Source organism: Zophobas morio, unplaced genomic scaffold (assembly GCF_036711695.1).
Source record: "Zophobas morio isolate AGI-343-1 ecotype UQ-CSIRO unplaced genomic scaffold, CSIRO_AGI_Zmor_V1 ptg000031l, whole genome shotgun sequence".
Lineage (NCBI taxonomy): Eukaryota > Metazoa > Arthropoda > Insecta > Coleoptera > Tenebrionidae > Zophobas > Zophobas morio.
This window is the reverse complement of record NW_026972136.1, coordinates 177,989-249,731: the sequence shown is the minus strand read 5'-3', so window position 1 is coordinate 249,731 and position 71,743 is coordinate 177,989. Positions and strand designations below refer to the sequence as shown.

Below are 71,743 nucleotides of genomic sequence, written 5' to 3'. Positions count from 1 at the left end.
TAAACATACGCGTTATACGAGTTTGCTTAACCGGATTAAATAAGTTATTGACATTTAAACTCAACCTTTTTCGGTACAATGGATTTTGTAAAATTGTGACGCAATTACGTGTTTACAGTTTCCTGCATAATTAAGAACCGGTGCAGGCATTGGAAATAAATTCTTGATTTTCGAGAAAGCATTGTGTATACGGTTAAATACGTTTCTCAGAAGGCAAATATATTATTATTTCGCAAACTAGCATACTTTTTTTACAACTGAAGGTTTATTTTTTTATTCTCGGAGACTTATGGACAAAAATCGTGTCAAATTTCCAAAAAAGCTTATTTGGTTTTTCCACAAACCGTAATATTTTTTTGTCATATATAAATTATTGACAATGTTCCACCTTAATAAAAAAGACCATGTGTTAAATAAGTGCAGTGGATTAAATTTGGGATAACAATTTTAAATTGAAAATTAGCGAAACAATCGTTAAAAATATACCAACTGTCAAGTTATTCGCTTCTTCTGACCCTGTAACATTTATTAAAGATCCGTTTACTGGTGCGTTTTTTTAAAATAATAAAATTTGCAGTAGATATATCTTTTTTGACTTCAGTTGTTTCATCAACAGAAAACCAGATGAGATCGTCACCAAGGTCTTCTTGAATTAATTTTATTATAGATTTGCAGTCGGTTCTAACCTGTTTTTCTCAGTGCTGATAATTTGTAAATATTGGCAGTAACTCTTCAAAAATGTTTCAAATATAAGCCGGTTTATTTTATATATGGGAATATTCAGTCCAATAAAAGGATTACATAAATCTCTTGAAAAATAATTCTCCTTGGAACAACTTTTACTCCTATTTCAAATTAACAGCTGATTAGTTAGTGAGAAGATTTTTTTTTCTCCGTGTGACTTGCAGTATTCAAGTATTGGTCCAGCTGGAAATTTTTGTTTTATGATTGCAAAAATCGACAAAATAAGTGTTTTCAACTTCATCAACGTCATTCTTCGTCGTTTACGGCCTTTGTACACACTGTTAAAATAAAATTTGAAAAAAATTGGATGTCTGGGGTGAAAAATAGAAGCGGATTCATAAACCACACGGACAAAAGTATGATATTTTATGAAATTTAAACAACATTTAAATGGTGTTTATAAATGTTCCTTACATTATAGGCGGTTTAAAAGAAGATTCGGTCTCTTGATCGTGCCAGATCCGCTTTTGTTTAAGCCACCTATGATGTCAGAAACATGTATAATAAATAACACTGTAGAATAAACCAAGAACGAATAAATCATTTAAGTACTAATTTCTGATTGTAGACAATTTATTTCAAGAGTACAAACGAGGTAATGATGCACTCAGCCTTTATTGTAATCGAGGATACCGAGCGACTTGGTGCGTTCATATTTGCTCGACGTTTCAAGATCCCTAAAGTACGAAAAAATAGGTGTCCCGTTTCCGTGTGTCTGTTATCTGTCTGTCGTCTGTCTCTGTCAATTTTTATTAGACAAATAATCTTCTGTACTTGTGGTTTATGAATCCGCTTTGAGGTTTTCCTTATTATTTTTGTATCCACTAAAACTTTATTCTGCTATGTAAACAAACTTTAAACTGTACTCGTAGCCCGTAGAATCCCGTGCCAGGAACGTACTTTTAAATAAACCGAATTAAAATAATTGTTTGCCTCATAACAAAATCCTTCGCCCAAATTCTTGAATATGGATACCTGGAAGGAAATATCTTTTTTTTTATCGAAATATAATTGAAAAAATGACTAGTAATAATTCATCCAAATATGTCCATAGGACTCCCACATCTCGTGGAAAACGATTAATTATTTTTCATGTTGGAAGTAAGGTAGGACTAATTGCGGCAAAAAATATAAAATAAAATCAGCCTTTACCAAATTTACCGCCGGAGGCTGTGACTGTAATGGACAATGCCCCGTTACATTCACGACTAACTCAAAAAAGCTTAGCAACGAGAAAGGCGGGTTTTATTAATTTTTTAATTCCAAAAATGTTAATATTACCTCAACAGAGAAAACAAAAAAGGAATTATTAGAAATTGTCTTGGGGCATAACTTAAAAAAAAAACCTATTATGCAGTCGATGAAATAGCACAATCATAGGTTTACAAATACTTAAATTACCTCATTACTTTTGTATTTTGAGGTAATTTCGAAGCAAGGAAAAGAAAATACAACGACCATCCTGACAGCTCATAAAATTTTTGTGAAAGTGTATCAATTTTAAGTAGAAAAAAAAGCAAACCAATCTCTGACAGCTCGTGTTTTTAAGTTATCACTCACATAATTATATTATTTGTGCAAACTATTAAACTACACTACAATTATTATATTACGTATAACACAATTTTTGTTAATAAAAAACTGAGTAATGCATGATAAATAACATAATATCATTAATGAGCACAAATACTCTAATCTGTACTTGTGTAAACAGTGATGTTTGTTATGCGCCAGTAAAAACGTGCAAATATAACGAACGGCGTACATTTAAATAATATTTTATTAAAATAAAAATGTCTAAAAAGCTCCAACTTGTGCGTTTTAGCTGAGCAATTTTTCTTGAAATTCCACACATGAAAACTTTTACAATTTTTTTTTCAATTCTGTATTCTGTGAACTTGAAATAAAATTACATTGTTACGAATTTGTGACACAACGCTCGGATCGTCTACCTCTGGTCGCGATTGGCCACGATGAGCCGAAATCCGAGTAATTACATCGCGAAAAAACTGCAACCTCAAGGCTGGCGCTCTGTAACTCATATTCGCATTTTAAAACTCCATTATGACATTTTGATTGGTAATTACTTGCTTGTCGTTCCAAATTATCATTGTTATCCGCTTATTAGCCTGTGCCGTCATTTCCAACAAATCAGAATAACGGAAGATAATTAAATCTCATTTAACTAATGGAAATTTTGTCTGATCCAGCCTTAACAACGCCTTTGTTGGACGGCTCATAATGACCTCTTTTCGACTTCACACAAAGGATAATGACGTTTTTCTCTGAGTGTTTCGGAAAAGTTCCGATCTGAAGAAACACGCTCCAAATAAGCAGAAACTATTTTTAGATGCGCTTGGTGCATTTTATTGTCGCCGATAGTACCAGTCGGACGTGTATGCATACGGTAAAAAGGTTAAAAATAGACAAACTTGTCTTCTATAAGGTAACGGCGGAAAAACTCGTCTAGGATTTCTTGCGTGGCGACCGAGGAGTACCACTCTAGAGGGGAAAATCGCAAATGGAACACCTTTCGCGCATTTTTCGCGGAGGAGTCAATGCTACAATCTCTCGGACAATCGGTTCTTGCACAACAACCGAGAACCTGTTAGTCGCAAAAAGCGAAAGATCCTTACAACACAGGTTTACCCTTGCCCAAGAGCCTGTATTTACTCCTCGTGATTTACCATATTTTCATTGTCAAGAGCGCACGGACAAATTTACGAGCCGGCGTAAATCAACGCTAAATTATTTATTGTAAAATAAATTAAATTATGCAACGGCACGCAAATCGTAGCGTACCTACAAATGGAATCCTTCGCGCTCGGGGAGAGGAAGCGGGCTTCGAGCGGAAGCTCCATTGCGGTACCATGGTGGTACGGTCCGTGACTTTTCGGAGTCCTTCATCGATTTTACGCACGATATGGAGGCACCAGCTTTTGGGTTTCGCACCACAATGAAGTAGCCCAAGGTAGGATTTCGGCTGCATTCAATGAAAGTGGTACGCAACCGTCGATACCATCACTGCAAACAGATGACAAGTGAAGATTGAGTGAAAGTTCGCTTTGTTATCGGACTTGGACAGGTGAAAAAACTATATCAGCGTTAATTAGCGCAAGGTATGCAAATCGACGGACAATAAATTAGCGTTCGACCGATAATTGCTCTGATGTGTCCGTTTCCGTTTCATAATCTAAATATTTGTCTAAAGTATTTTTGGCGGTAATTGACTGTGTCCACGGACTGTTAGGACTCAATTCGGAAAGACAGGTCAAGCTGCAATTGCGGGACATTTCACCTTTCACGAACGAGGGGTTTTACGAAGCGAAACGAAAGGTACGAGGAGACGTTGGAAAACAACATTGGTGTGGTCATTTGTAATAAACTGCATAATAAAATTTAATTACTGGAATTAAAAGAAGCATAAAGAACACGTTAAAACTGGCCTAAAGACTTCGTTTTTTACTGCTTCATAGGTACCAAGCCATAATCTTAAAATACACCAAAAATTTACCAGTATTCGATCCAGCTAATTAAACCATTAATAGCAAAGCTTCTACTTTTGAAGTGTACATTTTCCGTAGTACTTCGAAGCTTTAATCACCCAAAACGGACAAAAAATAGACAAAAACGAACACAATCAGATAAAAAATATTTTGTACATTTTAGATTTTTGAACAAAATTTTGGGATGACGTCATCAAGTTTTTGCAGAGGAAAAACAAAAAAAAAATGATTAGCGATTTACATAAGATATTTACGATTGGAAAATAAAACACCTTTTAAATAGATACATTGAGAAAAATAAGAGAGAGAGAAAGAGAAAAGGGAGGAAAAAAGAAAGATGAAATGAGTAAAAAAAAAACTTCGCAAACTTGACACCGAACAACTGTAAACCCAAAAATTTAAAAACGAAAACTTCAAAAATCTAAAAATAAATAAACCGAGAATCGAGAAACTGAAAAAAGGAAAATCAAAATATCCAAAAATTGCAAAACTAAAATAAGGAAAAAAGGACGAAAAACTGAAAAATCGAAAAATTTAAATATGTAAAACTCGAAAACTGTAAGGTTTAAAAATGGAAAAAATGAAAAATTATAAAATTGAAAATTCGGAAACTTGAAATCAAAAAACTGAAGATTGAAAATCGAAAAATTGAAAATCGAGACACTGAAAGCAAAACCCCGAAACGAAAACGACAAAAATTGTAAAACACAAAAACTCCAAAAATTACAAAACCGAAAAACTGAAAAATTAGGATTGAAAAATTGTAAAATCGAAAAATTGAAGCAAGGAAAAATTGAGAATCGAGAAAGTGAAAAATCGAGAAACTGAAAAATCAAAACTTCAAAAATCAGAAAATAAAAAATTCGAAAAATTACAAAATGAAAAAAAAATTAAAACTCCGAAATTGAAAAACAATTAAAATGTCCAAAAATCCTAAAATCGAAACATTTAAGAAACAAAATCTAGAAACTGAAAAACTGAAAAATTAAACTAAAACAATTGTCAAATCGAAAAAGTGAAGAAACGAAATGATGAAAAAAAATAGAAAGAATTAAAAGACGGATGATCGCAAATCGAGAAATTGAAAAATCGAAAAATTAAAAAATTTAGAATTTACTAATCGAAAAACTGAAAATTCGTAAAATTCCAAAATTTAAAAATTTCAAATTGAACTCAAAAAAGTTGTCAAATCAAAAATTTGCAGAAATGACAAATTGAAAATTCAACATATTAAAAATCGAGAAACTGAAAATCAAAACCTCGAAAAATTATAAAAACGAAAACTTCAAAAAGTAAAAAATCAATCACGCGAAAATTTTAAAAATTGAAAAGTCGAAAAATTAAAACTGAAAAATTCTAAAATTCAAAAATGAAAGCAACTAAAAACTGAAAAACGAAAACTTCAAAAATCCAAAAAAATCGTAATATGAAAAATTAAAAAAAAATACAAAATTCAAAACTCAAAAATTCTAAAATGACAGTTGAAAAACAAATATCCAAAATTTGGAAAATAAAAAAACTTAAGAAATTGAACAATTGAGGAACTGAAAATTTTAATAATGAAAATAAAAAAATAAAAATAAAATAAGAAATTATCAAATCGACAAAGTGAATCAACGAAAAACTGAAAAATAGAAAAAGTTAAATAACATAACTAAAATTGAATAGTCGAAAACAGGAGAATCTAAAAATCATAAAATTGAAAATTCGAAACATTGATAAATTGAAAAATTTTAAATTAAAAATTCGGAAGTCTAAAACCGAAAAACTGTCAACTCGAAAAACTAAACAAATGACAAAATAAAAAATTGAGAAACTAAAAATCAAAATCTCGAAAAAATTGAGAAACGAAAACTTCAAAAATCAAAATATGAAAAACCCTACAAAATTAGAAAATTGAAAACTTGACATAAAAAAAAATGTAAAATCTTAAAATTGAAGCAACGCACAATTGAGAAACTCGAAAATCGAAAGAGAAGCTGAAAAACGACATTTAACTATTCGAAGAACCGTAAAATTAAACAATTACAAAATTATAAAATCGAGAACTTGAAAAATTGTAAAATTGAAAAATTGTAGAATTGAAAAATTTAGCATTGAAAACTTGAAACCAAAAAGTTGTCAAACCGAAAAACTGAAATATTGAAAAATTGAATAATCGAAAAGTGTAAAATCTAAAAATCGAAAAATTGAAAAATTATAAAATCATAAAATTGAAAACTCGGACACTTGAAATCGAAAAACTGAAGATTGAAAATCGAAAAATTCAAAATCGAGACACTGAAAGCAAAAACTCGAAATGAAAACATCAAAAATCGAAAACACAAAAATTACAAAAGCGAAAACCTGAAAAATTAGGATGGAAAAATTGTAAAATCGAAAAATTGAAGCAAGGAAAAATTGAGAATCGAGAAACTGAAAATCCAAAAATTAAAAATCGAGAAACTGAAAAATCAGAAAATAAAAAATTCGAAAAATTACAAAATCAAAATAAAATTAAAAATCTGAAATTGAAAAAGAATTAAAATGTCGAAAAATCGTAAACATTTAAGAAACAACTGAAAAATCGAGAAACTGAAACACTGAAAAATTAAACTAAAGAAAATGTCAAATCGAAAAAGTGAAGAAACGAAAAAATGAAAAAAAAAGACAAAAAATCAAAAAACGAATAATCGCAAATCGAGAAACTGAAAAATCTAACAATTAAAAATTTCAAATTGAACTCAGCAACTTGAAACCGAAAATTGTTAAATCGAAAACTTGCAGAAATGACAAATTGGAAATTCGATATACATATTAAAAATTGAGAAAAGTCGAAAAACTATAAAAACGGAAACTTCAAAAATTGAAAAATCAATAACGCGAAAATTTAAAAAATTGAAAACTCGAAAAATTCAGACTGAAAAATTGTAAAATTAAAAAATTAAAGCAACTAATAACTAAAAATCGAAAAACCGAAAAACGAAAAATCGTATTAAAAAATTCGAAAATTCAAAACTCAAAAATTCCAAAGTGACAATTGAAGAACGAATATCCAAAATTTGTAAAATAAAAAAATTTAAGAAATTGAAAAATTGAGGAACTGAAAAATTTAATACTGAAAATAAAAACATTAAAATAAAATAAGAAATTATCAAATCGACAAAGTGAATCAACGAAAAACTGAAAAATAGAAAAAGTTAAAAAGAATAAAATCGCAAATCGAATTTGAAAAATTTACATAACTTAAATTGAATAATCGAAAATAGTAGAATCTAAAAATCGAAAAATTGAAAAATAATAAAATCATAAAATTGAAAATTCGAAAAATTGATAAATTGAAAAATTTTAAATTAAAAATTCGGAAACTTAAAACCGAAAAATTTTCAACTCGAAAAACTAAACAAATGACAAAGTAAAAAATCGAGAAACTAAAACGCAAAAACTCGAAAAATTCGAAAAACAAAAAATGAAAACCCCTATAGAATTACAAAATTAAAAACTTAACATTAAAAAAAATGTAAAATCTTAAAATTGAAGCAACAAAGAGAAACTGAAAAACGAAAACTCGAAAAATTGAAAAATCGAAAAGTGAGAAAAATTAAAACATAAAAATTGTAAAAAAAATTAATAACCCAAAAAAAGTAAACAACGAAACGCTGAAAAATGATAAAATTTAAATTCATTAAGAGAAATAAAATGCCATAACGAAACAGAGAAGTAAAAGAAAAATATGGACATGAAAAAATGATTAAAAACTGGCTAGAAAACAAAAAAGGGGAAACTTAAACAGAGAAAGGAATAAAAAATACGTTTTTTTTTTCCTTTTGTTAAGAAATGTATATATTAAAATCAATTTTTGAAAAATTTGCTACAGTTTTATTCAAAAAGGTAATTAAATTTTATCGATCTCCTCATGAAACATTTTTTTCTTACACTGTGACTGGTATTGTCTATATTTTTTAACTTACATAGGTTATCATAAAATAAATAAAATTTCGCAAAATCAAATTTTAAGCTTTTCATGAAAATAATAATTTCTATTGTGTTCATCTCGAAAAATATTTCAGTTTATTGTGGATAGTTACATTAATTTACGACAATAACTGGTTTCAACCGGTTGGCAAGTTTCATCAGACATAGTTTATGGTATTTGTTCTCAAAGACATGTGCGATATCCATCATTGATCTTAACAAAACAAAAGGCTTAATTAATGCAAAGCAAAAATTAACATAACAACATGTTTTGTTTTGCAACACGAACACTTATTTCCTTAAACAAATTAAAATGACGATTGTTTTTATTAGGATAATTGCTCAGGATGTCTGTGATAATTTTTCTCGTAAATAGTCTCGGAATATTTCTCATAAATACAGATGAAAGGATTTTCCCGGCAAACACCGGCAATAAAAATATAATTGTGGTTTCATCTTATTATTCAACTAATTACTCTGTTTTGTTAGAGATAATGAAATTGAGTAATGTTAAGTTCTAGAAGCACAAATAATCGAAATTTTTCGCAATAAATAATTCTGAATGGTGGTTGAAGTATCAGAAAACTACAAACGCAATCTATCTTATTAAATACAACGATAAAAGATTTTATGACAGCCATAAAATGATGGAGGTATGAATTTTAATTAGTTTTATTGCGGTTTGTCTGGGTGCACTTGCCGAAATTCAAAAGGAGCAGAGATCTGACTCATCCAAACACGTTATTTTCCCATCTATCCTCGTCTACTCACTCAATTTGCATTCGAGAGTACTACAAAATTATAATTAACCACAAACAAAAAATGATAAATCGATTTATGCAATCTATAAGAACCAAATTGTATAACGAATCTACCGCGGATTTAACAGTTCTTTTGTCGTTGGAACGTATCCCGATCTTGCGATGGCACGTCATCAATCTTGCAATAATCATTCTTCAAGCCGCGTAAGCCGAAGCCTCAGGCTTCCCCCAAGCTATAAATCGTTCCCGCGTTTGTTTTTTTCAGATACTGAGAGATCGACTAACGATATTATATTAAGGAAACACGTCGTTATAATCTATTGCATAAAGAGTAGGTGTGGATTGATGGAGAAATAAGAACGTCCTCCAACTGGACAAAGAAATCGTTGTTTATGTTGCGATTGTGGAAGATTATTTGGTTTTATTGGAGGTTTTGCAACGAGGTATAACGTCATGTGCTGATTGAAGAATGAGGAATTTAGACGCTGGATAAATTTAATCACCTGTAGAATGCTGTTCTTTCGTGTAGGATTGCTTTGCAAAAACACGAATGAAAGCAAATTAAGTAGGACACGGGCGATGTTATTGAATATGGTCTTTTACTTTTTCGCGGTGAGATTTCTTTGTGAAATGCATTGTTGTAAAACATCGAGATAGACAGTTCGTCGGGTGTTTAAAATGTTTCTTGTGTTGGACAAGCATTGTTTCCTGTTGTCGATGGGCCTTGACACTGAGCGTTTTAAAGAAGTCGTGTTGCTGTTTGGGTCGGGCATTGTGTGGCCAAGCTGTGTTGCAAAATGTGACCTTTGTTGGAATTATTGATGACCGTTACGATAGTACATAAGAAACTTCTTTGCCAAAATTCGAAACTGTGCTAAACAGAGGATTCTTTTTTCGCTTTTTAATGTCATCCTTGACTTGACATCGATTGCAAATTTCGTGTTTCCAAGAGAGTAAGATCATTTATTTTTTCCGAATCTCAAAGGTTTGACAATACATCGACGTCCCAACTTTGACACCCGTTTTGAACCTTTCGCTTTTTTTCAGTCAGAGCTTTCGCATTGATTTTGGAACTTCGATTTTTAAATTTGAAGCTTTCACTGCAATTTACGTATCAACAGCGATCTCCAAACTTCGACATTTTAAATCGACATTAATTCGAAAGTTCTCACCTCTAAAAGTTTCGATTGTGATTTCTTTGTTTTTTTTTTTTTGAAGAGTTGTTAACTTCGCTAAGCTCTTTTTTAATATCGAAATTTCGGCATTAATTGGACGACTTTTTAAACCCAGAAACATCTACGTCAGTATCAAAGCTTTGCCAGCTGTGGCATTTATGTTGAAGTTCCCATTTTTCAAATCTCATCAGAGCTCTGACGATATCTCGAAGTTTCACTTTGCAGTTTTGACACATGGCTTGAAGCTTTTGCTTTTTAAATTTAAATTAAAAAATTGGATCATTGTTTAGAGACAAAATGATGTCTCTACCATTTTGATTTCTTTTTAGTCAGAACTTTATCACTGATTTTGAAACTTCGAATTTTTAAATTAAAGCTTTCTTTCACTGCAATACACCCATCAACAACGAACTCCAAACTTCGACATTTTAAGGAGAGATATTTTGACAATAATTCGAAACTTTTCAAATATAGAAATTTTGATGGTGATGTATTTTTTTAGAAAAGTTTTTGACTTCTGTAAGCTATTTTCTGATATCGAAATTTTGGCCTTATTTGGAGACTTTTTAAACCTTGAAACGTCTACGTCAGTGTCAAAGTTTCACCAGCTTTTGCATTTGCATTGAAGCTTCATTTTTCAAATCTCAGAGCTTGGCAATATCTCGAAGTTTCAATTTTTCAGTTTCGTCACCTGATTTGAAGCTTTTGCTTTTTAAATCTAATTTCAAAACTTCGATCATACTTTGGAGACAAAATGATGTCTCTACCGTTGTGATTTCTTTTTCGTCAGAGCTTTATCACTGATTTTGAAACTTAGAATTTTTAAATTGAAGGTTTCGTTCACTGCAATACACCCATCAACAACGATCGCCAAATTTGGATATTTTAGGTAAAGATATTTTGACAATAATTCGACACTTTTCAAATATAGCAATTTTGATCGTGATGTATCTTTTTAGAAAAGTTTTTGACTTCTCTAAGCTCTTTTCTGATATCGAAATTTTGGCATTATTTAGAGACTTTTTAAACATTGAAACATCTCCGTCAGTGTCAATATTTCGCCAGCTTTTGCATTTATATTGAAGCTTCCATTTTTCAAATCTCAGAGCTTTGGCAATATCTCAAAGTTTCAGATTTTCAGTTTCGACATCTGATTTGAAGCTTTTGCTTTTTAAATCTAATTTCAAAACTTCGATCATTCTTTAGAGGCAAAATGATGTCTCTTTTTGATTTCTTTTAGTCAGAGCTTTATCACAGATTTTGAAACTTCGAATTTTTAAATTGAAACTTTCTTTCACTACAATACACCAATCAACAACGATCTCCAAACTTCGATATTTCTAGTAAAGATATTTTAACAATAATTCGAAACTTTTCAAATATAGAAATTTTGATCGTGATGTATTTTTTTAGGAAAGTTTTTGACTTCTCTAAGCTCTTTTCTGATATCGAAATATTGGCATTTATTAGAGACTTTTTAAACCCTGAAATGTCTACGTCAGTGTCAAAGTTTCGCCAGCTTTTGCGTTTATATTGTAGTTTCCATGTTTCAAATCTCAGAGCTTTGGCAGAATCTCGAAGTTTCAGCTTTTCAGTTTGGTCACCTGATTTGGAGCTTTTACTTTTTAAATCTAATTTCAAAACTTTGATCATTCTTTAGAGACAAAATGATGTCTCTAAGGTTTTGATTTCTTTTTAGTCAGAGCTTTATCGCACATTTTGAAACTTCGAATTTTTAAATTGAAGCTTTCGTTCACTGCAATACACCCATCAACAACGATCTCCAAACTTCGACATTTTAAGTAAAGATATTTTGACAATAATTCGAAACTTTTCAAATATAGAAATTTTGATCGTGATGTATTTTTTTAGAAAAGTTTTTGACTTCCGTAAGCTATTTTCTGATATCGAAATTTTGGCATTGTTTAGAGACTTTTTAAAGCTTGAAACGCCTACGTCAGTGTCAAAGTTTCGCCAGCCTTTGCATTTATATTGAACCTTCCATTTCTCAAATCTCAAAGCTTTGTCAATATCTCAAAGTTTTAACATTTCAGTTTCGACACCAGATTTGAAGCTTTTGCTTTTTAAATCTAATTTCAAAATTTCTTTAGAGGCAAAGTGATGTCTCTACGATTCAGATTTTTTAGTCTGAGATTTAGAACTGATATTGGAACATCGATGTTTTAAATCTGGAGCTTTCACTGCAATACACCCATCAACAGCGTTCTCCAAATTTCGACATTTGAAATCGCGAAATTTTGACTTTATTTCGATACTTTAGAAATTGCGATTGTGATTTCTTTTTTTTAGAAAAATTGTTGACTTCTCTAAGCCCTTTTTTGACATCGAAATTTCAATATTAATTAGACGACCTAGAAACCTATATGTCAGTATCAAAGTTTCGCCAGCTTTGGCATTTATGATGAAGCTTTCATTTATCAAATCTTAGAGCTTTGGCAATATCTCGACGTTTTAACTTTTCAGTTTTAACTAACATCTTTTACTTTTTAAATCTAATCGCAAAACTTCCATCATTCTTTAGAGACAAAATGACGTCTCTACGGTTTTGCCATTTTTTTATCAGAGCTTTGGCACTGATCTTAGACCTTCGACACTCTCGAAATTTTGACTTTAATTCGAAACTTCTACTTTTCTCTCAGATCTAGAAGAATTTCACAAATTTCGAAATTTAGATTTTTATTTAGCGAAAACTTTGTCCGAAGTTTCAACTTTCTAACTGGTTACTCTTACGACCTTTTTAAATCGTGAAGTTCTCAAAATTGATTTCCAAGCTTTCAGTTTTTTAAAGTTTAATCTTGTAACTTTTGTATCTTCAAATATTGAACTTCTGCAATATGCTCGAAGCTTCGAATTTTTAAACAAATCCTGAAACTTCGACATGAATAGCTTTTGAAGTTTCAGAATCTTAATACTAGACCTGAAATATTTCTTTTTAAATTACTCTAGTTTTGAAATGCGAGCTTTTGAAATTCCGAAGCTTGGTTGTTTTAAAGTTTGAATCCTCAACCTTAATGTGGGAAGCTTCTAGTTTTTGGGTAGTGGATCTTAAACTTTTATCTCACAACTTTAGTTGTAAATCCTACAGCTTCGATTTGTTTAAATGTCGTAGTTTCGCCTTTTAAATATCGAAATATCGAATTAATGCGATGAGTTCTACGCTGTACTTATAGGAGCTGTATTTTCCTAACATTTTTCGTCACTTTCATCTAAAAACCGTGATCCTTAAACGTGGTCATTGCCCATCTAACCTCACATTGTTCTCTCCCAAACATTTTATTTCCACCACCTGACAATTCAAACTTCCCATCTTTCGCATGTGTATACAATTTATCGTAATTGTAGTTTTGCATCAGAACACAGCGTAGCATGTTAATATCAATCTGCCAACGTGTAATTAATAGTATCAAACTAAATAGTAATTCGTATTTTCGGTCGACACTAAAGCATTATTTGTTTGCGTGCAGCTGCCGTAAAGTCTGTTTTTGAAGCTCCCAGCAAGGTCAAATACTGTGGGAATTTGACAATGTCAATTCGAACAAAATTGTTTCTAATTGTGATTGTATTATTTTACGTCAATTTTATAGCAAAAGCGGAATAATAACAATCACAATTGAATTGTCACGTAGCTGACGGTTTTTTCAGCTTAATTATTAGTACGATTGTGAGAAGTTTACGGTGACGTTAAATAAGGATGATTAACGAACTGGAAATGGAAAATTGTTGGGACGGAATGTCGGTTTATGTCCGGGATTATATATCCTGAACGCAAAGCCGAGATTGTTTATACAAAAATGCGCCAGGTAAATATTTGGCTGACGAAAATTATTCAGCGTTGACAAAATGACAAAAATATATTATTTGCTTGAGTAAGAGGGGATTTTTTTTTATTGCACATATTAAAGGATTTTATTTATAAGGTGTGGAAATTTTATAATTTATAACGTAATAACAAAATATGGTTGCAGAGGTACGAATCTTGGACCTCTTGTTTCAAAAAATATATATTTCAAAATTATTTACCAGTGTTACGTTACCTTCGTTTATACATTTTTGCTCTATCCTGTGGGAAGTCTCTCTTTCAAATTGGTTATAACGACAAAAGCATAATGTGGAGGACCACCGTCTTGTTGGAAAAGACAATTATGTCTCTTGGTATGGGTTATTTTCCACAATTTTGGTAATTAATGGGTCAATTGTTTGTTCTAACTGTATAAATACGTTGTTCCATTAAAATTTCCAAGGAAGAATGGAGACTCAGTTGCTTCATTTCCAAGTATCTTAGCTGCACGTTAATTTTCTGAGGTCGCTGATTGCGTGTCTCTCTAAAGTCGTGTTGATTTCTATCGGACCACCAGCTGTGGTTTCACAAAACTCCACCCTTCTATCAAAACCGTCCTTGGCACTGTATTTATATGAATGAAATTTCTGAATCTTGAACGTCTTCTGAATATAAATTTTTGAAATGCCAGTCACAGTGTTAGGGTTTAAGCTTATTAGAACAAGGTTTTTGAAAAATTATAAAAGAGATATATTCGTGCTATTCGTGCTAGAGGACGAAATAAAATACTGAAGAAATTATCGAAAAGGAACGAAAAAAATTGTAAAGTTTAAGGAAATTTCAGAAATTTTTGTCACTGAAAACAATGGAAATTATTCACTTTCAGAAAGTTTTACTCCGTGATGCGAAACGAATCAATAGAATTAAGAAAAACTGAAAGCACTATCACTTTATTTATTCAAACTTCTAAAGAGATTTCTTGTATTGTATTTTTCTCTTCTCTCTCTCTCTTAGTTGTTGTTGACTAAAAATAGACTGAGTGGAAAAAAAAAAACAAAAATCCAGCAGAACCTTGTGGAAGAGAAACATCAAAGAAAAATGATATTTTTTGCAGACGCATCTGTACAAGGTAAAGGAAGAAGCCCATAACACTTAATCTTTACATCGTGTATAACGATGGCGATTCAAGCTTGTCCCAACCAACCCATGAATTTATATTGTCTACTTAGATATATCGATATCACATGAGCTTTACGTTATCGCAGCTACTTTAATTACTTTATATAATTGCTTTTAAACGTCTACTCATGTCGCATGTTGATATGTTGATTACTACAAAAAAAAATATCATTGTCACTTAATTAAACCTGCAACGTAAACATTAGAGCCTCCTGTGAGGGTCTCCCACATACCTTGGCCCACTGTGAGACTATCCGCGACCTTCCGAACCACATCAGACGCATCTTTAAACAGAACCAACAACCGGCCTGCTCTGGTTGATTGGCAACTGCATTGTCTAAGCAACAATGAACTTAGCACCCGACACATTTACGAAATTCTCGAAAATACATATAACGAACCAATTAAATCGGCAGCTGCTGGCGAATTTTCCACAAAAAAGCGCAAATCGGCGACGTTTCGGAGTTCAACGAACTTCCTCAGATTCTTCGGACAGATAAGCCGTGCACACGTTTTGCAAGGACAGCCAGCGCAGATCTTAATCAAATTAATTGCTTAAATTAAATGATGCACCGGGGAAAGCGCACGTCGGCCATTATTTTCAGGAATCCGAAGAGGTCTTTCTTTTTATTGTGTCGTTATTTTACTCTTCGCGCAACAGGTTTTCGCCATGTCCTTGCGTCTCTTTACAGTTGGTCGTTTTACCTCTTTTTCTGGCCTTCCTGCTGGGAAATGATGCTCGATCCTGAATGACCTGTCTGTGAGGCAAAAGGAATGGTGATTGTCGAGTACTAAAAAGTGTGTAATGATACGGTAAGTGTTTAAAAGTAAATAAATAAAAGAGCGAATATGCATAAATGTGTACCAATAACCGACCTTAACAACACCGCATTTTTATTACACGGAGAATAATTTGAATGCCATGCAACATAAGGTAAACACCTTATTACATGCAAAACTGTTATTTCAGTCGTCCGTTTCAGCGCATAAATTCCCGATGCACTTACTGCATTCTGCATATTTATGTCTAATGATTTTGTGGATTAAACAGGCTACAAACTTGCATCAGATGATAAACGACAAGTCGGATTCTTAGTTTAATTAAGCGAAGTATGCTAATGTTCGACGTGAAAAATAGCTATGTAATGTAAATTCAAATGATATTTATTTCTCGTTTCAGAAATTACATTCGAATTGGTGTTTTAACACTGTTATGTCTAACGTTTTTGCATTAATATATACAGTCGGTAGATGTTTCGAGACTTTCTAGTTTCATCTTCGGTCAATATTCAAAATTATTAAATCTACATTGTTCTTGACGAGCATAATCAAAGTAGAAGGTATGAAATTAAAAAATTTACATCCTATGTTTGACTTTGACCTGCAAAATGAAGTCAGGATAAGAACCTGGAAACAAACTGATAGAAATGGACAACAATGCATATGAAAATACACTTACTGAATAATTTCGTGGTGAGAGAAAAAATTGGCAAGGAAAGAGGTAAAGAAAATTAGATTGAACTGAAAAGATAAATACGAAAACAATAAAAATATACACATTAGAACGTGTTATGATATAATTCTCACTACAAAAAATTAATAACAATCTGCTTAACAGTAAATCTAAAAATACTTATGACGAAATACCTTGAGATAATACTGAGAAGTAGATGCGCTAGCGAGTAAAAACCGAATTACGTAAACAAATGAAAAAAAAAAATACAAATCATGTAAACTACAAAAAAAAACGGCATTGCATACGACTGAAAAATGTTTCTAAAAATTAGAAGCACATTAGATGGGGAAGATAAAGAGTTTAAAGAATGAAGGGAAACAATATTTTTAGAATTCTGTGAAAGTTTCCCGAATTTTTAAAATCTACCATACAAAAATTTGTGTGGTGACAGTTCACAATAGTTCCAGGACCGACCCAATTACCTAGGAATGCAAATTAAACAAATTTATTTCAAAAGTCGATTGTCGAAACCTAAAATTACAAGTACTTGTGGCGGAAAAAGATACGGAAAACGCTTCCATTACCATAAATAACTGTGATAACTAATATTGTATTTAATATTGTAGTAATAAAGAAATGAAATGAAACCGTTTTATTTTTTGTAGAATTTTTGTTCCAAATCGACGTATTTCATTCTGAAGCATTTACGACCCTTTGGGATTTTATGTTATTTACTGACGTCAGACACACCAAATTGGCTCGAAATATTGGTTATTTCCCTAGAAACAACAAGGCAATTTAAAACATTTTAATCCCACCACTTTGCATTCATATTTACAATCACCATTCCCATAATCGTAAATGAGGTACTATACTGTGTAATATCTTATATATGTTTTTTAAATTAACATTTTTATCCATCATAAAACTGAAAATTGGTTCAATAAAAAAAATCACAAAAATCCGAGACACGGTAACAAGCATTGCGAAGCAATGGAGAAAATTTCACGGTCGCACAAAATACACAGATTAAGTATAAAATAAGATAAAATCCTTGGGGGATTTCGGGTATTAAGTTTAAAAAATAGGAATAATACAAGTTAAAACAGATGACGAAGCTAGATTGTTTTAATAATTTCACCGTGACACCTTACTCGTGACATTCACTCGATGCATTTATTTTCACCATGAAGATAATTTCTTAACATAAATCTAAACAATTGGGACATGCACAAACTAAATATCTGTTGTAACGCGATCTTGGAAGTTTCTCGTAACAGTTCCACCGAAAAAATATCGTTTACAAATTTACCACGACATTCCCACAACATCTTTACTTTCAATCAGCTAATACTATGCTTTAAAACATTATTAAATTATTTTTCATTTCGGCGAGTTTTTTCTTTTTCGCATATAATAGAGTTCAATCTTTCGCCAGATCGTTAACCCGACGGAATCATTTTAACCGATGATATATCGCGGAATGACTCGTCGAAACCGCCGAAATTACAAAGTTGGATCAAAAATTGCACTCGAAACATGTTTGCAAACTTTGCTACAACAAACAACGACAAAAGAGTTTTGTCCAAAATTTTATTTTAGTTATTGATTTTATTTAATTTAAGTTATAGATAATGACTTTCAGAATGACGTATGTAGAGCATAAATTTGTCGCTTTTGTTTGATAAGTGAAAATGACAAAGCACAAGTGCTCATTATTGTCGCATAATAATTATGTCAATTATGCGTCACTATCGCCCCACTGGATAGCACTGTTACGTTGCAAAAGAAGCCCAAAAGTGAGAATCATCATGTCAGTAAACCCGCAAGACTTAATGTTTATATGCAAAAGTGAATGGGGTTTTTCAACTATTTGCAGCCTGAAACCGCAAACCAAACACAACACTCATAAATTCATACAGGTATTTTCTTTTCGTGTAACTCAAGTTCAACGATATAACGGGAAAACATATTAGCTATTTTTGCTTACTCAGAATTAAAATTTAGAGGTAGAGTGTTAATAAACCGCTGTGTTGTGTTGACGAAACCGTTTACCAAATTCGCATCGAGCGTTTTGGATAAAACGGGAACGCAAAAAGCTAATAACAATAGAAAGTTTCGCTCTTAAAAAGACTGAATAAATATTTCATTTCTTCATTGTCACAAAAATTTTGAAACTACTGGACTGATTGTTGTGAAATTCGTCATAACCAAAATGTTTCTGACGACCTCATCTCAAAATTTTGCACAGATGTATACTTGTGGTTTATGAATCCGCCTTGATTTTTTTAACCTAGATATGAAAAAAAATCAAAGTACGACATCAAAGTAAAACTTAGGTAGCTTATCATCTTTCAAACAACAAAATTTTATTGTTTAACAGTATGATACGACACTTTTATGTGTATCTTTGACGTAGTGGCAATAAAATCGACACAATTTTTTAATTAGTCCAAAATTTTCAAATAAAAACCAGACAGCTGAAAGTGTGCAACTTTTACGTGACTACAGAATGACGAACCCGCTCATGCAAAATGTTTGCGCATCTTTATCACATGCAGGTGATACTGATAACGCGATTAAAATGTCCATTTTTATGGAAATTAACAACGCGAATGCGGTTCAAGGTTTAGTTTAATTGTTGAATAAATTGTGTTAGTGGGACAATTGCATAATAATTTTTATTATTTGCTCAAAGTAATCGCGGGATTAAAATTCCACTACTCGAAAACTATCTTTCTGAATTGACAAAAAGCGTCTGGTTTTTATCGCGACGGAATTATCTAAATTATCTAGCGCCGTGATTTAGATGATTATGTCCAATAAAGCGAGCTCATGTAAATGAATTACGCTCATCTTCACGATTGAATAATTAATTAGGCTGTAGACGCCGGCCTGGTGCATTATAACTGGTCAGAAATATGTTAACAATGCGGCGATTAATTTGTGCAAATTAATACGCAGTTCTGGGAAATAAATAAACGGAAAAGTATCGGTTTGGAAAAAATATTAACAACAATAATTGTCGGTTGTGTGTTGACATAATTACTTGTTAACGCAGTGCGTTACCGGTTTGATCCGGACGGAGTTTTTCTCTAAAATCCAGTTCCTTTGGTAATATTGTGGTAACGAATTAATCACAGTTTTTCCACTGCTGGCTTCTCGGTACAAACAAATTCACACTGGATATATTTAGAACAAATTATCTATTATTAGAATAGCAATTTAACGAATATAGGTACAGCTGTGTGCTAAGTATACTAATTGTTATGCCGATAATGTAATAGAAGCATTTTAGGCGTGTAACACATGATAAACAAAATACTTTTGCGGAGATCGGATGGCAGGTGAGTGAACATTCCGGCAATATTTACATAATCAAAGCCATAAATTAAATAGTGTTTGTGTTTTCCGGAAAAAATTAGGGTAACTTAGTACGTTGGTGGCCTTGAGCGAAGCGCTTTTTCTCAAAAAAAAATGCATAAATATCATTAAGCCACTCTAAGTTATAGTGCAAAAATGTCAGGTAATATTTCACATTTACGTTCTTTGAATGGTAAATTAATTTATTAAAGATTGTTGAGTGCTAAATCATGATGATATTAATACTTAGTGACGTAACGAGGCGAATTTTTGAATTGTTATATAATGGTCGTTTCTGATTATTTTTCGTTCGTCGGAGGCATAAAACTGTCCATTCGTAATCGTACGAAAATACAAAAACTGGATTTTTCCTGTTTTTGGTGCGAAGACAAATTCAGCGCATGTTATTGTCGTTAATCCATCGTCGACGTATAGGTGTGCCACTTTTAACTAAAAAAAAATGTTAAACAACGTTATTTATGGGACGCTTAGTGACCACTGCAAAAAAACTCAATTCCTTTGTACGAAACTATTTTATTAATAGATCTTTCGTATAATCCTTGTCATTTTCTACGAATTCTGTCTGATGGATTTCAAGTACCAACTCAAGTTTGATTGTGTTCTGTATGATAGTTATATGACCGTTCTAGTACAACGAGGACCGCATTAAATCATGTTTTGTAAAAAAAACCGACTTAATCTACCGCGGCGTTTGGTCAATGAGGTTAAGTTAAATCTGTCAAGCAGAAGTGTGTCGTTAACGCCCTGAGGAAGAAAAGTGCCAATGAGGTTGAATTACATTTGTCAAACAGAAGTATGTCGTTAACGCCCTCGGGAGGAAAAGTGTCATTTTCTAACTCGAATAACTGTCGTTGGACAGATTCTAGAGTAACGCGGTCAATTTTAAATCTAAGCAAAGAAAATGTTGTTTAAACACAGTGTCATCCACGAACGGAAATCGATAGTCAAAACTATTATCTAAATCTTTATAAGTGTTTGCAAGTTCGATAATAGCACTATTAAGATCACCGTCAAAAACTAATTGTTTTCTAAAGTACGAAAAGCTCACTTAAAGTGCCGCTAAGTCGATTAGGAGTTCACGGGAGAAATATTTTGTTGTATCATTATTATTTGCAACTTAAAATCCTTGGCAAATATTTTTATATGCAATCGTCGCCGTCAGATCGTTCATAAATCATAAACATAATAAAACACTTAAGCTGCTTCCTTGAGCGACACCTGAAATGGGCATAAAAGAAAACTTGACTTAGTTTCCCGTTTTCACAGTTAGGGATGTAAAAGCTCCAGCAGCTTTATAGAGTGAAGTAATCCTTTGGTCAAAAGTCTGCCACGTTCAGGTGCTTCTGCTGAAGATGGCCTTCTGGAAATTTGAGAAAATGTATTTTATAAAGTAACAAAAGATTCTTTAAAGTTCAAACTAAAGATTCTTGAAGGTTATTTTCTTTTAAATAAATATGTAATGCTACTATATTTACGCTTCATTAGTGGTTGATGACTCACACAAACAAACACTTGATTTTTTGTTATAACTGGTTTATCAAAAATGTAACCTTAAACTGATAAGGGGCGGCTATTTTTTGTTTTTGGCTGTGTGAGTCGTCTAGGTGATTATGATTAGATTGTCAACAATTTTAAAAAATAAAAGAATCATTTTGTCACAGTAGGAATGGCATTTACGTCCTTTAGGTTAATATAAAAAGACGACATCTGTTAGTCCGCATAACCTTCTCTTGCTTATATAATTCGTAAATAATATATCTGGGAACCATTTATTTTTAAGAAACACCTGACTCGTCTTCCTACTGTTCGATTACATAAGGTGCAGTTTACAGACGTTAAATTGTTGTCAATACAATGTGACGCTTGCAACGCTCACAATATTCTGGTTGATTTTGCATCCAAGTTGTGTGAAATTTTCCACATTTTTACGTAACTAGTCAATTGTTCGTCGATGAGGTGTATAGATTTTTACTGTGAACAGATATAATTAGCACATACAACACGAATAAAGTATAAGTAATTTCAAGACAAGGAAACAGTTTCATAGTAAAATTTATTTATTGAAAAATATATATATATATTCTAGATTTATGAAAAACGAAAACAGAGGAAGTGGTGCTGAAGAAACTAATAAAACTGAAAAAAAAAATCAAAAATCGGGGCGTAATTTTTAATAAACAGTTATTTCATTTTTTTTTGAATAACTTTACATTTTTAGTTTCATGAAATGAGCTTAATTAATTTTAAGTAGTCTCTTAGCAAGAATCTGAAAAACCTTGGTTGTCTTTTTTGAGGAAGGATAACCTGTGTATTTAAAGTTATAAAAATACAGGTAAGATTTAGTTTATAAAATTTTGAGATAACGTTCTTCTTATTTTATTAAACACCTAAAATTTCAAAATATTCACGTAGTTTGAAATTAAAGTTCAATAAATTTGACCTGGTGACCCGATACGACTTTTTTAATTTAGTGTATTACAGAAAAAAGGAATTTTTCTTTTAGTGTACTTACCCGAAAAATTTAAAAACTCCCACACACGTGATTTTTTAACAAGCAATGACTACTGAAAAGAAAAATTAACTAAAGAACAGTGATTTAAGCAACCGACGGATATTTTGACTGTAACCAGTTTGTACTTAAAAACAGCAAAAATTAGACAATTATTTAAAAAGCTTAGAAAGATTAGAATGATAAAATAGAAGTAATGTTTAAAAACAAATTTGTTGTATTTAATGTAAGTGACATTTGTCAAATAGAAAGACGATTTATAATGTGAAAACCAGCTACGGAATAATTTTATTTTAAAACGAATAGTAGCATAAAACTCATAGGGTAAGTACTATAATTTTCTTAACGTTGCTTTTTTCAGTGTTGCTTATTTGTATTATCCACACAATCAGCTATCGGATAATAAAGCTTAAAGACCCATTTTTGAAAAAAACGCTGTCGAAAATCTAAACATAGTTTTAGAAAATTCATAGCTTCAAAGCTGTACTATAGACAAAAATAAAAAAATATGTTTATCTTTCATTGTTATTATTGTAAACTCAGACGGTACATATTTTATAAAATATACACCCTAGACTTTATTAATGGCAGAGTAATAAAGAAAACTCGACGACCACGTTACCTTTATAATTTATGATTTATAATAAGTGACTACTTTACAATGCAGAAATAATAAATGCATATAAAAGTGAATAAACATCGTAATTTCGCATACAGGTCAAGGCTAGTGGTACTCAAGCGTTCTATTTTCAATCTTTTCGAAGCAGAACATATAAATTTACATATTCTGTTCCAACTATATCGTTTTCAAGCAAATAATGCCGCCTCACAACCATCACCAGGATGTTTAATTTTGATTGTGGTAATCTTCACTAGGAGAAATTTTAGAACAAAATTATGAAACGAAGAACTAAAAACATGTTAGCATCACTTTGTTAACGAAGCGTCGAAGCTTATTGACAACTTGTTTGGGTGCAATGAAAGAGTCCTTGCACGATACGACCAGTTAAAACGGGTAATTTTTGATAAGATTCGTGTATCGCTCACCTAATTAGGTAGCTGAGGTGCCTATCATGGAAAAACACATTCTGGTAGACATTCGTCGGTAAGTAGTAAACATTTACCAGATTACAAAACAAGTAAACTGATGGAAAATTTAAAGCGACGTTTTATGATTTAGTAGCAAATTTAGCAAATATTACAGCTCGTGCCTTCAATAAACGGAATCCGCAAGAAAATACGATCTAGCTTATCTACGGCTTTCGTTCGCGCGAATAAATTCCGAAATTATTGGCGCAAAAATGCGCTCGAAACGAGCGAAATGCCGCAGTGACACAATTAAGCAATGTCACGTTTGTGCATGTTTTTGATATCTGAAACACTCAGCAAAACACCGTCTAATAACAAACTGGACGATAGGCAAAACAGTCGATTTCTACCACACACAATCGTCGTGTCGCCCTCCTCTTTTTGTCCGAGCGGTTTATCAAAAAACTTTTTGACAGGCTTTTTTATCCTTGGCGGGTCGCACAGTGTCAGTGTTTACGCGCCGAAAAGTGAGTTGTTGTCCAAATAAAGGATTATGTCACCGGGATAATAATGGTAAGTGCCAATATAACTTATTTTCCCGAAGACTGTTTGTCGTGCTAATCCTGTTTTCAGCGCGTGTTTTGCAAACAGTGCGTGTCGTCGCTCAAACAACACAATTCATTTTTATAGTTGAAAGTGTTGTCAATAACGTGACAAATATTTTCCGAGCTTCAATTTGTTGATAAATACGGTGGACATCAGATTCTTTTAAGGCTTTTATTGCAGGGTTTTAGTGCAATCTTTTGAAAGCAGTAAAAATATCAGCCAGACTTAAAATTGATTCGAGATTACTCCAAGTCGGCTTAAAAAATGTTCTTCGCTCTTTTGTGACACAGGAATGCTAATCTTGGCAAATGCACCGCCTGACATTGATTGATGAAAAAATCGATTGTCTGCTAAAAATAAAGAAAAGTTTACGCTGAAACTAATTTTCGACATAATTACCCCTGCACAATTTGCATTTACGAACTAGTGATCGAGTGCATATTTTTAAGATTTGTGTAACGGTTTGTCACTCATTGAGCCTCCATATTAAAAGCATTATCGATTAAATCGCAATCTGTCGAGAGAAATATCCGCGAGGATTACCTTCCATTTCTATATTTTTACATGAAGAGTGATAATCGCTGCTAATACTTTAAATCTACACATCACCTGTTTTATCAATTATTAATTGCGGGCCATATTGTGCAAATAAGGTAATATTCTTATTGTTTGCCTATGGTTTTCGAGAGTTCTAATTCCAGAAGGTATATTGTTTTGTGACGTCATAACAATTTTTTAATTGCTTTTTGTGCACGCTGTCACCAGTTATCAGAGCTAGACACGATTATACGTTTAGGATGAAATAGTTTCAAACAGATTAGCATCCGATAATTTCGAGCTATTTCGGGTACAGTTTTATCTGCGGTTTAGCATGGAGCGCCGTTTTGATCTATGGGGATTTTGTTGCGTTTCTAATAAAACTGTTTATCCGGTTATAATAAAACGACGAAAACAATCAAGAACTGAGAAATATTTTAAAGGATAATTTAATGGAAATAATAAAAACATAGAAAGTATAATATACTGCGTTCATATAATTTTCTTAATAGTGACATTTGCGAAACGAGTCGAGTGATTTAAGAAATGAAACATCAGAGAAAGTTAAATGGATGATAAAGAAAAATTAATGCTAGTTTCAAATACCTGCAGATTACACATATCAGTGTATGAATTAAGAGACAATATGAAGGTAATTACAAGCATTAAATATTAACTTTTTCAGATAAAACTTGCATTGTGTTTGTTCTTTATATCGTCGCAGTTATGAATACTTAAATAACGCAATTAAAATGATCGGATGTGTGATAAGAACAAGTATTGATTTGTATTGTTATAGCAACGTGTGTTATTTTGCTATTAACTTCACATGGAAATGATTTCATCATCGGCAGTTTATTGTAAAATTGTTTGTGTATATACATGAAAATATTGAAGAATTTTTTAATTAACGATGAGTCATTTCTAAAATATGTGGTGTATTTTGCTTGTTTTCTTGGCGATTGTGTTAGACAGATAATTTTCAAAATGGTTAAACAAAACAACAATTTCTGCACCCATCTTCTCCACAAAATTGATTACGTCACCGGCGTTAGAAATATTATTAAATTCATATACGCAATGCGGAATTTATGTGGCGCTTTTTTCAAAATATTTATATTATGGTAATAATTTAGAAAATTCTGAGAAATTTAATAAATATTTGTTGCCGAAGTCATCCATAAATATAAATGATAGCCACTTCAAAATATGCAAAACTTGCACAGAAACCAGTATTTGATATTACAGAAGGTATTGATTGTTAAATATCCAACACAGAAACAGAACTCTTTCGCGAGAATAATAATAAGATACGATTTCTAGGAATATTCACAAAACGTGTCAGTATTTGAATTGAATGTAAAGTTTTCGAGCTTTTTTTTTGAAATATCAAAATGTAAAAAGCATCTATGAAGTCGTGGATTGAAAATGTTTCCTGCAAAATTACCACTTACCTAAAAAAAAACATCACACATTGTCAATAGGACATCAAATATATAATCAATTTAGAGTTCATGTTTTACTTTAAAAATTTTAGTGCCACCACTTGTTAAAATTTAAAATTCTGAAATGACGTCATCAAGTTTTTGTAGAGGATAAACATAAATTTTGGTTTTGGTAAGCGATTTACCATGCTTATGACAACCTTAAAGCATTTATTAATATTTCAAAGCAGTAAGGTAAAAAGTAATCTGATTCATAAAACACAAGTATGTTAATTTAAACTACTTACATAGAATTTACGAAAGGTTGAAATGATGTAATTAAATTATTGGTTAGCATTTTACCATCTACACGATGTTCCTAAAACATATACATAAAAAATTTCGCAATAATCAGTCCAATAGTCTAGGAGATTATCTAATAAAACACCAACAGATAACAAACGGACGGAAAAAGGAGACCTACTTTTTCGTACTCTACTGAACCCTCGAGTTTTTTTTTTAGTAACTATTATATATCCAATCTTGTACTTATTTGAAAATTGGGTTAATACTGATTTTTTAAAGGGTAAAGGTTTTAATCGCTTATCATCCAAGGGGGACAAATGACATAACAATCTTAGTAAGGTACGAATAAATTACTGCCTTGATTGTAACTCTAGTAAGTAACCCTAAAAAGAGGCTTTCAAAAATTTGGGACAATAAAAGTCTGTTTTCTTTTACAAGTTTTATTCTTTAAAACACAACATGTAGTATTTTTATTGAAATTATAATGATAACGATGCTTTATTTTTCCAACAAGATGACCCTAATATCCGAAAAACATAAAAAATGTTATAAAAAAAGAAATACAAAAAGAAACATATTTCAAATTAATATAATAGAACAATCAAACAAAAAAAAAAAAAAACTATCAAAAACAAATCTACATTACTGCAGTGCAAATTTTAATTTTTACATTCCATATTAATTGGCGATTTTGTGAACGCAGTAGTCCTTGGCTTGTCTAAATAAAAGATTTGCGGATGCCTTGAATTAAGTCTAATAACGTTTATGTTTATTTTCATTAGTGATTTTGGACCGTCTATAAAATTATGTAAGAGATCGCATAAAAATTTAACATTGAGAACTGTATGTCGATTTTCCAAGGATAAATACTGAAATTCCCGTACTTTCATAAACTCAAAGTTTTTCTGAAACTATTTAGGTAATTTTTTTATCTAAACAAGGTCATTCTTAAAAATACCACGCCGAGAAAGAATAAGTGCAGTCACAAAACAAAGAGTTCTCTCAAGATACATTTCGATAGAAAAATTATAACAGGACGCACAAATTAACTTACTTGTAGTTTGATTTTTCAATTTTGAGTTTATACAACTGAAAAATACAAAAAGGCAATACCGTTAGAGATCTTCAGCCCAGGAATTTCTTTGATTAACAGTTACATCCACTTTTTAGAGTATTAAATCTTGACCTGACCTGCTAAATTTCCAAAAAATATTTTTTCTCCACATATGAAAACACCTCTCCTTTTTAGGTTCGTAAACTCTCGCTTAGCATGACCCTCTTTTCGACAGTAATTACTAATTATATGATACAGCATGTCGAAGTGAACACGCATAATGTCCCTTATTGCTACACTTGAAACGTACCAATTATTTTGCCATTGCCCCATTTTGTACCAGCTTTTGGTTTATTTCTCGTCTACTTCTTCAACCATATACTTTTTCCCTGTCATTAAAATTTTCATCTCTAGCTTTAAATTGTCATTGAGTCAAAATAGGAGTTGGAAATTCCAAATAAAGTTCCACGAGGCGAATTAGCAAACTAAATTCAACCACACATTGTATTCGGAAAACGTTTCTGGAAAAGTAATTAAACATTTTTTGTATGGTATCCACTGAACATAATTGGTTTGGATACAGCCTCAAACAATTTTGTATAAAAACGTTTTAGAAATCTTTCTTACGGCGTCAATCGTTCGTGTTCTGTGAAATGGTGGAAAGATTTTGGAAAAAGGCTGTGGAAGAATTCACTTTCGATATTTGAAGATGAGAGGAACTTTCAGAAATGGCTGTATTTTTTCAGAAATTAATTTTGACATAGGTAGTTTGAATAGAAGATGAATACAAGTTACGCAGCTATATATTTTTTTAATTTTACGTCATATCCATAAATAATATTTGATAATAAACGCAATAACATGCCACAGACGCAAAATGTGCCTTTTATGGTTTTGTAAAGCGACTGCATTACGAATCACAGTTAATTGCCTCCAACAATTAACAATTACTCAGTTTCCAAAACAAATTAAAATAATTATATAATCTACCTATCTGCTTGTACAAACACATATTCTTGTATAATACTGAAATAACTACAACACAACATGTATTTTTCGATTAATTTGAATACTAATTTACCTCGAACCTGTTTGGCAGTTTTTTGCAAAAATTCCACAAATCCACGAGCTAAAACGCCAAACAACAATGAAAACAACACCTAATTATTTTTTCGAGAACTAGTTTTCTGCGTCTTATTTTATTAAAATGAGACAGAAAAAGATCTTCTTTACCAATTCAGTTTTTAACTACGCACGCAATCGAAGAAACCAAAAAAACGTACTTTGAATAAATTCATTTGAATCGCATCGATCATTATTGGGACGGCTGTGAACCAGCTTCTCCACCTGATGTTTTTAATGAGAGTCGTTCTGTTATCATTAGATGTCAATTTACACACAATTAGTTTCCCATCAGAAGCTGAGACCACATGAGTCGCCGCTAACGTAACAGTAAACTTCTGTGAAACCTCAACTTATCGGTGTTACGCGATATAGAAGCATTTTTACAATGTTGATTCGTCCGCATAGCTTTTCACTTACGAGTTATCATATAGATAGATAATGAAGAAAAATGAATTGTTAAACCAATAAGAATGAATAAAATGAAATAAATTGACGAGTGCGTCAGGTACTTTGAGGGATTTCCGGGGAACTCCGGCCTATGGATAATTGTGACAGTTACATATCCATTAGCTAAGTATATTTTAATTTGACTGCGGTTTCAAATATTTAAATATTTTAAGCAAATATTGAACTCGACGTTATCTAACATAACAAAATATGAAATAAAGATTAAGACTTCAACACGCATAGACATGAAGGCATGAACGATTCACTGTTTTAAGCAACTGTCTTTCAGAACAAATCTGAACAAACAGACAGACAAACGGAAACGAAAGAAGCATCGAATTTTGGCCAGTTTCAACTATTTCAAATATCCAGAGCAAGACTAAGTGTTTGAGATAGTAAATTTTAATACAATTTATAATTACATTACCCAGAACTAATGATTGCTTTTTGGTGTTTTCGCGAAAGTGATAATTAGAAGAAAGTTGTTTATTTTCCTTCTTCACATCTCGACTTGCAACATCGCGAAAAATATGTTTTTCGAATTCCACACTTTGAATAGTCATCATGTGATGTGCAAGGTATTAATGCAACGTTCAACAATGCATTGGAGTAGCCTTCAGTCACAGCATTTCACAGAAATCGTTTTTAAAGCAGCTATAATTTATTCCACAACGAACGATATCTTAATTAAAAGAGTGATTAAACTATTCAGCGTTCACTTTCTTAATCACAAGAATTTCACTAACGCGAATGGAAGCTCAGTTGAAATTCATGTTAACTTGTCGATTTACCACCGACTGCTGGGTGTGATGACTTCTCGAAATTGCGATTGTGTTGAATGTGTAGATAAATTTACATTATCTGCAACAGGTTATTGTTAACGATAAAACGACTTTCATATTTCTTGTCCTTTTTTTTTTGTTATCGCTTCAGAGATGTCGTAGATTATACATGATGGTGATACCAAGCACACGATTCTGTGAAATTAACTGGTTATAAAAAATTTGGCCAATCCGCAAGGATCAAAGGAACAGATTAATGATATCGCATATTCCGATAATAAATAGATTTAGATTTGCCTGCTTAATAAGTTAATGATTAACAAAAGCAATCCATCGTGGTTGTAATTCTTTATGCAATATTTGACAGCAGAGTTATTCACACAGGTGTGCGTTTTTGAAACATTGAAACGAAAAATGTCCTTTTGTTTGATACACCTCCAGTTTTGGGCAGTACGAACACGTTCTGATGATTTTCTAACAATTTTATCACTGCTGACGTTCCATCTAGACAGATTAGTTATTAATCGCCACTATTAGTAGATTATTTTGCAGCATTGTTTTATGTAAAATAATCGCAGAAAGTCAGATTATATAGATTTTATAGTAAAAATCAAAAATTAAACTGGATTAGCAAGTATTTTGCGTTTATGACATGGAGTTCGCTCTATGTTGATGGTTAGCGATTAATGTAAAAAATTGCACCAACACTATTATTTGACAAGGAATTGTTTGCGTTAACAATAGCCGAAAAAATGATAATGCACCCACGCTAGTTGCTGTCGGCTGAGAAAATTCTAGAATTCTGCGTGCTAGAAATAGCATGCCTAATTTCATTTTCATTCATGAATGAGATTAGTAGCAATAATCTGTAAAAACGACTTTATGACACATTTGGTATTTTATCAGCTACTTTGTGTGAATCATAGCCGAGAAGTGATGCGATACTATAATAGCTTTCGTGTAGGTAGTAGAAACAACAATAGTTTTTAAGTAAACAAAACACTGACCAGCAGTAATATCAAACTGTTAAAAAGTAATTGCGTTTGCTTTTCTTAGTATTGTTACAATCGTCAATCAATTTCGGTGAACTTTTATCTAAAAACACCACTCTGTTAACACATACAGAAAAATAACACAAGGTAACAACATTGAACTTGTTTTCCTGACATGAACGAAATACAGTATTTTTTACTTAAAACACGTGTGCTGATGGGAAAAAAGATTAAAAACTTTCCAGTACGTCGCTGTTTTTTGTTTGGCGTTTGGTCGTTTGAGGCAGTTATCAAGCACTTGTTCTGATAAACGTGTTGCAACAAAAATATAAAATAACAACAGCATTAAATAATTGTGTTCTTTCTACCTGCTAAAATATTAAAGTTAGTAGACGTACAAACCAGCGACCTTTTAGACTACAGAGTTCTTTTATTTAAAATTATAATTATTGACTTTGAATTGTTAAATTCTCTACACCATAAATTTTAACTAAATTTTCTACGTTGTGTTCAGATTTAGTGTAAATTTAGTATGTGAATGTCACTGACGGGTCTTCATTATATTTGCTCGGCATTTCGTAGTATATAAAGTACGAAAATATCGATTTCTAATTCCGTCTGTTTGAACTACTATGTCAAAGTTTTCTGAAAAAGTGTAAAGGCCAGCAACCAGGAGTCGTTCGGCAAGCTTCGGAAGGTGTGAGTTGTTCGGGATTCTTGGACAAACGCCAGAATTAGTTCCGAAGGTGTTGAAAAGTCGCTATGCATTTGTGGTTCCCCGAAAATTCTCTAACGAGACGAAGATTCCCGAGCGACTCCCTGAAGGTTGCGGCAGGTTTCCGGTACATGTTGAAAACTATATATAAAATATAAATATCTGAGATTTTTTTTATGTAAAGGATTAAGACAGGTATGACCATTGAGCCCCTGCCTACTTTCTGCTTGTCTGAATAATATAAATACCCAAAAAAAGAACGTTTTTTGTCCAAACAAACTCACGAACTACCAGTCAAAAATATATAGACAGCGAATAAATGATGACGCAAATTTTAAAAGAAAGGAACACAAAAGTAGATTAAGAACAAATAGAAAAACACCAAAATGTTAAACAAGAAAGCAAATCAAAGAACAAAATTTTCAGCCATTCTAAGCAAAATAGCGTAAAATTTGCAGAAAAATCAACAGAGTGACCAATGTGTAAAATTTTACAAAAATCGTAAAATAATTAACAAAAAAAATTAGCACAATCCAAAATTCCACTCTTTTGAAAAACTATAAAATTTGATTTTGCGATTTTTTTTGCGATAACCTCTAAGTAAAACAATTTGAATGCATTGATAAACCACAAGAATAAACTCAAAATGTTTTACACGTTTTAGAAGAGAAGTTTCGGAGAAAGTTTGGCGATAACGTCATCAATTTGAGGGAGAGAGGAGACAAAGTTTCATTACTATTTACTGTAATTACGAACCATTCGGGTTTCCGCTTCCAAAGCTAAATTGTAAAATGTTAAGATTTTTTTCCCATTATTTGAATATCAAGGGAGAAAATTCAACACGGATTCATAGATCACAAGTGCAAGAATATCTTAGTTTATAAAATTTAAACAACACTAACTCAGCAGGAAGAGGACGTCATTATTTCATTATCACCTATTTCGCAAAATTTTCTGGTGACGTCATTAATATTTTATGAGGGGATGACGGAAACGGGGAACCTATTGTTTTGTACGCTCCGAAAATAAAAATAAGGGTAGATAAAGAATGGCGAGAAAGGAAGTTACTCTGGTGAAAGTACGCCAAACTTTTTTTGACTTTTGTCCACACGAAACTAAACGAAAGATTATAACACAGTTTTTGACGCATGCCTTTGACATTTACAAGAAAGGAGAGAAAGGATCAAATAATTTAATTATAGTGCAGCATATCATAAAAAATATTTAACGAAATCGTAAAAACCGAAAAGAAATTTGATGCTGTTAAAATCAAAGAAAATGATCATGTTTTCTCCTCAGTTCACAGGTTGTATAATACGAAAATGTACGTTTCCCGTTTCTATGTGTCTGTCGTTCCGTCTGTTGACGATTTGTTAAACTAACAGTCTTCGAAATTAACTATTAATGACTGAAGCAAATTTTTTGAGTTGGCAATTTTGCATTATTGGCAGCATGTCAGTCCACGTTGTCAATTTTGACATGAACGCGCCTAAAAACCAATGAGAAGATGGTAGCTACTGAATTGGCGCTCAAAATTTCAAATTAAATCAGGTATGCCATCATAAAATTTTAAATTTGTTGCCAAACTGACAAAAAAAATAAACATGAACAGTCACCCATTATTTTAAAATTTTAAGTGTACTTTACGATAATCGCGTTGATGGTAGACCATGAACCAAAATTTGTCTATTCCTCCCTGCAAAAAATTGATGACGTCTTCCATGAAAAAAATGTAGTTTCATGGTCCATCACCATTAGTTGTTGTACCAAATAAATTTAGCAACAATATCTAAAACGTCACGAAATATCCACAACACTGTAATACCAAGTCGCCTGATATAGCGATCAATTCGAGTCATAGATGTTTTGCGACCAACGGTTGCCAGTCAAAGTGTCTTCACTATCTTAACTGCTCAACTTCTTAGAAACATTAAACTTTGATTGTCTAGAGCACTTAGAAAGTCGACGATGTTTAGTTAAGACCACTTTCTTCAAAACCACCCTTTATTTATTTACAACCTGATCATTTACTTACAGTCAACTAGATAAATTCGTCCTAAACCAGAGACTAATCGAGCAGTAAATGAGTGAAACATTTTACCATTTTATAGCTCGGATATTAAGATTAACTATATTTCTGTCGCTGTAAATCATGTTAATGGTGCAATATTTCAGGATATTAGGCGTCAAGCAGGAAAAAATCAATCGTGTTGAAGCGCTCGTAAGTCGGGGCTTTATTTTCACGTTTCAAAAAAAAAAAAAAAAGTCGAACCGAACCTGACCGACCATCCCGTGCCCAAAACCCCAAAAACCCATTTTCTCAGCTCATGCGTGCTGGCAAATCTGCCCATGGAAATCGTTTTTCCTCCCATCCCCCCTTTTCTCTCGCAGCAGCACTTCTCGGTGCCGAACCCGGCGGACAATAGAGCCAACATCACAATAGTGTTCTTATCTCCGAAGGCGGTCCGCGTAAGGATCTCCGAACTCGCTCCTGCACCTATCAGACGTCACCTCCAGCAGCTTCCAGCCGGCACGTGAACCATCTCCGTAAAAGCTGGTCCTGGGGGAAAGGTGTCGCAGTTCCAAGTCCGGTCGGTGAGCCAGTACACACCTAGCTCTTGTTCGCGGTGCATGTGGCGGCGGTAACGCGAAGCTAACCAGTTCCAACCGGCTCTCCAGCGACATATTGGAACCGATTTCCCCGCGAGAACGACCAGCTCCAAAACTGGGGCGCATCCACACGAGAGCCTTTAACATAAGTGTGTGTGATTTTTCCGCGGTGGTTTGCAGAGACCTCGACGAGCCGAAGCGCACCAGGAGCTCTCCGGGACGGCGCCGGACACTCCGGGACTTGGATCACCCTAGCGAACTGCTGCGCCGCGACGGCGGTTGATTTTCTTCAGAACTTCGAGTAAGTCTTAGAAATTCGGAAAATTCGGGGGTTGTTGAGGGATTTTGCGAAAAAACGGTTTTGAAAAAAAAAATCAACGAGTGAGTGGCCGCTAAAAGTGAGTAATTCTTGTTGCAATATTTTCGAAATAATTAAAGCCCGATCGTTAATTTCAATTATGATTTACGGGAAATCTCAGCTTTCTAAACGACAAAGTAGTGTTGGGTTAATAGTGCTGATTGTGCAGTAACTGATTGTCGACGATTTCGTTCTGAGAATTTTATCAAAAAAAAAAAATTCAATACTCAAAATTTTCGCTCGACGTAGTACTTTCGCGAATTAAAATTTTAAAGTTTAGTTTTTAAATTTTTCATGGTTTTCAGTTATTGTGACTAAATTTTTAAAGCAATTTTATGATTTGTAACTAGAATAATTCAATAAACGGTAAATCAATTTAAAAACCGAAATTCTACAGCAACATCGTTTTGTTCTTATTTTTAAGTGTCATTTTTGAAAAAAAGAAAAAATTGATAAACTTAAATATATATTTATGTGGATATGTTAAAATCGTCGATAATTTTGAATCTTTCTCGCATCGGTTGTCCGTTTATAATACTGCGGCTTAAAATACCAAATCACTTAGTACAGTTCAGTTTATTGTATTACTGATAACTGGCTGATTTCAAATTGAAAAAAAATCCTTTAATCTTTTAAATCTCTTTGTAATAAGGAAAATAATGTTCGCGGTTTTGACGTCTAAATGGATTTAAATTCTTTCTTAGTAGCTGATTTTTAATTCTGATTATTTATAAATTTCGTACTAAATAAAGTAACTAATTTGATGTAACATGATTTCAAAACAGCGAACATGATTTAAAAAAAAAAATCTGAATATGAATATTGTGGCTTTATTTTGAATATCTCCAGTTCCAAAAAGCGCAGTAAACCAAACAATTTTTTTTGAAAATCTTGGAAATTTAGCAAACTTAATCAGCTGACCGTCTAAAACTTTTGATTTTGAAACTCAAAAAATCGATTTCTAAAAATAACAGACTTGTCGAAAACTCAATAAAGGTGAAAAGCCGCTAATCGCAGAAATCGTTGAAGATTGCAAAATTACACAGATCAGGATTTTTAATGAGATAACATCATTTTATCAGAATCTCATCTAGAAAAATAAATGTTTTTGATCAATGTGTTCTACTTTCGGAAAAATTGTGGCAGGAGAGAAATATCTTAGATTTTTATACTTTTTGGAAAACTGAATTTGCCAAGAAATATTTTAGTTTAAATATTTTTGTCAAACTTAATTCTAAAATTCTTCAGAGCCTTGGGCGAAAATTCTTTTAACTCTCGAAAATGGGGGCATCTGGTCAATGTTTAACATGTGCTTTTTCTAGAATTCACTGTATGAAATTTCAAGTTCATTACGAAGGACTTGAGAAGCCATTTTGACGCGATGTGCTAACCGCAACTTTTTATCAACGAAACAATGCCACTTTGAAAAAAGTCATAACCGATATATTTATCCCAAGCCATTGTATTTAAGAAACACAAGCAAAAATCTCGTGATTCGTCCAACTTAACGAAATAATCTCTAGGGGATTTACTTGTAAGCAGACAAAAATAAATACAAATCAAAATCGATCTAATAACCCTGGCAAATCGATCTAATAACCCTGGCACTTTCAACGAGACAATAATAATTATTACCGAAAGAAGTTCTAAAACCCACCCACACTCATAAACTATCAGAAAATCGCCTACTGTCAAACACAAAACCCAAGATCAAGTTCAGCCTAATCCGTCATAGATCACTTCAGTCTCGCTAACAATAGGTCATTAAAAATCTAAAAATTGTTCCGATAACCCACAGATTTAACCTTCACTCTACAAACACGTCAATTTCTCCATTCCGTCTCTATTATCCTCTCCCAGAGACATGAACGCCCGACCAGAAAATAGGCCTTCCTTCTTACAGCCGCTCGCCGGCGAATTCTAGAAAGCGCTATTTTAAGATTTCGCAATAAGGATAAGTACTTATTACCCGCTTAGGTAAAAGTTGCTCGGCTATTTATACATTTCCACGGCAGTTTAACCGACTGGTTTGCGAGCAAAAATACCCGCAGAAAAGTTCGTTTGACATAGTCCCTTGCCCACAATCACCGGAGTCATTGAACACGCCTGACATTGCTCATTTAGCAACATCGCGAGAATTTTGCCGTACGGTTGTAACCTTAAGCGATTTTGTGCAAAAATTAATTAATCAAGGCCGACGCTCGAATGGGTTTAATCGGCGTTTTGTATGCGGCTCGCACAAGCCGCGATCGCCGGTAGTTAATTGGTTTTTATTGTTATTGGTTGATAACGAGTTTAAAGCAGGATTTAGATCAATCTTGAAGTGGCAGATTTAATCCGGGACGGATGACGTCCTAATTGTTTACCGGATTGATAAAGGCCGGGCGCACAGGAAACGGTACTTAAAAAAATTCCGCGGTTATAAATAGATTCGCTGCAAGTATCGTCCCAATAAACAAACACTATTTTAAAAATAACGAGTGTCATTAGTCAGCAGTGACTTAATCGCATTGTTACAGTTCTGATAATTGTCTCAAATATGGGTTCTGGTTATTGCGGTGTCTAGGCGAAACAGCGGTCGAATGGAAATTTTTCAGGGGTTCGCCACTGAAGTGGAACGCAATTCGCGGATCTTTGAAGCATCACTCGATTTAAAATGGGCTACAAATAAATTTATATAAACCGAATAAAATATCTATCTTGATTTGATCCTGGCTGGTTTTAGAACTGTTGTCAACGTCTAACATTTATAGAAATCTCGCCTCTGACTGGTCGGTTCAAGGTCAGTATTGAGCAACAGTCACTATGATGTCCTAGTTGTCTTCTGACAGTGTCACAGCTCTACCAATTATTTTTTATTAAAAAGTTGCCACTGAATATTTCGAAAAAATTTAACAATGCTTTCTTAAATAAATTTTAATATCGTTATCCAAGTTATCCAACTTATAGCGATCCAGAGATCAAAATTGAGAATTGATTAAATTCAAATTGTGAAGTGAGATTGGCGTTCCAAGAAAAATATACCACTGGAGTTTTCTGGGGTCCGTTCTGAGTCTGCCACTTTTCCAAGCTAAATAAATGACTTATTTCAGTATTAAAGCGAAGTACGAAAGCGGGTGTAATAATTGTGTGTTTTTGTTAACAATGCTTTTTAAGTAGATTTTTATAAAAATTCCCGAAAATTTAATAACAAATTGCTTTTTAATGTCACTTTATCAGGTTAAAAATAGACAAATTACAGGAGGGTGCAAACACTTAAATCAGGTGTTGATAGTCGGACATTGACAAATGAAACATTCATGAGCTATCAAACTGATTTGATTTGAATTTAATTCCTTACTTAGTGAATTATTTAAGAAATTTTTGCGAAGATAATGTGGATAATGAGTTCGACAAACGAACTTTGATTTATTTATCACATAGCTGCCAAGACTTCGTGGATAAATTTAAAATTGCTCATTTAGCACTATCTTGAATCCCAAGCGGTACGAACCCACTCGTAATATTCACACATTTTTCATTCTTAAACACTACAACAATACACTAGTGAAAACAAATTTTATGCAAATAAAACAACTTTCAGTTTATCTACGGTGTAAATTGGTTATTGTTGTTAATGAAATTATTAATGACTACTCATTTTTCGGTTTTGTGGGTTCTGCAATGGCTACATAACTAATACGTATCTTTCATTTTTAAAAGTAGTTAAAATAAGCTCGAGGAACAAATAAATGTTTGATTTTTAACAGTAATTGAAATAATCTCGTGAACTAATACATGTTTCGTTTTTAGCAGCAGTTGAAATAATTTTGGGGGTTAATACATGTTACATTTTTCGAAGTAGCGTAATAAAAATAGCTTTGCTTGTTGAAATAATCTCGGGATCCCAAGCGTGTTTCATTTTAGAAGTAGTTAAAATAATCTCAGGAGACAAATACGTGTTTCATTTTTAGCAGTAGTTGAAACAATCTCAAAATTCGAACGTGTTTCATTTTTAAAAGTGGTTAAATAGTCATGTTTCGTTTTTAGCAGCACTTGAAATAATCTCGGGGACTAATGCATGCTTCATTTCTAGAAGTAGGGTAACAATAATAGCTTTGATCGCTAAAATAATGTCGGGATCAGACATGTGTCTCAATTTTAGAAGTAGTTAAAAAAATGTCAGGGGACAAATACATGTTTCATTTTTAGCAGCAGTTAAAACAATCTCTGAATCCGCAACGTGTTTAACAATCTCGGGGAACAAATGTATGTTTCGTTTTTAGCAGCAATTGAAATAATCTCGGGGGGTAATACAATAGGGTAATAAAAATAGCTTTGCTCGTTAAAGTAATTTCGGATTATGACATGTGTTTCATTTTTAGCAGTCGTTAAATACAATCTTAGGGGACAAATACATGTTTCAATTTTAGAAGCAAAGAAGTATTATAAAAGTGGTTGCGCTCATTGAAGTAATTTCGGGATCCCAAACGTCTTTGATTTTAGAAATAGTTAAGGGATAAAAATAAGCTGGAGATTCGCAACGTGTTTCATTTTTAGAAGTAGCTGAAATATTATTGGTGAACTTATAATAATGTAAGTTCTGAAAAATAACCTGTCATTTCCTGAATGCCAAAATATCAACCTAGCCAATCTTTAGAATTACAATTCTCTAGTACTATTTCGAATGTAAACAGTCGCCAATTCCTGAAGTGAAAGTGACTTAGCCACAGGTGCCGAAGCCATACATCATCACCACCATGAAAATTTATAGCCTCAACACCACGTAAACATCACCCAGCCGCACACCAACAAACACCAGAACAATGCAAAGTCAAAATCCTGAAACGAGTTCCGAAACGTCGCCTTTACCGCACACAGTCAATGCCTCTCCTTTACATATTCCGCACGATTTTAACATATTAACGTCTAGACATCTTCAGAACTGACCTCAGCTGGGACCGCGAGCTGCATAAAGATCGAGATTTTTCCAGCGATGTTATCTTTATTCAGCAGCGAACCGATCCGAGCAAATTGACTATAAATTCAGTTACATAATCTGTACACATTTCGCATGAGTTAGAGCCACCTTGACAAGGCATTGGAAAGCGCGGACTTTGAAAATGGCCACTTTCAAAACTGATCGGTATGTGATCAGGAAACAAATGGAGAAAGGAAAATTCCACTTGAATGGCAATAAATCGAAGGAAAATCGAGTTTCTTATCAGGCGAGTGGGCCGAGGTGGTCCGAGACGATGGCATTGTCAGTAATCGGTTTTAGATTTTTCGCTGCTCGAAGTAAACACTCGTAGCGATAAGGATCGCGGTTAAAAATAGGAAATATCTTTTCGTTGCGAAAGTGCTTTCCAAAAATAGAAGATCCATTGAGAGCTCGCTCAATCAAAGCGTCACATCTGATTTATTCCCAAATCATTCATCAGGTGGATTTTTTTGCTGCGGTAATGCGGTTGATCAAACTTGTTAAACAAGCCATAATAATAGTTTGCGGTGTTCACCGTTTCTATTAATTTGTGGAGGTTATAATCGGAACTCTATTGTGCGCTATCCTGATTCCGTTTATGGCGATTCGGACGCTTCCTGTTGGAAAACTTCCGTTTTGGCTTTCAGAGAAAATTAGGAAAAGCGAGGACAAAGTCCGACCGCTGGATTTTTCACCTTTCGTCGCCGACTATACAAATTCTGATCAAATTTATATTCACTCGTCGCCTTTTTAAATGATAATATACCACGCGGATTTTTCCGGATAAAACCATTTCAACGTTGATTGTTTCTTAAATAACCGGAACGCCTTGATTTCATGATCGTCTTTAAATTCCTACGCCAACGAAAGCATTCGAAAAATGTGGAAATGAAAGTCATCATTTTCATGTTTCAGTTTTCGTATTTAGTTTTTTATTGTAGTTCATAAAAAACACATTTCGGTGCGGTGTTGTCAAATTGATTAATTTATTTTTGATGTCCTTATATTCGCTGATCTAATCTTCTTGTATTATTGCACAATTTCTTATTAAAAATTAGATGCTGCGAACTCGTGAATTATGCAAAAATTTCGCCGAAAATTTGAAACATGTTTTGTGCACAAACAACAAACAAACTTAAAAGCAAAGAAATGTATGAATAATAAAGTGGTTACAATCAATTTTTGGAATCGATAGTGTTTAATTTGAAAACATTTTGAAGGCCGAACGGTTTTTAAATGTAGCATAGCAGAACTCGTGTCGCTAGATTATTGAATTTCAGAACTAGGGAGTGTTCATTTTTGAAAATAAGATAATAAAATTCAGGTTACTTGTCAACCTAATCTCGAGAGTCAACAAATTTTTTTGAACTGCCAGAATCTAGTTTTTAGAAGTGCTTGAAAGAATGTTTGGGGTCAGTAAGATTTTTATTTTTAGAAGTAGAATAATTAAAGTCGTTTCATTTATTGAAAAGATCATGGAGATTCCAATACTGATTCGTTTTTCAAAGTAGTTAAAATAATCTCGGGGGGAAAACAGATATTTTGTTTTTAGCAGTAGTTGAAGAAATCTCAGAGATCTGTTGCTGTATTTTTAGAAGTGGTTTAACATAAGTGATTTTTCTCGTTGAAACCATCTCGCGGACTACTGCGTGTTTCATTTTTAGAAGTATCTGAAATAATCTCTGAAATTTTAGAAGTAGAATATCACAGTTCTTGTCACTCTTTGAACCAATCTAGAGAGAAGATTCATATTTAACTTTTGTAGTAGAAACTTTCCGAAGTAGTATAATATTTCTATTGTGGTCCTTGTTGTGAGAAAAGTTCGTCATTTTCGAATGATAACTCAATATTTACTCACTGATTCCATTCTATTGTACTTCGTCTATGCTATGTCAATTGAGCAGAAAAACCAATACGATGAAATCGATTTATGTCCTGCATTATAACTCCATAAAAATCTTATCGAATTTTATTGACATCATGTTCGAATCTTGACTGTTGTACACTAGCGCTCCAAAAATACCAGACACCACTGCCTAATGTCAAAAAATTCGCTCTTCCTAATTATCTCACTGGCTTCCTTACCGACTAAGGCGAACCCGTGTGTTTATACCGCACATAACCTTTAATAATCTTAACTCAATATTTTCTTTGTTCATATCGTGCTGACCTTGTCGTCACGTCCTATCCCAACAACACTGTTTGCATACCCGGTCAACCACATTTCCAACTTTTGTAGATTCAAGTATCCATAAAATCACCACTAAACCCTCAATTGCAAATTAATTATCAATGACGTAATCTATACGGAACTCGACTCCATTTCACGTACAGAACAAGAATTTTGAGCCACACCTGTACAAATTTTTCACAAACTAGCCCTGCCAGTAAGCGCTGACGTCACCGCTCGGTATTGTTCCAGTCCAATAACAACAACAATTATCGACGAGAGCTCCCCGGAAAGAATTCAGTCGAAAAATGCCACCGGCTGCGCTAAGTAAATGTCAGATGTGGGTAATTATTATGATAGAAACAGAAGAGAGTTTGATTGGCTTACGCAACCTGATGGAGGCGCTTTCTTCGCTAAGTAAACAAAGAATGGGAGGTAAATCGGAACTGGCGGGGAACTGGTTTTGTCTAGTTTGAACTAGACCCGAGTTATGTAATGACTGCAAATCGCAAGTTGTGGCGGTGTAAAATGGGCTGTAGTGATGGACGCGTGTAAAATATGGTGTCAAATAGAAAACCGATGGTGTATACGTATAAAATTATTTTTCACTTTCGTCGAAACTTCCGCCTGTTATGTAATTGCCGTTTATTAGATAGCTGATTAATGAAATGTATAAAATGCTAATGTTGTTGGCTGAATACCAAAATAGAGCTAGTTGAAGTAGGTACTTTTATTAAAGAGAAATGAATGGGTTTATCTAAAAATAAACTCGTTGAGATTTTATCGTTATCAGATGGAATTTTTCGTGTATTGGGTGTTGATTGTGTAAAAATAACCCTTATTTGTGTTTTTGTTTTTTGTTTCGTCGTAGATTTTATGAATCAGAGACGATTGTAAATTTATTAACAAGCTACCGATTGATTTAAATTGTAACATTTCCATATTAATTTCGAGCTGACGTATTCAGAATGCGGCACATTAATAAGCACAATTTCCATGTAGAGTATGCGGCACATTTTAGATATACTGAAGATGACAACGTAAAGAACAACTTGCTCGAAACGCATTTGATCTTGAAAATTAAAACGTTATGATTCATTTTGTAAATCGAAGACCTGGAAGGTTCATATCACGGATGAATAAAATTATAGCTGTATTGACACAGAAAATGTATGTAACCTAAATTCCTCAGATGTAATTTCAAACTCAATCATTCAACAGTTTCGTCATCTTCAACCAGAAGAACAACGCGGCTATGAACGACACATAATTTCTTACCAGCTGACAAATGCCATTGTATTGTTGTTGAAAAAACAAGTGGTCAATTCGCTTGTTAACAGCAACCTTAGTCACTCCAATTACTGTTAGAACAAAGGTGCATGAAAGAGTTTTGCTTTTGTTACAAAAACAATGGTCTCAATGGTTGTACTCGTAGAGGAGAAGGTCCAAACATGGAGCCACAGGTCTATGTTGAGCTACCGCTAAAGCAGTGACCGGTTTTAAAATTGGTAAAATAATGACCAAGAGCCCCTAATCCACTTACTCCAGCGGGCAAGATCCTCCCCCCAGTTTAATTTCCTGATGGCCATTATCGCTCCACCCTCAGGAAGCCCGACTCCGCCGCAGCCGCCGTCCCCACGCCCTTCCATCAACGTAAATAAAGATTGCATGACGTCAAAGAAATGTCAAACACCGACCTAGCAACTAACAGTTAGAGAAAAGCTGTGAATAATTAATAGGCGATCACGTCCTTGAAGTGAACACGTGTATTTGCAACTATTTGTGTAAAATCGCAAGACCACGTTTCGGTTGTGCGTGCGAACGGCTTGACAGCACGTTTGACAGTCGAGGTGAATAAACTTGGTCAAAACAGTGGCCGATGTCATTTTCTATTGACAGCCTAGCACAGCGTGTAGCTTCGGGGTCCTTCGAATAATAATGTAAATTGGGAGCTAGCGATTCATTGAGCAATTTATTGCACGTTCGCTTAAAGTTCACGTTGGGCAACGGAGCAAAACTAATAAATATTTTCCAAAAATGGGGCTACGGCGATTTAGCGTTCTGCGTATGTGTATCATTAATTATCGATTTTACATTCGTGACCTTAGTGTATTCGTGAAAAAAACCATTAACATAAAGCATTAGTGGACCCGGATAATGAAGAGTATGTAGGTACACAACGAGACATTAAGTGGTTTTAAAACCGTAAAATGCATGATCGTTTTGTTCTTTGTGTTTATATTTTATGATCCGGTTATTGTTGAATGTTCTTCTCGATCCAACAAGGACTTTTAAATCATAGAGGTGCGTTTATTTATTTATAGGAAGATTTTGTGGTTTGAATATTGAAATCCAGCTACATTCTTCCATAAATTTTTGACACTTTTGCAGGGAATTTTTTTAACCACAACCGTAGTTTGTGTTTTGTAATTGTTTATTTTAGTGTGGTGGTGATATAGCTGATGTCACAAAAACAAACATGATGCTGTTATACTTTTTATGTGGCTTCACGTTACATCTCACAGTATGCATGGAAAATTTTAGCATATTATTCATTTTTTTTTTTCATTAAAAAAATAAAAAAAGAGATTTGCAAGTTTAATCACCTCAATAATGTATAATTTTTTAAACGTTTGTGCAGGCAAGGTAAGCAGCAAGTTTTTTTGCAAAATTACTTTCAATTTTGAAAATGACAGAAGGATGTTGTTACATCATACATCCCACATTATTTTCATTTTATTACAAAAAAATCCGCGTTGTTGATTGGGATTTATGCTACTAGTTTTTGTTTTCACAAAATAAATAACTGAGATTTTAAAAAAAGGTCAATAACATGACTTTGGGTTTCTCCTTTTTTTTGGTGCGTTTTTATCATGAGGTGATTTTTCAAAAGCACTTGTTTTTTTGTTTTTCAAATTTATTTCTTGCAAAAAAAAAATGTCATAAATCAGCGACAGCCACGTGTAAAAAACCTCAGCCCAAACGGTACCACCGCCTACCGCAAGAACTTATTGAAAAGCAAAACCGTTCCGATACAACAATACAGATAAATAAAATTACAGAAACGACCGAATTAAACTTGCAAATGCGCGTAGAAAGTATGACACAGACCTACTTAACGCCACCGAAAAAACATCGAATCTGTCTCGATAAGTCGCCGTTTCCGGAAAATTCGCCAAAAGTGCCGTCCGACTGCACCCACGTTTTTTATTTATGCAAATGGTTATTGGCAAACATTATTGTTGGCAATTTCAAGTACGCTATTCGGCACACACACGTAAAGCCCCACAAAGGTGCGGCCAAGTGGGGCAGTGTTGGTGGAAGGAAAGTAAATTCGCATGACGGCGACCAATTTCGGCTCGTAGATGATGCTGTTATTTAAATAATCTCCATAGGACAAGGTTCCGTTAAATTACGACATCGGGAGCAGAAAAACTCGGTCGAAAAAGTGCGAGCTTTTTCTCGTCGGACGGTTAATTGGAGAGCTTTTCGGAAAAAATCGGCGCTGGTGCATTTTTGGTGTGGACTAATTAGTAATTACGGAGGCTTCTGTAACTGGTTTTGACCATAATTTCGCGACGGGTTTTGCATACATTATCGATGAATTTTTAACGCGCAAACTTGTGTTTTCGCAGGAAGTGAATGCATAAGCGGTAGAAAATACCAGTGGCATTTGGGAATTCTCAGAATTTATGAAATGTGAAGTGTTTGTCGCCTTTTAAAGTATTTGTACAATTTTTAAATGAAGTTGCTGGCTGATGCATATCAAATTAACTATGCTGCCGTTGCTGCGAGTTAAGATATTATTTTTTGTGATATTCCGTGTGTCGATAAAAAAAGTGTGCAAGCTCGTAAACTCGCCACGAATGTGCAAATATTTGAACTCACTCTACCTTTTTTACTTGTAATTAAATATTGAATTTAAAATTTATTTTGTTTTCGTAAAAGTCGCTTCATGACAAAGTAGTAAAGACCACTGACGTTGATAAGCGGCAAAATCTTCATTCCCCTAGTAACAATTCGAGCTGAACTGTGCGGCACGTGCACGATTTTCGCAAACCGAAAATTTTGCTCAACGTTAATAAAAACAACAGGACACTAAAATGTACACATTTCATCTGACACTGCGACACCCAAAATTGCATATAAATCGCCATCATAAATACAAATCTGGCTATTTTTTTCAAGGCGGTGTCAAAAATTTCAGAAGCCGTCCTAAAAACAATGCGATTTAAATAAATGAATATTAATAATCGAAATATTTCAAACGTTTCCTTTTTGTCGATTAGCACCCACGTGTATAATTCACCGATTTTATTACAAAATTAAGATAATCGAGTACATTAATTAATCGAAAAATTATGCAACATAAACATAAACAGATTTTTATTTGGCATCGGTTTAAACCAACTAAAACGAAAACAAAGCGATTACGTTTCAAGGTTTTTTGGGTAACACCATCGACCACAGATTTTACTACTAGCTAGCACTTAAAAAGCACATTTCGCCTGCCGTTGTAAGAATTCTAAAATTGTGTAATTATTACGAAACCGTCACCTAGAGGCAAATGCAAAAATTATGACTCGCATGCCGTAAATAATAATTGCAGGTAAATTCAAACGCCATAAATTACAATGTTCACAGCATTCTTTGCGTTACTTCCTTGGACACAAAAGAAGTATTATTACAAGAACCACCAGGAAATATGAAACACCCATTAAGCAACGATTTTCTTCACTAGTAGACATGAAAGAATCCACTCTTTCACAACCGATCAAAATGCACAATTCCAAAAAAATAATAACCGATCTATTGTTGAAGAAGTAACGCAATCGGTTGTAAACAAATGACGTAACGGCAACGAAAACCGGGTTTTGTGGGTTTTACGTACATGTTACATACCCGAAGACATGTTCCGAATGAGTAAAAATCTTGGCGAATGCCGTTATGCATGAATTAGAAAATAATATTCAGAGTGTCGCTACAGGTGCATAAATTTAAATAGATTATGGGACGACCACCAGCTCCTTTTTTAATGACGTGACATCATTACAAGCCCCGGACTTTTAATAAGCGCCATAATTTTTCTCCCACGTTGACCTATGCCGGGATAATTATTGTAAACATTGAACTTAGATTTAAATAATTGCCGCGATTAGTCGAAGGCGAGCGGTGATGTGTACGAGGTTAGTTTTGAAACACCCTGTATCTCCAGACACGACCTGATCAACTGAGCGCGTAATGTTATACAGCCAGAACTAGTTTTTTCGCGAATAAATTATGGTAAATAATTAGGTAACTATTTTAAAGAGATACTACCGAATTTGTGGAAGTGTTGCGAATGTTTACGATCGTAGTCGCTTGAGAAATTTTCTTTACAAAATCGTTTATTGTGCGCTACATTAATAACAAGAAAATGAACTATAAAAATGTATGTTTCTATGCTACCTTTCTTGACGAACTGTTGACCAAGGTCGCGCGATGCGTCACGCTGTTTTGACAGGTTAAATGTCACAACCTAACCTAAAATGCCGAATTCAGTATATCTCTTTTCACGATTTGCATTTTTCGTGCATCGCGGGTGATAATCCAGCGCCTTATCAGCGATTTGTCGTGTATCGTAAAGTTTCCACGTCTGTGCATTTTTGATGACCATCATGGTTGGAACTTTTTATTGCTAATAAGCCATCAAAAATAAAATTTCACGATTTAATTATCGCTATGAATAATAGGAACAATGAAAAGTACTTCCTTTTATCGATTTCGTTCTGGGCTGGAAAAAAATTGTTAATAACAAACAAAATTATATTGTTTTTGTGAGATCCGCTTGGTGGTTTTGGGGCCTGCTAAACGTTCCCATATCCGCCGACGAAAATGAATGTAATTAACAACTTCTAGAAACAGAATCCACCTCGCTAATTAATGGTTTTGAATCACTAGACCATTAAAATAATTAGCTTAATATGGCACGGGTTATATCATGAATATTACTGAAGCCATCCATCGTAAATACAAATAACATTGTACAGTATAATTGCGTCTTCAACATTGGCAATGTTGGTGGGCCTTCGGACGACAATTAAGAAAATAACTGCACTTTGCCCGATCGGGGGCGCTTAGTCACGTGTCGAACTTATCCTTTATTGTGGTTTTTACTGTGCGTGTTTTACATTTTTTTCTTTAATGAGCGCCCAACCACTGGAAAAAATACAATTTGTGTAGTGTAACATCTTCATTGACGAGACAGAACCAATGTGAAAACCTGCCAACCAGAAAAGGTTACAGATTTAACAAGGATGTCATTACATATTCAACAAACATACCATTAGTTTAAACTGGTATCTGATAAAATATAAATCATGACGGTATTATCAGCGGAACCTCCAAACCAGTAATTGTGGGAGAGGAGCAACTTCGGGGACGCTTATATAAAGTACCAATTAGTGGCCGCAAAAAATCCCGACGAAAATAAACACTAAAAGTCGGGTTAGAATCAGCTTCTGTCACTTCTGATCGTACTTTTTTGACATGGTTAGTACATAATCCGTGTTTGGTGATTTTCTAAGCTAGAACGAGGAGTAATTAGAGAACACAAAAATTGTTGTGATTTTACTCTATTGTGTTAAATGTTATTATGATTTTTTTATGTCATGTAAGCGTAATAACCTTTGCGTTCGTAATGCGAAGTGGCAATTATAAACATATTTGATGTTATTTGTCACAATTGCATATTTATTTCCTTCGTAAAGATAACTGTAACAGGTGTAAAACACAATCAAATAGAATATTACACATGTTCATGCTGCAAGTGTATAGTTTTCACACACGAATGTCACTTCAATTACTGATTTTTTTTATTACAAATATATTTGTGCTTTTTGTTGTTTGTTGACTAATATGTTAAGCTTGCAGTATTATTATTAGCTGTTTTTTGCCAAAAATTTGACAGTTTAAAAATGTGTCAGTTGGATCTGTGGTTTGACCATAACACAATTAACTTTAGTGCTCATTCAGTTTTTGCATTTATCAAACATAATTGATTAGGCTTGAATCATTCAATTTATTTTGATACAGCATTAAAAAAAAATGGCTACAATCGCATGCAATAAATCATTGTCATAAATTATTAATCATTCTGTAACTGGATAATTGGCTTGTAAAAAATTTGAATATATTAATAAATAAAGACATTGTCGATATCTGCACGCGTCGTTGACTATTTTTTTTTTTCAAAAATAATTAAAAAACATCCATCTGGACGTGCCACGACAAATCACCTTTACTATTAATAGATTAACAGTACCTTTGATAGCAAGAAAAAACTAATTGCCGCTTATCAAAAAAGAAATCTTCGTATGTCCAATAACTGTACATTAATAGTCATTAGGAGTATCGAAAACTCAAAAAGTTTTCATTTCATCTTCCACCGTCTTCGCCTTCGAAAGCGAGCTGTAACAGCACTCCAAGATTTAATAAATTTAATGAGATAATTTTTCTATAATCAACATTCCACTCCGCAATTATGCTCCGCTGCATTTTGATCGCGTGCAAAAACCGAAATCCTGTTACTTTTAGCTTTTTCTAATCGCATGTCAATCTCAAACGCTGCGCTCGAAATCCATATATTTTTTCCAAATTGTACGTTCCATCGCAAATACACTAAACGTTCGAATTAATTTTAATCGTCTTAATTAGACGTCTATGAAAGAATTTTTTTGGCATCGCCGCAGGTTGCGAAAATCCGTCTCGATTGTAGCAACACCTGCCAACTATTGATAACCATTTCGAGGAAGCATAGGCAAATAAAATTTTTCTTTTCTTGCAAAATAGCGGATACGCGACACCGCGTATGCAGTTTCTCAGTAAATAATTTATGTTTATGGTTATGTGTATGAATGCACAGGTACGGACATAAATAATCACACGCCGAAGACATTCAACCGTGAAAAATGCACACAATAGCAAGGAATCGCTCACAAATGCGACACTCGCCTTAATACTCGTTTTATAAATTTCCTGTTACAAATGCACAATAGTCACCATTACGATAATACACGGGTTACGTCTCAAGGCTGTAACTGCAGTATGAAATTATCCTTATGCAACATTTAGTGTGCTCATAAACGACAAGACAGAGCAAAGTAGTGATTTCTTAGTGCTATAATGACAATAGAGGTGTGATCGCGATGAGCAGCGAAAACAAGAGACTTTCGGTGTCTTCGGTGCACTCTGCTGGTAGTTCAAGCTCTAGACCCAGACGGATGTCCGTCGTGAGCTTCTACTGGATTTTGGTCGACTCCATGGTAACGTTTATTATTGTAATCATCTGATTCAGCGCACAAGAAACTCATTACCGTCTTCCACGGAAGGACAAAAAAATAATGGACATCCACTTTTTCGATCTGCTATATTTGATTCGCCGTTCTGCTTCATGATCACCTTAGCCCCCTCTTAGACTTTATTTGAACATAAATTATGTTGGCTCAATGCTGCGGCGACTGTCAGCCTGCAATTACTTTTTTCAAGCGCAAAAATTGTGCCGACTGTTGGTACCTTTGGTGTGGTGTTATGAGTTAGGGCGGCTGAGTGGTGAGTCTAGATCTACATTTTCGTTCATTGTCTTCCTCACCCTTCCAAATCCTTGTTTTGGTTTTTGGCACGTTTAGATCGAGAGAAAAATTTAATAATTAATAACAAATCGGACCTCATGCTCTTGAAGCAAGGTCCCAATAAATGTCATACTAATATCGCATATTTCGGCGAAGAATTCGCACTTCATTTGCTCTTTAAAGTGTCCTCAATCCGCATTCTTCGAATATCTACTCTTCACCCAATTTTTCGAACATAAGTTGTGTTGACCCAAATTATTATTTTGCAATTATTGTACGATCGACCATGACATATGGATATCGAAAATGCATAAAAATCCCAACAGAATCGGATGCATAATTTACGCGAGTCCGAATCCGAGTGACGCAAGCGTTTTCAAAAAGTGAAAATTGTCCTAGATCGAGCCGCATTGTGTTTTTGCTATTGAGGCCAATGCTCAGGATTTGGTCGCGATGGTAAAAAGAACAAACTTTCTAATTATCACGTATGGCGATTCATCAGATCGTGTCGCAAATTGCGCTCCCACAAACTATTAATTATTACATAATCACCAATTATTATCACTTGAGAGTCTTCTTAGCGCGGGTTTTTCTCCTCATCCCATAATTAAAGATTGCATCCAGCTAGATCTGCGTGCGCATCTGCACGACCTTGTCACTCAATGGTACGGAAGTTTATAATAACATGTTTCCGACACTCGAATTAGCAATAATAACAAACTAATATGGGAACGTGCGTTTTTTATTGCTTTTATCGTCGGCTCACTTCCAGCAATCCATCTCAATGCTAACGCGAAAACATCCCAGCCTTCACCGGGCGGTTCTGGTAGGAGCGTCATGGCCCTGCTCCTGAACCACCGCGACTACCGTTTGCCGACACCTTCTCCCAACCCAGATCCTAGACTATCAAGATCCTTCACTGAATCGACATCTACCTGTTCCCAAGAATTCGAATCAAAAGTCCCCACTACGACCTTCCGATCTTCAAGAACCCAAATCCAGAATCTCCAAGATCCTCCAGTGATGCACCCGCCTTGTCGCTTGGTCCCGGTCCGCCGAATCCAGGTTACCTTGCCAAAACTCCCGCCCCCTCCCCAGTCCCCGGTCCGGCTCCTCGAGCTCGTCTCGCTGCGTTTGTTGCCATCCAGCCGTGCAGCACGAGCAAATAAACGACCCGTCCGACGAGCGTAAATCATAATCAAGTGCAACCTGCTGCAGGTTTATTTATACCTTAAACAGATACTACTTTGTGGCATTCCATCTTTATGTCTGTAATTTTAGCACGCATCACGCCCAGCGTTCCAAAAATAGCCGGGCAAAAAGAGCACGACGGCCCGCCGTAGCTGCACTTGCAGGTCCTTTTTCCTTCTGTTTCGTCGTTTTGTTTCCATGTAAGGCGAAGGCAATATTTCAGCTGTTGCATTGGGCAAGCGGGGTTGACGTCCGAACCGAGCAACCCGTCGTCCTTGGAAGTGCAAAAGCTACGCACCCACGTCGCCGATCTTCGGCGTAACCGTTAACGACCTCACGCGTTTCCTTCTGCTGGAGCCGGAGTTTACTGTTAGGTCGACGAAGCTGCGCCAAGATCGGGTGGCTAGACGAGGGACCTAAATTTTAGGCGGCGGGGAGAGGGATGGGGGAGGAGACGAGGGAACGGGCGCAGCGGAGACGCAATCAGACAATGCGGTGTCTTCGGGTCATGTTCGCCGTCGACAAACAATTACCAGCTTGGAAATGTAATGTGGCTGTAAAATCGCTATAGCTGGTTTATCAAAGGCATTTTGCCTCATTAATTTAATAAGTTCTAAAGGATGTAGGTCATTGTTGATCGAGAATAACTACTATATCGGTATCGCATAAAGCAACCTGAAAGATAGTGTGCGTGCCTTGGTTCTGTGTTTGTTCTCCAACTGGTTTTTCTGCACATGGAACCGTTTTCGAATCTTAACGTTTATGCGGTCAGTTAGACCCTCACACATGATTGATACTAATTTAGACCAATACAATTCCGTGACCAGTGACCTTAATCACAAGTTAGATGTATTCCAAACAATATTCTTATTTATCGTTATCACTCGTTTTTAAATCTCGGGCACCAGTTTTTTAATATTATTTTGTAAGTTTCCTAACCCCTTTCTTTGTTGCAGATCGAGGAGGGCGACCGCGGCCGCGAGATGACCGCGTCCCTCGACAACAACACTGGTGGCGACCAAAGAGACGGCGCCAACAAGGGCGCCGACGATGTGTACACCGTATCGGTGACCGGCGGCTACGACAACAAGGGCTTCAAGGGTGACGGCGACAATGGCTGGCCAGGCAAACCCCCACGGGAGATCACCGACGAGGAGGCCTCCTCGCAGGGCAAATTCAAAATGTCCACGAAGGAAAAGTGGCGGATACTCAAGAACGTCTCCCTCATCTCCTGCGCCTTCATGATCCAGTTCACGGCCTTCCAGGGTACGGCCAACCTGCAGAGCAGTATCAACGCCAAAGACGGGCTAGGGACTGTTTCGCTGAGCGCGATCTACGCCGCTCTCGTAGTTAGTTGTATTTTCGTTCCCACGTTCCTCATCAAGAGGCTCACGGTTAAGTGGACCCTTTGCGTTTCGCTCTTGTGCTACGCGCCCTACATCGGATCGCAGTTCTACCCAAGGTTCTACACGCTGGTGCCCGCCGGCGTGCTGCTGGGCATCGGCGCCGCGCCTATGTGGGCTTCCAAGGCCACCTACCTCACCCAGGTCGCGGGGGTCTACGCCAAGCTCACCGACCAGGCCGTGGACGGGATCATCGTCCGCTTCTTCGGGTTCTTCTTCCTTGCCTGGCAGACCTCTGAGCTCTGGGGCAATCTGATTTCCTCGCTAGGTAAGGACATACAACACACCCTTTGCCTAAGCTGCAGCTCTAAACACTGACAACTGTCGGGTAGTACCGTTAGATTAGACTTAAGGTCAACTTGGTCCAATTGTGTTCCTTGTTGCTTCCTTCAGCTTCGCTAGAAGTTAAATTACTTCATGCAACACAAGGTCCTCAGGCGGTACTACTGGTCTTAGTTGCTTATTATTATCTAAGAATTTGTAGTTTTTATCTGGCAATTGGTTTCACTTCCTCGCCAGGTAAGAACGCCCATTTGCAACGAAAAAAAAAACACTTTTTTCCACTGCTGTAGCTTTAATCCCATCTAGAACCATTTTTTCCAAACACTGTCGGGTAGTACCCTTGGATCAGAGTTAAGGCCTTGCAAAATTGTTGACTTCTCTCGCTTTGTTAGGGTCTAAATTACTTTAGGCAACAACAAAGTCTCAAGCGGTACTACTGATTTTAATTGCTTATGGTTAGAATTTTTGGTGTTCATCTGACGGTTGTTTCAGTCCTCAGCAACCCTCATGGAAGCGGCGGCGGTTTGAGCTTGAACGACACATTCGACGGCTGTGGTGCAAACTTTTGCACGCAAATGAGTTCCAGTAACGACAATCTAGCTCGACCAGACGACATAGAAATTTACGAAATCTCAGGGATTTACTTGGCCTGCATTTTCGCAGCGGTGCTGCTTATCGCCACGACTGTGGATCCTCTATCAAGGTCAGTGGCGTTACCGTTATGCTTTTTCGCCGTATCTCAAGAAGTGGCTTAAGCCATGTAGGCAACATTGTCATTTTGTCTTGATCGATTAGCGCGAGCCGGATTTCGATCTTCGAGACCATTCATTGCGTAACTATTTTATGCCATTTTTGGACGATGGCTCAGTTAATACATCCGCGTATTATAATTATCCGAGTCGGTTGGGTCGTTATCTTCATAATCGCGTCGAACCGGTTACATCTAACAGGCGCTGGGTAATTAATCGAGAATTAATTAGGTGAGTCATTTGGTAGGTGGGGGTGCTAGGCGTGGAAGATGGAGACAATGGTACTGATTTGAAGCGTTGTCGCAGACAATAATAGAGAGGATAGGTTTAGCTTGAGGCAAAGCCGGGGTTCCGCGTTTCCTGAGCAGTAATTTATTGCATTTGTAATTGACGAAAAAAATCTCTTGCCGTGAAGATGAGTAAGGTACTAATTATAAGTTTTTGCTTCAACGGTATGGTAAGTAAAAGAAGGAAGTAATAAACGTTTATTAACGATGAAGGAAGCACGAAGATTATCAGTGGAGTCTCGGATCCGGTGATTACCTTTCAGCAATCTCTGAAAAACAACGACATAGCTGTTACATAACCGTCACCTCATTAAGACGATTTTCTGCGAAAACCCAACCAAAAGGTGGTCGCTAGATAACAAGGTGCGAACATTCGTACCCACAATAATTCCAAGGTAACTCGTGGGAAAAAATTAAAATTCAGACTTCGCAGGTGCTTGTTACTGTTGATATTAATAAATCAGTGAGAAATGTCTCCACCTACGCGTCCGAGGACTCGAACTTTCCATGACTTTTTGATCCGGTATGCATACAAATATGCAAAACGAAGAATAAATAAACACTGGCGTTGTTTCGTCAATTCTTACTGTTTTACGGCTTGGGGAAATTTTTCCAGAAGTTAATTACTCTTATCAGAACTAAACAAACAAATTTAATGGCAATAAAACTCAAAGAGTAATAAAGTTAATTTTTGGCATAAGACGCACCACTCGCACGCAGAGACGGGTTAACGAGATTGATGAGGAGCCTTGAAATTTGCAAACACTTTTGTTAAGCAACCACACATTTTCACTTTCCCCGGGAAAATCGCGGCTCGCTATCACGAGGAAATTCTGATTCAACCGGCATCCGTGCATTCGTTGCACCATCGCCGATATTTCCTTTGTTCTATTATATAACTAAAAACGCCATAATCGTAAAATGAGTTTACCTTGACTCACACGAGCGCGTGTCACTTCGCCGTTTTCGCCCCTCGGTACCGCCAAGTCAAAATCGCCCGGCGGATTTTCGCCCCTTGGTGGTCGAAATCGACCAGCGGAAGCCAATTACATAACGGCCCGCAATAATCCTAGTGTTTATGCCCCAGCATCCGTTCCAATGGTACTGCTTCCGGTCAACTTTTTCGAAATTGTCCTCGCGTGTCAGTCACCTCTGCGTACCCCACGGGTACCCAAATTCGAAAGCAATGGAACTCTTCGCGAGTCGACGGCCAACACTTTGGCATCACCTTTCTCCGGCGAAGGCCGCCATCTTGGATGTGGTATTTGGCGGCAAGGCCGCGTACTCGCCCGGAATGCTCCTCTAATTATCCGGCGACAATTCGGTGCATTTTTGACCTTTAAACCGAGTTTTTTCGAAATTTCGGCTGTTTTAGCTTCTTGTTTGCGCACTTTATGGCCCCCTTGATTTATTCGCGCGCCAAATATTTGCGCCATAAAGTTGCAAAAGTCGCAAGGTCGCAGGCAATATTGACGCCCGGACCGTTTTTAAGGATTTATGGATTTCCGCGGATTGCGTCAGCGTGACAGTTTGGTGGCAGAAGAGCAACCGGATCGAAGCGGTTTTGATAAAGCCGATGACAATTCCAGTTAGTCGGACAACTGGTCGATAATTGGTGGACTTCTTGTTAATTCAGTGAGTGTTGCTGCGATCAAGATTGCTCGCAACATGCGAACTTGGTTGCATGCAGAACAATCCTCCGGTTATGTAAAGCCTCAATTAGAGATAAGTCTGGCGCCAGGAAGTGCGAGAGTATCGCCATGTCCGACTTTCGCAGATATCTTGTACTGAAATAAACCTGTGGGTTTTAGTTGACGTTACAGTTAGTGTTCTGTAGCAATTGTGCTTCGCAGAACGTCAGGTGCATGGCGGTTTTATTCCGCGCCGGCTTTTTGCTGCCGTTTTTGGATTGCTGTTCCTTGAAATTTCAGCCTGTCACAGTTGGGTTGTCAAAGAATGATCATGCACTTACGTAAGGAGTTGGATTGCATACTTTCGAGCTCCACCCTTGCGTCTAAGGATTGCTGGCTGGCCTTGAACTATGCAAATGGATCGCATAATAGCTCGAGGATTTTACAGACAAGTGTGATCTAGTTCCCAGCAACAAGTTTGCGGTTGTATAATCCTTCCTAGTTTGTTTATCTGAGAAAAAACTGTTTCTAGATACTTAATATCGTCTGTTGCTTGGTGGTTGACGTTCAGACGTTGCGCATTCTTAGCATCGTGCAAGACTTCGTGTTATTATTGCGGACTCGCATTTGTATGATCTAGAATGTTCCAGTCGTTGTCACATTTTACGTTGTTCTTACACATCAAGCTGGATTAAAATTTGTTGTCAATTCATTGTTGACTGAGAATTGTTTTGCGAACTGTTTACAGGTGGATTAAGAGCATATTAAATTATTAGCAAAAACAATAAAATACAATGGGTATTTATAACTTTCTTGGAATCAGAAGAGTCACCCAAATTAGTTTTTACAAATTGTGGTTAGTAGGTTAAAAGTGTTTTTAAAGGTGCCCTACAAAATCTAAAAAATCAGTATGACAATTAAATCTATTAAATTTGTGTAAAACTTAACATATTGTTTCTTCTTGTGCTTCTTTTGAAAAATCAGCGCCTTTAGTTGTTTTCTCATAAAATAATAACAAAAAATTGGTCTAAAGAGTTAGACAGTACTTCCCTCGCTGTCGGAAACTTGACGACTGCATGCCTATTATGTTTTTTTTTCTCATTACATTTTTGTAGTGGGAATTTAAAAAAAAATTGTGATGACGTCATCAACATTTTTGCAAGGACACGTATATCAGTTGGGATAGATGTAGTGTAATACTAAGGATAAAATTATTGTGTTCCCAAATTTTCGGGAAAATGAATTGGGTCGTTTTGAATATTGATTTCTTATAATCAATAAAATAATGAAACAATTTACTCACGTATACGGCGCCGGTGTGTAATATCTAGAGAGCGGATTTCTGTCGGGCTAGGCAAGGCCAAACTCGGTACGGCTCGCACGGGATGCGAATTCATTGCCGTTGCGGACTGCACTTCGTTTATTTGAGATTAGAATAACGTTGTTTCGTTGCACTCTGCTGTTAATTCCCGTTCTCATTTACTTAGCCGTTTGATTAATAAATCGTTAATTATATTTATGGAATCCAGCACGTCCCCCCCTATAATCGTGACGTAGCCCGACAGAAATCCGCTGTCTAGTAATATGAGGGGCAACTGAAAATCGTTTATGTATAAACATTCTTAATTTAAGATGACAAGCGTAACAGCATACGTGAGAGTCAAACAGAGAAACTGTAAACAACACGACCATCGGTTTTATTGCTTCGACTTCCGCTTATTATATAAAACATTGGGTTTTATTTTAATTCTTGACGGTGAAATTCACAATTATAAACATGTCTATTTCGCATTCGCGGAACCAAGTGACCGCATAAAACAAATGCAGGTCTGTAATGTTAAAGTCGATGTAAATAAGCGTGCTACCCGTATGTTTCAACCGAGTTTTTCCTTTAACAAATTTTGTGTCTACCAAATTGGGTTGGTTGGGGTGTAATACTAATAATAAGTGTTGCCTTTAATTTAATCAATAAAATAAATTGACTTCATTAATTTTTTTGAACCACCTCTTAAGAAAATCTAAAAAATATGAATGGAATGATAAATCACAAGTACAAACTCATCATATTTTTTGCATTTTAGATAGGATTTATTCAGCAAAATTTAAGGGTGACGTCATCAATTTTTTTAGGAAGGATGAACAAATACATTTTGAACAAAAGTTTACCATGCTTATAATAACTTTAAAATATTCCCAAGATTTCAAAGCATTCGGTTTTGTAATTCCTGATTAAATCGATAAAATAAATTCACGCTTTCATTAATTTTTTTGAGTCACCCTGCATATGCAAATCCAAAAATATGAATGGAATGATAAATCACAAGTACAGACTCATCATATTTTGTACATTTTAGATACGATTTATTCGGCAAACTTTTGAGCTGACGTCATCAGTTTTTTGTAGAAGATAACCAAATATATTTTGACTAAAAATTTATTATGCTCTTTATAACCTTAAAACATCTGCAAGATTTCAAAGCATTCGGTTTTGTAGTTCCTGATTAAATCAATAAAATAAATTTACGCATTCATTAATTTTTTTGAGTCACCCTGTATATGCAAATCGAAAAAATTTGAATGGAATGATAAATCACAAGAAGAGACTCACCATATTTTGTACATTTTAGATAGGATTTATTCAGCAAAATTTTGTGGTGACATCATACATTTTTTAGGGGGGACGACCAAATACGTTTTGATCAAAAATTTACCATGCTTATGATAATTTTAAAATATCTTTAAGATTTCGAAGCATTCGGTTTTGTACTTCCTGAGTAAATCAGTAAAATAAATTTACGCTTTCATTTATTTTCTTGAATCACCCTGTATATGCAAATCCAAAAAATATGAATGGAGTGATAGATCACAAGTACAGACTGATCATATTTTGTACATTTTAGATATGATTTATTCGGCAAATTTTCGAGCTGACGTCATCAAGTTTTTGGAGGGGATAAGCAAATATATTTTGACTAAACATTTATTATGCTCTTTATAACCTTAAAGCATCTGCAAGATGTCAGAGCATTCCGTTTTGTAGTTCCTGATTAAATCAATAAAATATATTTACGCATTCATTAATTTTTTTGAGTCACTCTGTATATGCAAATCCAAAAAATATGAATGGAGTGATAAATGACAAGTACAGGCTCATCATATTTTGTACATTTTAGATATGATTTATTCGGCAAACTTTCGAGCTGACGTCATCAAGTTTTTGGAGGGGATAAGCAAATATTTTTTGACTAAAGATTTATGATGCTCTTTATAGCCTTAAAACATCTGCAACATTTCAAAGCATTCTGGTTAGCAGATTAAAAATGAAATTTCAAAATGTTGTTTTATAATTTTGATTTTTTTTCCAAAAATCTGGACGTTTCGGGTGAAAAGTCGATTCGGAGTTGTAAACTACATGTGTAGGACTATGTTATTTTATACAATTGAAAACCCATTTACTATGTACAATTTTGAAGTGACGTCATCGCATTAGTGGTGGAGATGATTAGACAAATTTTGGTTAGCGTTTTACCATCTACATGACATTCTTAATATAAGTACCAAATTTCACAACAATCGGTCGAGTACTTTCGGAGATTATCTGTCTAATAAAAATCCGGGACGGCAGACGGACAGACGGACGGACAGACGGACAGACAGACGGAAATGGGAGACCTATTTCTTCGTCTTCTAGGGGTTATGAAAGATCGAGAAAACGTAAAAGTAGAGAGTCGGCCGACGGACTCGATTACAATACTTCCTTTGCTTACGCTCGGGAAGTAAAAATCCATATAAGACAAGATGGCAAAAGTTTGTTGAAAACACCCAATAACAAAATTTTATAGGTATCACTTGTCCAAACAAGTGTCAGAAATTTCAAGATAGATGGAGCGAACGAAGCTCGAGACATCATGCAGAACGATGTCTAATTTCCGTTCCGCCATATTTATCATTTACGACATTTTCAAATGAAAATGTTGCCTGAATTTTTTTTTTTTTTTTTTTCAATTGTATCAGAGATATTTAGTTCAGTTTTATAGTCTTGTATAAAGTGTTACCGTTGGGAAAAAAAATTGAACGATACTTATATAACATTCTATAATTATATGATATGTAAAATTAAGTTGATGGCGATAGTCAGCCTTCTATCAATAGCGAAAGCCCGTTTCAGTTTGTTCCTTCAAGTTTTTTTGCTCTACCATAGAAAAAAATACCACAACATGAAATTCAATTTATTATTATTTTTTACCATCATTTCCAAGAGCCTTGTTGAGATAAAAAAAATTACAAATGGACACACTGTAATTGGTTTAGAAAATCTATTTACAAGATGTTCAGCTAAAAATTTATAGTCTTTAAAAAGTGTCAGCTTTGACACAAAAACTAAACAATCCTTATATAACATTCCGTAATTATGTGTAATTATATGATGAGCAAATTAAATTTTTAGCGATTTCATCACGGCAGCCTTCCAGCAATCCCAAACCCATATTTCAATCTGTTCCCTCAAGATTTCGCTTCGACTTCTACCGTCAAAAAAACCCAAAACATAAACGTAATTTATTATCCATTTTTTCCCACCGCTTCACAGAACCACGCGTTATTAAAAAAATCTGCACGTGCTCGCTCCGTCTGCGCTTTGTTTCGGAAATCCAGCGTCAAAAGTCCGCGCCAACTTCACGTGAACTCAAATTCTAAAAATGCCATCCGAAGGTCGCCGAGTGCATTTCTCGTAAAATATGCAAGCCAAACATTCTCTGGGATTTCCCAAATGCATTCGTTGAACGGCTGCCCCATTACTGTCGCGATCTATCATTAAAATCTCCGTCGGCCACCGCTCGACGCCTAATTAACGCAACAATCTCCGCAACTTACATCATTTTGAATATATTTCACAGAACCGGCAAAAACAGACTTGCTCCAGTTTAAGCCAGGTCAATGCACACCGAGATTATCTAAATTTTTCTGACAGACCATAGCTTCAACAACGCGGTAGATCGAAGACAAAAACCAACAAAAGTTAATTTGTTTCTAGTTAAGAGAACTGGATTAATTACGTAGGCTGACGTCAATGAAAGTGTCTGACGAAGACTATAACCTCAATCGGGGAGCGAAAAGGCGAAGTAGCAGTTTTTGATAGTTTGTTGCTTTTACTTTTGCAATTTATCAGTCTTGCTCAATCCGTTCATAACGCGCAGAAAATTGGATCGACGCGCGAAATCTTTTGACAACGACAATTTTGATAAATCGTCTTCTTCTCCAGATATGGCGAGAAAAGGCGATCCAGCAGCGGCCAGGCCGAGATGACCCCCATCCAACTCCTCTCGGCCACGGCTTACCAGATGAAGAAACCCTACCAGCAGTTGCTCATTCCCATCACAATATGGATCGGCATGGAGCAAGCCTTCATCGGCGCCGACTTCACCCAGGCCTTCGTGTCCTGCGCCTTGGGGATCCCCTCAGTAGGCTACGTGATGATCTGCTTCGGCGTTGTCAACGCCATCTGTTGCCTGCTCTTCGGCTCGGTGATGAAGTACATCGGGAGGGCGCCCATCATGGCTCTGGGCTGCCTGGTACACACGGGCCTGCAAGTATGGCTGCTGCTGTGGCGGCCGCACCCATCCAACCCCATCATCTTCTTCGTGGCGGCGGGTATGTGGGGCGTCGGGGACGCCGTGTGGCAGACGCAAGTCAATGGTGAGTCGTCAAAAAAATTCGCATTTTGCGCTGAGTTGATGTTCTGGTAAGGTAAAAACTACGATTTAGCGTCCCGCTGTCGGTTTTTTGATAGCTCATCGCTACGTTATGTCTAAAAATAGCTTTATTATTTGTTGAATTTCGCCGGTGACCCTTATGCAAGAACTGGAGGTCGTACGGTGCTTTTGACGGCTGAAGTGCAGCCCGGGGCGCCCTAACCAGCCGTAACTGGTTCCGTCTTCGGCTGGAGGCGAAGCAGGTTGGCTCTTGAACCGAGCCGTTGCGCGAGAATGTCAAGAGAACATTATCATTGCAAATTTTTATTGATTATTGTTGTTGGACATTCTTATTTTAATTTTCTTCTTCCAGTTACAGCCGACTTATTTTTATTGGGTTTTAATGAGATGCGCATTGTGAATCGATACGATCAGAGTTCTGAAAATTGTTGAAAATCCTGAATTCGTCTCGGTCGTTCGTGGAAATTATCCATAATAGCTCGGATGATGTTACGTAATGGTAATAACTGGGATTAAGAACGGTCTTGACGCGTAATTTTTGCTGTTTTGCGGGTATGTTTGGAAGAGTTGCGTATTTTAATGCCGGGGAATTAGGAGCTCGGCTGGCCTCAGTTTTTGTAGACGGTTTATTAAATTGCTGGCCGACAATTTCAGTATTCATAAATAATAAAAAGATGGACGACGGAAAGTAAGTCAATGTCGGAGGATAATTGGTAGGACGGGTGCAATAAAAATGGAAATTGGTGGTAACATTCTTTCGTGGTTTGGCCCGAAAATAACTTTGGATCGATAAATATTCAATATTAATTATACAAAAGTTATAGAAATTATATTTCGTAACTGCAAAACTCAAGGAAAAATTATCCTTTTTTTTGTGTAAATTGTTTAAAAATTAAAATATGTTTCGAAAGTATTAGAACAAGAATTTTTAATATTAAGATCATTCCAAACTGTTCTAAATACCTAATAAAATTCTAAAATAGCACCAAATTGTTAATTATGCGACGGAAAAAAATCTGTCGTCAAAAACCAAAGATTCTTCACAAAAAAAAAATTAAATAATCAAAAAAAGATTACGTGTATAAACAATAACGAACTGTTATACTAGCATAACAAACGTCAATATAAAAGTTCTCCAAATCTAACATGTCTAAAGACACCATCAAAAAAAAGTTTTCCAAAATTTTGAAAATCAGATGCATATAAAAATTGTTTGAAATAGTTTTAAAATCCCCCAGCTACAATACAAACAAATTCTGTTTCTTTAAAACGACTCTAAAAAATATGCAAGTTCTAAATCCTATAAACGTGTCATTTTTTTCACAAATTATATTTACACCGTCTGCAACGCAAATAAAATTAACCAACTTCAGGCTTAAACCTTTAGAATAAACAAAATAGACACAATGCAATGCAACATCCTTTGTTTAATTTTGACTTTCTATGAGCCCAACGCAAATTTTAAACATTATATTTATAATTACAGTTGTTAATTACTTCAGTACACAAGAATATCTCGGCGTGCAAATATTTGCGACCGCAAGGTCGCAATAAATGTCAGAAATTTGGTCTTCTGAGAACGCCAATTATGATATTTACCTGTCATCTTCAGCGTAACGATATGTTTCACTCTTCGTTTATTTTTAAACTAGTAGTCGTGACTTGAGGGTAAACGGCTGTGATTATTAAAATTTCACCCCGTTTGCACGTACGTGCGAACTTTCTCAAGTTTTCTACTCCAGCTAATTGCTAAATTTTAACAATCTCATTGTTGAGTCGTGCTATGGTTTCACTTCAGCAATACTTTTACTTCACGAAGATTTAATTGCGCTGTTATCAAATTAAAGTCAAACTATTTCAATTTAAAACTTTGTATACCGTAAATGCTAGGTTTAATGGCAAGTTGAATAGTGTGCATTGTAGTTGTCACCTGGGGACCAGAATCTGAGACACCATATATTACTTTTGCACCATGGGCTAGAAACCTGTTAGATTTATGGTCGAAAGATCCTTCAGCAAGCTAATAACACCTTACGGTTTCACTTCCCAGAACACCTCCAAGCGCTTCAACCCAACCTAGTTATTACCCATACAAGAACACAAACCCGCCAGTGTCTTAACATTAACATATCCCCTTCCTTCCAGGTCTCTACGGTACCCTCTTCCGAAGGAACAAAGAACCAGCCTTCTCCAACTACCGTCTATGGGAGAGCGCCGGTTTCGTCATCGCCTACGCCTACTCCACCCACTTGTGCGCCCGCATGAAGCTCTACGTCCAGCTCACCATCCTCCTGGTGGGCTTCTTCATGTACACCATCGTCGAAATCCACCACATGCGTAAAATCAGACGGCAGAAGGAGAAGGAGAAGAGGGCCGCCGCCATGGAGGCCGCCAACAAGACCGCCATCCAAGAGCCGGAGGAAACCGACGATGAAAAAGACGATATTGACGATGACATTATTGTTACACATTTGTAAAAAGTGAGTACCAGTTTGAGCGTGACGTGATCGGGCAAAAAGCGGCTAAGACAAACAGGTTAGATCACGGCTTTTCTGGGCGAGGGACCGAGCCGGATATGGCGCTGCGGTGGGTACAAAAGATCGAGTAGAAAGATAAATGAAAAAAAATGAAAGCTATGAAAGAGATACTGACTTCTATTATGAGTAGTTGCGATGTTTGCATATAATTGTTTTTGATTGTATCGCACTTACTTGCCTTGAGTGGGAGATAACGTGTCAGATGTGGTTACTCTGTTCATTCATAGAATCAGGTTATCTTGTAAATTTAAGAGTCTATAAGTGAGTTTAACGTCGTCGGTGCAACAATGACGTTAACTGCATCGTTAATGATCTGTAGAAAAAGTAGTAGATTTGTTTGAACCTTGAGTTTCTCCAGACGAAAAAACTGCTTCTGCGTGTATTACTTATGCAATGTAATGACAGCTTATTAAATCAAAATTAATTGGAAAAATACGTGCGAAAGAAGAAATAACTCGTAATACAACTATTGACTGTTACAAAAATTGGAAATACAGACATTATTTTATTCTTTTGTATGTTTTTTTACATTTAAAAAGTTGTGGAATTTCTAGAATTCTGCATTTGAGAGAAGTATTTAGAAACTTGGGAGACAAAAAAAAATTAATATCGTTTATCTTTAGTCTTTCTCTTTCTGCCAACTCCTTTTTTGCCTCGCTTCTCGCACTTCTATTTTCTTCTTCATGTGTCCTACGTTTCTTTCCCTGCCTTTCATTTCATTATTTCTTTGCTTCCCACTTCTTCTTTCGATGTCTTTCTCTATCTTATCCCTTTGTTATCCTGCCTCTACTTTGCTCTTCGTTCCGTATTGTATGTTCTTTTGTTATCTTTATTTTTCTCTCTTATTTTTTCCTTTTCTTTATGCTTCTACGTTGTCCTTTCTTCTCCTCTCTTATCCTCATTGTCCCCTGTTCTTTTTCTTTCCTCTTTATCTTGTTTTGCTCCTATTTTGCTGTATCTTTTTTTCACGTTTTTAATTTCATTCTGTTCCTCTCCGTCTGTCTTCTTTCTAATATCATCTTTTGTTCACTCTTTATTATTTTACTGTGACTTTTTTTTGTCACTACTTTACTCTTCTTATATTGAATCTGCTTTTACTATCCCTATTTTTCTCTTTTCTTCTTGCCTATCTTCTGTTTCTATGTCTTCTTTTTTTACATCCCTTCTTCTTGTCCCTTCCTCTTTCGCTTTTCTCATTATCTCGGTTTAACACCCATGTTTTTTCTCTTAATGTATTAACTTTGTCACTTGTTTTGTTTACCCCTTTTTATCTTTCTTTCTTGTTCTTCCTTAGTTTTCTGGGTTCATTCTACCCATCTCTTTCTATTCTTTTCTGCCACTCTTTCGCTATCTCTATTTTTCCTCCTTTATCTTTCACCTTTCTTTTTCTCCTTCCACTTGTTATTTCTCAATCCCCTTTTCATTTCTTACCCCCGTTTTTCCTTCTTTTCTCTTTTTCTTCCGCCTCTTTTTCTGTCTCCTTTTTGTCCTTCTGTTTTGCTCCTATTTTACCTCTCCTGAATTCACATTTTTATTTTTTCTGTCCCTCTCAAACCGTGTTTCTGTTGCTAATTTTGTTTTCTCTTTCTCTTTCTAACTTCTTGTTGCGTTCTTTTTTTTATGCTTCTGTGGACTTTTTCCGCCTCTACTTTGCTCTTGTTCATGTATTGTGTCTTCTTTTACTATCCTTATTCTTCCCATTTCTTCTGCCCTATCTCGTTTCTACGCTTTCCTTTCTTCACCTCCCCTATTTTCTTTGTCTACTTCTCTTTCTCTTTTCTATTATCTCTATTTAATGCTCGTCTTTTCTTCTCTTAACTTACTTCCTTTAGCACTTGTTCTCTGGCGTTTTCCTTCCGTATTCACCTTTTTTCTGTTTCCTTCTTTTTTCCCTTTTCTTTTTTATTGTTCCTTGTTTTCTGGGTTCATCCTACATTTGTTTCACTCTTTTCTGTTACTCTTTTGTCACCTGTTTTTTGTTTACCCTCCTTTCTCGTTCCCTTTTCTTTCTTCCTTCCTCGTTTTATACCTTTATATTCTCTTCTATTTCTTACCCGGTTTTTCCTCTTTCTCTCCTTTTCTTTCGACTCTTTTTTGTCTTTTTTCTTTGCGTCTCTTTTGTTTCTATTTTGTTCCTTGTTTCTCAACTCCATATTTTTTTCTATTGCTCTTAATCTCTCCTTCTTTTTACCTATTTTCTTGTGTCACTTTCTCACTTTTTTTATCTCACATGCACTCCCTGTGTCTCCAGTTTTACCACGAGAGCGGTATACAGAAACCGTAATAAGATATTCTAAAACTGTATTGTATGAAAGCAACAAAATTTTAAAATATAAATAAAAAGAAAAATAGAAAAGTCAGTAAAAAACTATAAAACATCACGAAAATCTTAAAGTAGATCCAAAAGCTCGAAGTTTCAGACGCAAAAAAAAACACAAGAAAATAAGACTTTATGAATATTATGAATAAAACGAAAATATTACATTGAAAAATGAAGAAACAAACGTACTCGAGTAAAGCAATTAATAACATGAAACATACAAATAAACAGTATCGAACAAAAAAGAAAGATTAATTCCCCGACTGAAAAAAAACTTTGACGAGGTAAATTTTAATTGAGTAGATGTCAAACTCTGACGACATAATGTAGTTGTTTGTCACTTTTTGCCAATTAACCTCTTTCGGAAAAATTAGTTTTAATTGCGGTTACAAAATATGTAAAGGTGCTTTATTAATTATTTCTAATTACTGCTCCCAACAGTTTTAAAATATTCTATTGAATATTGATCAGAAAAGCTTTCAGAACCGTCGCGTAAATTACGTCCTCGGGTGCTTTGACCGTCAATCAAAACATATTAAACACTTCCTAAAAAATCGGTGCTTATTATTTATTAACCGAACATTGTATTAAGTAAGATATCAAAACAGCGCAACTTTCATTTTTATCCCGCAGTTCCGGCTTTACCCACCGTTGAAGTCTCCGCGAATCACCCATGCAAAACCCATTCAAACGCATCCTCTCCATCATCAATCGTTCCCAGCCTTTCGCGTCCACAGGAACAATAAATTTTTGCACGTGTAGAATAATTTAATTGCGTGCTCTTAAATCAGTCTCGATTGTCTTGTTGTGAGACACGTGTGACGTGGAGGGTAATTATTATAATCAAGTCCGACCTTGAGGATTTTCGTGTTTAAAAGCCCGACTAAGTCTTGTCGGACTTAATGAAGGCATTTTTTGCCGCGAAAATGAGACATGTTTTGTTCGCAATTAAGCCCAATCCTAGAAAATAACAAGGCCGCAATCGTTTCCGCATTTAATATGCAAACGTATTCAATCGATTTAGCCCTCAGCGGCATCCTTATCACGACACTTTTAATAGATTCTGCAGTGCCCGACGGCCGGTTCCCAGAATGCGCCGTGGGAAGCGTCTACACTTGACCCAACGTCCGCCCATTGTTTAATAACTTTTTTTTTTTGTTGCAGATCCCTCGAGTGCAAGCGCTTCGGGACCAGTGCACATATTACGTCATTTTTTATTGTCAAAAAATGCAGTAGTAGATCAGTATTGTCCATTTCATCTGGCATAAGTTACACTTATTGTATATAAAGTTTAACAAAGCTATACGTATTTATGAGACTTAAGATTAGCGGTTTTTGTTCTCGATTTATCATTGCATCTGTGATGGTGAAGCAAAAAACCTTGCCTTAAATTTTCGGATACGGCTCTGGCTTTATTCATAAACAACGCGATCTTCCCAGGATAATTACGTCGATTGTGTTTTAGCCTTGAACAATGTCATTTTAGGATTTTTTTATATTTCAAGTGCCATTACAAGAAAACGTTTGATTTGTTTATGAATACGGCGACAAATTTCACAGTGCGTTCTTGTTCTGAGAATTCTGCAGTTATTATACATATTTACTCAATGCTTTTTACGCATAAGCAAAACCGAAAATTTTATTTCGTGGTTTTGTTGTTAGTTTATTTATATTATTTTATTTTCCTGATAATTATAGATAATTGTGTACAGTATAGTTTATAAATATTTAGGTGTTACTTGTAATGATCATAGATTTTAAAACGTTAAGTGTAAATTTACTCAGTATTCCATGAGCAATACTGTAGCAATAAACTCTTCTAAGTTATTAAACTGTGCTTTTTTACCCACCCTACGCCAAATTTAACTAAAACGACCAATATAGTAAGGAAATCCAACTTTCCTTTTATAAAATCCTCTTAGCAACTGGAAGGATAACATCCTCGACGAAAAAATCAAGATTTATGAAGTCACTTCTAAAGATGGCAATCAAAAATACATTGAACAAAGAAGGTCGCTCATTACAAGGTTCAAGGAATACGCGGGTCATCGAAGATTACGTGGAATTCTAAATCAAGTATTTTAATAATAAAAAAAAGTTTAGACCATCCAATTTTGCAATCTATATCGACAACAATTACGCAACAGACTTCTTCGAAATTTTACCAACACAATTAATCAATAAATTAAAACACATTAATTAAAATTATCCATCCCCTGCGGAAAATCGATGACGTAATTTCTAAAACTTTTTGCTAAACCTTTATTTAAATAAACAACCTTCAACGCCACTCCATGTGCACGACAACATTAACAACTTTACGGATTTTGTGTTTCGGCAGCCGTTTACCATTTCCAAAATCGACTTCTTGGAAGCCTATTAAAACAGCGCTCTTTCTGCGTTTTTTACAACAAAAACACGTATCCTTCATAAATATTGATTAAAGATTACGAAATGCCAAAATAATTTCAGACCATCATCATTAATCTTGACAACTTTCCCCATGAATCGCGAAACTAATTTGCATAACGAGATCCCAGCGGGTGGCTTCTCGCCCGGTGATAATAATAATAGAAAGTCCGTCTGTTTAGCTGTGACGGTGAATTCTTTTTGACACATCATAAATAAATAAATGCCGCGAATTCGCAGAAATGTGCGGCGAGTGGACAGGTTATGCTGGTTTAAGTCGTGGTCGCTAATTAGCAGGTAGGTTAAGTAGATTTCGTGTTTACATAATTTTTCCCACGAAGTGTTATTAGGGGAATAACCCGCAGCTAATTTAGAAGCGTTTATCTGGCGTGTTTTGAGATTGTTTTTGTTTGTGTTTTTTCGGTGGTGCTGGTGGACTACTCTGGTTTTATGCTTTCATATTTTATTCCTCGCCGCTTAATGTGTTTTCGTTTATTTGATGTATTTTTATTTTTTATTGTAACTTTCATAAATCATATCGTAACAACAAAAAAGTAAATTCCTTGTCTGCATGAACAGCTGCTCTCGTGTTTTATGGAGATTAATTTATTTTCTATTAGGTGGCGCCAGATAGGTCAAATTTCAACTGGCTCAAATTTAAATATCTACCTGTTTGGTACCTTTTTTGGTAAGGATTTTTGAAAATTTAAAGATTTTAGATTCTACAATTTCCCAGTTTTTCGTTTTTTCTCAATTTCATAACTCGATTTTGTAGACTTTTGATTTATATTTTGAAATTTTTCAAGTTTTCAATTTTTCGATTTTTTTAATTTTTAAATTTTTCTATTTTCACGGTTTCGATTTTTCAATTTTACAAGTTTTGAACTTTTTATTTTTCTTTCAATTTTTGGATTTTAATTTTTCGATTTCTATTTTTAATTTTTTTAATTTTTCGATTTTTTATCCTTCACTGTTACAATTTTACAATTTCTAGATCTTATTTTTCGTTTTTTCAATTTATCGATTTCTCGATTTTTAAGTTTTCGATTATCTGATTTTTGACTTTAATTTTTTCAATTTGTCGATTACTCATCTCAATTTTTAAATCTTTCGAGTTTTTAATAAATTTTTTTCGATGTTTAATTGTTTCCACTTTTCGATTGTTTCATTTATGATTTCTCAATTTTTAATTTTTCAATTTTTCCAATTTTTGACTTTTCAATTAATGGAGTTTTCAGTTTCTCCATGTTTTCAATTCTCCGATTTTTCATTCTCTCGATTTTTAATTTTATAATTTTTCCATTTTTAGTTTTCATTTTTTTCGATTTGAAAAACTGAAAATTTTAAAATATAAAAACCGAGGAAATAAATGAAAAAATTGAAAAATCAGATAGTTGAAAAATCGAAAAATTCCAAAATTGTAAAATTCAAAAACTAAAAAATTGGGAAATTGACAATAAAAAAGTGGAAATTAAAAATTTGAAAAATCGAAAAATTGAAAAGTCGAAAAACCGAAAAATCGGACAACTGAAAAGTCGAAAAACTTGAAAATTGAAAACACGAAAACTTGCAAAACTGAAAAATTGAAACTGTGAAAGATCGAAAAATCATTGAAAAATCAGAGCATCAATAGATTAAAAGTTGAGAAATTGCAAAAATTAAAAAACCGGAAAATTGGAAAAATTGACAGAACAGAAAGTGAAAAATCAAAAATTGAAACAACGAGAAATTGTAAAACTGAAAAACCGCAACATAAAAATACGAAATAAGTAAGGAAAAATTAAAAACGGAAAAATTAAAAGTGAAGAAGAGCAAACTAAAAAAGCAGAGAAAATGAAAAATGAATAAACGAAAAATCGGATAATTAAGAATTCGAAAAATTGCAAAATTGCAAAAATGAGAAATCGAAAAAAGAAACATTGAAAAATCGAAACATTAAAATCGAAAAATAAATAAAACGAAAAACTGTAAAATTGAAAAATTGCAGAAAATATGGAAAAAACGAGAACTTTTCTTTTCGGTTCTTCCTTTTCGCCCTTCTCATCGTTTTCGTCCTTTTCGTCCTGTTGGTTCTTTTGGTCCTGTTCGTCTTTTTGGTCCTTTTCGTCCAGTTGGTCCTGTTGGTCCTTTTGGTCCCTTTGATCCTTTTGGTCCTTTTCGTCGTTTTGGTACTTTTCGTCCTTCCTTTTCGTCCTGTTGATCCTTTTCATCTTTCTTGTCCCTTTCGACTTTTTTGTCCTTTCCGTCTTTCGCCCTTTTTGTCCTTTTCTTCCTTTTCGTCCTTTTGGTCCTTTTGGTCCTTTTCGTCCTGTTGGTCCTTTCCGTCCTCTTCTTCCTTTTCGGCCTTCTCGTCCTTTTCGTCCTGTTGGTTCTTTTGGTCCTTTTCCTCCTTTTCGTCCTTTTGGTCCCTTTCGTCCTTGTCGTCCTTTGCGTCCTTTTCGTTCTGTTGGTCCTTTTCGTCCTTTTCGTCCTGTTGGTCCTTTGCGTCCTTTTCGTCCTGTTGGTCCTTTTGGTCCCTTTGGTCTTTTTGGTCCATTTGGTCCTTTTCGTCCTTCTGCTACTTTTCGTCCTTTCCGTCCTTTTCCTCCTATTCGTCCTTTTGATCCTTTTCGTCCTGTTGGTCATTTCCGTCCTGTTGGTCCTGTTGGTCCTTTTGGGCCTTTTGGTCCTTTTCGTCCCTTTGGTCCTTTTGGTCCGTTTGGTCCTTTTGCTCATTTTTGTCCTTTTCATCCTTTTGGTACTTTTCGTAAATCGTAACATTAAAACATGAAATAATTGAAAAACTAAAAATGGAAATTTTGAAAAATTATAAATGGAGGAATTGAAAAATCGAAAAATTGCAATATTTCAAAACTAAAAAAGTGAAAAATTGTAAAACTAAAACTCGAAAGACGGAGAAATTAAAAAGTAAAAATCTAAAATTAGAAAAAGTGAAAAATTGGATAACTGAAATTGAAAACAAGAAAACTTGCAAAACTGAAAAATTGTAACTACCTTATGAAAGATGGAAAAATCATTGAAAAATCAGAGCA

At 34.8% G+C, this 71,743-nt stretch overlaps 2 protein-coding genes across 2 annotated transcripts; one reads left to right on the top strand and one right to left on the bottom strand.

The window, feature by feature from the left end:
* Positions 1–33,939: 33,939 nt before the first annotated feature.
* Positions 33,940–68,067, top strand: LOC135139490 (UNC93-like protein). Its single transcript, XM_064069746.1, has 6 exons — positions 33,940–34,395; positions 52,339–53,053; positions 53,560–53,770; positions 60,995–61,428; positions 63,591–63,925; positions 67,467–68,067. Exons 2-5 carry the CDS (start codon positions 52,366–52,368, stop codon positions 63,920–63,922), a joined length of 1,665 nt encoding a protein of 554 aa, XP_063925816.1. The 5' UTR covers positions 33,940–34,395; positions 52,339–52,365; the 3' UTR covers positions 63,923–63,925; positions 67,467–68,067.
* On the bottom strand, positions 65,908–70,921 carry LOC135139579 (uncharacterized). The gene is made up of 2 exons (XM_064069877.1): positions 70,721–70,921; positions 65,908–66,180 (listed from the first exon to the last, which is right to left on the bottom strand). Exons 1-2 carry the CDS (start codon positions 70,919–70,921, stop codon positions 65,908–65,910), a joined length of 474 nt encoding a protein of 157 aa, XP_063925947.1.
* Positions 70,922–71,743: the final 822 nt, after the last annotated feature.

Excerpts from the sequence above, each read along its gene's own strand:
- LOC135139490 (XM_064069746.1), top strand. The coding sequence starts at position 52,366 with ATGACCGCGTCCCTCGACAACAACACTGGTGGCGACCAAAGAGACGGC. Across the intron at positions 53,771-60,994 it reads ACTGTGGATCCTCTATCAAG|ATATGGCGAGAAAAGGCGAT; the intron begins GTCAGTGGCGTT and ends CTTCTTCTCCAG. Across the intron at positions 61,429-63,590 it reads GTGGCAGACGCAAGTCAATG|GTCTCTACGGTACCCTCTTC; the intron begins GTGAGTCGTCAA and ends CCTTCCTTCCAG.
- LOC135139579 (XM_064069877.1), bottom strand. The coding sequence starts at position 70,921 with ATGAAAAGGATCAACAGGACGAAAAGGAAGGACGAAAAGTACCAAAAC. Across the intron at positions 66,181-70,720 it reads AGGAAGAACCGAAAAGAAAA|AAAATAGGTAAAAAGAAGGA; the intron begins GTTCTCGTTTTT and ends AAGTGACACAAG.